The sequence below is a fragment of the Centruroides vittatus genome, unplaced genomic scaffold (genome assembly GCF_030686945.1).
Source record: "Centruroides vittatus isolate TY-2023 unplaced genomic scaffold, ASM3068694v2 contig_549, whole genome shotgun sequence".
NCBI classification, from domain to species: Eukaryota; Metazoa; Arthropoda; class Arachnida; order Scorpiones; family Buthidae; genus Centruroides; species Centruroides vittatus.
In genome coordinates this window covers 704,209-776,297 of record NW_027122325.1, presented here as the reverse complement: position 1 = coordinate 776,297, position 72,089 = coordinate 704,209, and the positions used below count along the sequence as shown (strand labels likewise).

The window sequence follows — 72,089 nt, the reverse complement described above, 5'->3', positions numbered from 1 at the left end:
GAGTAACTGGTACAAATGTAGTAGACACCAAGTAAACAAAACTGATTCTTTGTCGGATTCTCCCTTTATTGTTGTGTGGAGTTTGTGTAAATTGTTCGGTGGAGTGTTAGCACTTCTATCGTAGTCCAGTAATCAATAAATGCTATATTATTTGGAAGATTCGAAACGTGCTGTACAGTGCGTAATATTTTCCACGTTGGATGTTTTTGTACATTCCTGTGATCAGACAGAAAAATCTTTACATGCTGAAATGACTAAAGTTTTATTATAAAAAAATTAAATTTCATATTTAAAGAAGCAGGACTTATTCTGAAAAAGATGAAATAATCTTTTTTCTATTTGTATTTATCATAGAGTTGAAACTGCATAAAGAGAATTCATCAGATATTTTTAGTTAGCTATTCATTTTTGGAAATGCAGTTTTTCCATAGATATGAAAAATGTTATATGCACTTTATTCATTTTTCCTATTCTATAGATCGCATGTCGTTTCTAAAATGTTGTATATACAGTCAATAATATATTGAATGTATTTTTATCTAAAACTTATTGGATGTTACACAAATTTTTTCAGAAATTTTTTATTTCTATATTTATTCTATACAAATTTTAAAATATGTTATCTTTAAATAATATAAAATTCTATTAGCTAGAAAATGTTTCAACAAAGTTAAATAACATTTAAACAAAAATATATGTCAATTTTACCACAATTTACATTTATATCACCCAATTATTTTCGATTACTCATTTAATATTCCATGTATTATGTATTAGACTAAATAAAATTTAATTTATACTTTTATAAAGTACTTTAGAATTTAAAAATAAACAATACTTTAAGAAGTTAGATTGCCTCTTCATATAAAAACAAAAATGCATAGACATATATATTCTATTAAAATAATGAATTTTACAAAGAAGAAAAACAACATTTTGATGTAAATTTTCCACTTCGAAAGTAAACGAAATTACTCTACACAAAATAAATACAGACCTATACAAACAAAATTGTTCCTTTCATGTGCGGTAAGCACATATTAGCGATTACATGTATAGAATTTTCAAATAGAAGGCATCTACCGTAGAATGAATATTATTTCGGTGATTAATGATTCTCTCTCTAGCAGACCATTTATAACTACAAATTGACATTAAGATCAAGCAATACATCTATCCAATGAATTTATGAAAGATTATCCTAATCAAATATGCGAATATTTATTCTATTGCTTTTAATGTCTCTTTTATACCAGCTGATAATTTTATAGGAGAAACATAACTTTCTTCTTACTTAGCTTCTTGTTGTGAGATAAACCAACAAAACGTTTTTTATCTAATAGAAAGGTTTTTTTTCTCACGAAACTCGATGCAGTACATCAAGCAATGGAAGTATTCCCTTAGTAGATCAATCACCCATCTCTTGTCTTTTCTTTCAAACTGACGATCATTTTACTCTTGCTCTTAACAGTACTGATGATAAAATAAAAAATAAAGTATATTGCATATTTTTTTCCCATTCTCATCACGCAAAGACATAATGGCTTCTCCTACTGACTTATAATTTAGTAAAAAAGATTCTCTGCCGATGTCAATAAATGCCTAAATTCAATTTAACATAACTTATAATATTATACCCGTGTTATTCTTATATTTAAAATTTCGTAACAAAGATTTATGATTATGGAAAGTAAACCCTTATATTTTTCTATTGAAGTATATAATAGTATTATTATTGCTTTGAGTCAATATAAATTATATTCGAATGTAAATTTTTAAATACAACGTTATGATGTTTTTATTTACATTTATCGATATTCAAATATTGAAAGTGAAATTATTTTATTTAAAATCTAATATTTATTCTGTAGAGAAAACACAAAAAATCAATTATATTTCGAATGTACATATTTATATAAAAATCTACGGTATTCTGTTACTAATGTTTAACTGTTGATTTTTGGAATAATGGAATCAGAATATTCAAAAATATTAAGTATATTTGAGTTATATTTAATGACTAGAAAAGTAAAAAAAACTTTAAAAAAGGATATTATTTACTGCAGGAGAGACTTTCTAACTTTTTAAAAGGAATAAACTTTTAAAACTTGCTTAACGATTGCATCGAATTCATTTTAATCAATAGTTAGTCTCCGAAATGTCGGATTCAATGCACCAAGAGAAGTGATGCATGTGATTTGCTCTTGTTATGGCTCCTGACTTCATCGTTATACACACAACCGAAATAAATCAATTTTGTTTCATTATTATACCTTACATAACATTTCATTGTAGATCTATTTGAAAGTTTTTTTAGCTGTTAAAAAGCTATATTTGAATAGTTATCTTAAATTAACTACTTACAATTAATTAAACTAATGACCAAATAATATTATTAAGACATTATATCTATGATAAACTTTATTTATTAATGTTTGTATAATCATACAATTGTTTAAAACAGCATGCATTAAAACTAGATACGTAAATATGAAGTTTTAATTTTATTACAAAACCATTTTCAGCCTTATGAAACTTGAAAAATTGGTAACCCTCTAGAAATATTTCAAACGTCTTTAGCTAAATATTTTATTATTTTTTTATAGGTAGCACATAGCACATAGTAAACGTATTGTATAGAAAATATGTGTATAATGTAAATAAATATATAAAAAAATTTATAAACCATAAATTATTAAGATGCAAAGTTGATATATCTGTCATTTTCTTCTATAAGAACTCAAAATTGTATCTGAGAGAAATATGAAAAGTTTATATAATTACATTAAATATAATAGGTGAATTTAATAAATGAATAAATAGTTTATACATAAAAATATTGTTGTTATTCATTATTAAAATGAATAATTAACAACTAATTTCTCAACCATTTAATGATAATTGTTTTCTACCTAATTGCTTTATGAATGAAAAATAAAAGTGTGAGAAAGTTTAAAAAGTTGTCTTGTGAAATAAATCATGTAACAAATTGAATATTTTTGTTAAACATACAGTAAATGACATACATTTGAGCTTTTATAACTCAACGACATTAATAATAAGATTGAAAATATTAATAATTGCATTTGATCTTATTACTAATCTGTCGCTTATTTTTCTCCATTATTTTTCAATTTCTGGGGTATACATATTTGTTTGATATTAAAAAAAATAAATGAAATATGTATGTTACAGCCAAAACTGCCTTACAGTATTGAATTCCTCCTCTATCTTTCTTCATTTAAAAGTAAAAAATACCAACTTTATTAACTGAAAACAAAGCTTTGCTCATAAATCTTTTATATTAAAAAAATCATCAAAAGTCACATTACTTTAAACTGAATAATAGAAAATAATTCTAGCATTTATTATAACTAAAATATCTCGGTGAATTTCTGTATTATGAATCACATAAAATGAAAATATATAAAATACAAAAACGTATATTATTATAAATATTATTAATAAACTTTATTAAATAGTGTAACACGGCTATTTTTTTTCTTCTATTAAATAATAATGTAGTGTTATAACGTAATGTTGTTATTTATTTAAGGAAAGATAAAAGGTCACAGACAATAATTCATAAATCCAGTAATGATAACCTTAGAGGATAACAACTAATCTTTTCATCTATCTTCCGAGTGAGCTTATTTGGAAGCACTGTTAGGGCCAAAACTTGCTAAAATTAAGAATTGCAGCATCATAACTTTCTTTCACAACATTTCTAATATTTTATTCTGTTTAAGTTTAATTCTACTTTTTAATAACCTTAATCCAAAATACCAGGCAAAATTCTAAAATATTACATTATTTAAAAGCAAATAATACAAAAAATATTTATTCTGACTACTTTTATTAATAAAATTATATGATTTCAAAACACGTAAGTCGATTTATAATGTTTTTTACAATTTACTATTTATTTAATATAGGCCTAAAAGCTTATTCGTATTAAATTCAAACTTACTTAAAATTCCGTTCTGGAATAGCTTTATATTTAGATACTTAATCATTTGTTTGTATTTTTATGAATAGAATGATTAATTTTAATATATAACTTAATATCTTAAACGCTCGATATATTATTAATTATAATAAAATATAGTCATTCTTTCTTACTTCTAGGTCATTAAGACATGTCTTATTTTATTGTCGTTAATAAAAATCAATCAATAAAATATCCCGGATCTCATTTATACTTAACTCTATTATTTATCACTACTACTATAATGTCAAATTGTTCAATACTTTGATATTATTTTTCTATTAATTTTCCCTTCACACATCACTTTCTCGAACTTTTGTGTTGAAAATTACTAAGTATAAAATGAATTCTATTTAATATTATTAAATACGGGTTATTAATTTAAATTATCAATTAATTTTTATTTTGCATACAGAAATCCCAAACAAGTAATTAACAAGAATTTATAATAGAAAAGAATACATGTTTATAATTATAAATTTTACAAGGGTGAAACTTTATAATATAATACACTCTTATAAAAATGTTTAAACATTAATAAAATAGGAGATTAGTTATTTCGAGTAAGTAATTAATTTAAAGCTAAAACGGACTAGAATTTACAATTTAAAAATAATTACGACGGAGTATATTTTCTGCATAATTATGGGTGGCTTAGTGTGAGTAAATGTAGATTTTATCTTTCCATTAAGCCGCTGTATATCGGAATTTCACTTTTATACACGCCGCTTTAAAGTTGGATAGATTAAAATATTTAAGTCAAAAATCCGATTATCGATAGGCTATGTTTATAATGTCTTAAATTAAATATATGCAAGCGATCTTATTAAGAAAATTTTAAGTATTAATAATGCGAATCTATTGAATAAATGAGTGAATCGATTTGAAACGTAAAAACATTAACAAATCCTTTATGGTGTTGAGTAAGAAATTGCTACAGATGTTTATTTTTATGTTCCGTCATTTCCCGACTTAGTTAGATGCTTATCGACGAATCCAAACATGATAAATGAACAACTGGGTAGTCAATATGTCTACAACAGGAAGTTAAAAGACGCCGGCTTTTCTTGACAATTAAATACATAATTTTTCTTACACAAGTTCCTTTATCGATATTACAGGAAAAAACTTTAATACGTTAATTACTTAATAAATTCCGGAAAAGAAATTAAGTTAGCGAATGTGTCACCATTCGTTAAGTAAATGTGTTCGACATCAATCAAAAATTATTCTATATTACTAAGCTTATCACTTAAAATTTACTTTTAGAATCCAAGTTTAACTTATCAAATTAAATTTTATATGCATGAAAAAATTCTTTACTGATAAATTAATTTTTAATAATGTCAAAGTGAGTTTTCGTACTCGTGTTATGTGACTTATAATCTACTATTAGAATTCATAAGCTTGAATAGGCTTTCATTAAGTGGCCACGGACGATTAGAATATCGAATTAAATATCTCTCGAAAGTTAATTCGCATACTGCAAGTTAAATAAACTACTTGTATTAACATCAAGAGATGATTCTGGTTGCCTGTTTTATTTAATATTTCTGTATTGTCAGAAGTTGAAGAGAAAAGAATCGACCTCTCCTTTAAAATGCCCTATATCGCCTTCAGAGCTTATTATTTTGTCAATGAGATTGCTTTTCCAATAGCAACTTTCCTGTTCAAAGAACAAAATATCAACTTGATAGTTCATTGGCAACTATCGAAAACAAAAACAATATTTCATTCTTATATGTTATATTGATCTGGACCAATTCGATATAATGTGTTATACAATATGAAGAATTAACTATAGAATTCTTTTATAAAGTCGCAATTTTTCAAGGAATGTTTAAAATTCTCCCAGATATAAAAATAGGTTAAAATATCCAAGAACGGTTAAATTTTCATACAAATTAAATTTGAGACTTGAAATTTCAAGACCAGTAAAGTTATATAAACAAACTAGTACTTCAAAATATTTTTTTGCTACATAATAAAACGCTGCGCTGCATTCTCTTCTTTAAATATTTGTGTACGATTGTGAATCTATCAACCATTTACTGAATGTCAAGAATTCCCGCTTCAAATCTTATATATTCACTGATAAATCATCTATAACGTCTCCTTTCTAAACTTCATCTTATGTAAATATTTTTTCACAGCATTTGAAGTTCGATTTCTTATCCAACAAGCTTAACTTCAAAGCTGCTATTTTTTTTATTGATTTTTCTTTATAACACGAGTTCTACTATATTAAATACATAAATTAAATTTACACTTTTTCCCCTAAACGAGAAATTCCTTTATAATCTTCAAAAGAATAAAACCGAAAAGCTACAAAAGAAATGAATAATGTAATTAATTAAAGAATGCTAAATAATTTTAAATTGCAAAAGTTTAAATAGGTACAATTGAAGCGTGAATAATAAAAGACCGCAAGAAAAATCCACCTATCTAGTGATAACAGGTGATTTCCAGCTCTGTAGTTGTTATTCAGATGTAAATTAGATAGTTCGCCATTTCTATTTTGCTTACTGGAACAATTGATACTTCCATCAAGCTTGTTTCGATTAAGTTCAGGAGAGGATTTGAAACAGGAACTGAAAGACAATCTTTTAAACGAAATTCCGTTGTTTTCACTCGTTTAAGTCGTGTGGAAGAGGTGATAATGAAGAATATACACACTTCCATTCCTTTATCTGATTAAACCTTTTGAATCGAAATAGATTTCAATTGGATTTTTGAAATAATTGTTCCTTTTTTTACAGAAATATTTGTATCTGATGGAAAAATCCGCTGTAAGAAAATTGTATAGATAAAATATTCTGTTAATTAGAGATTAATGGAATAATAATTGTATTAGTAATCTTATTATTCTGTAAAATGGCCTTGAGTCAAAAAATTAGTAGAAGAAGCTATACAGTTTTATCTATATTGGTTACATATTGCCAATCACCCCTTTTAGATAATCGATTTTCCATCTTTATAAGTTAATATCCCTTGAGGGGGCATTGTATGACTAGCAACTTTCACTTAGTAAGCACTTCTAATATCTGTTGTATGCTGAAGGCACTTTTTTCGAGACACAAAACACTAGACTCTAACGTCATTTACTTCTCTTATATATATTTTTGCTATGCTTAACTGGATCCTAATGTCTCTCTTTTATCGTCGCACGTTTCCTTATTGCATTCGCTTACGTCATTAATCTAGCCACTATCTCCCATACCTTCTAGCTAATATCATACATTTCTCCCTTTTCTATTTTTGCTAACAATTCTTTCATTATCCTTCGTATCATCAAGTTAGCAGGGAATGCTTGATTGAATCAATTGTTATACCTCCTTAGCCATCTAAATTTTATCTAAAATTTTCATCGTAACTTTTATTGTCCTCAACTTTTAAATTTAAGTTGTAAAAAGATCTTGATCTTTATTACTCAGATTAAGTATTATAACTGTTAAAGCTATTTTAAGATTTGTGCATTTGTATCTTAAAAAAGATGTTCAAGGCGAACTCTAAGCCTTTTGTAATAAGAAAGCATCACTGTTTAAAATTATTATTACATAAAATATTTTAAGGGTAATTTACTACATCATTACTAAGATAGAATTTTTTAAAAAATATAATTAACTCTCAAACAAAATTCTTTAATCTATGCATTTCTGCACGGTGAAGAGAATTAATTTATTAAGCAAACCCGCACCACCTGATAACAGGTAATCGACATGTAATTTAAATTAATAACCATTAGATTTTTTAAAGAAAAAAAACGTAGAAGAACAGAGAATCATTAAGAATTTTAAAATAAATCAAATTAATTCAACAAATTAGCTTATCATTTATAAAATATTTTTAATCTACAAAAATATCGATTTAGCGAAGGTGAATAGATAAAATGGCGAGATTCTTACGACATATTAAGCATGTATAGTTTTCTATCATTCAAGCATATTGGAATCAAACATCCATGAATATCTTTTAATGTAAGATGGTAGAAATGTGTTTGCAAATTATCATGCTACTAAATTTAACTAATTAACTTAATTAGACATAATACTTCCAACGCGACTTGACTATCAGCAGTTTGGCTGTAATTAGCAGACTGATACGGAAAGCGATGAATGTTGTCTATGTTGAGTGTTGACCATTCCTGACATGTGACTCATTAGGGAATATAAATTGTCGTCCTGAGCACAAGGAAGTGTGGCTTATGTGGTATGGTATTTAAGGATTCGGTTTTATTAACTCGCTTGTCAAAGGTGACTATGTTTAGAGAGATAACCATGTTGCACCAACTAGTGGGATTTCCTAAACCAACTGGGATGCAATCTGATGTATATTAAACAACAAAATGAAAAGTGTTGATATTACCCCATTGTTGCCACTAAGAAATGCTTATTAATGAATACAAGTAATTTACTTGAAACGAATCGTAAATACGACTATATAAAATTGTCTGTAACTTGTGAATTTTCTGTAATAAAACTATAACATTAATTTTAAATTAAGAAAGTCAAAGTACATTAATCCGTTCTAATTTGATTTATTTTTTATTTGGTATATTATCTTAATAATAATTCATGATTTAATAATCTCATTATACTTTAAAAAATGTTAATTTGATAAGATAGCAATTGATAAGGATAAGAAAATTTTCTTATTTAATAAAAAAAATTAATTAAATTAACTTAAAAAATAATAAAATTCAATCGGGAATTTAGATTCATGTAGACAAAAATTTTCTATAAAATGCTTTACATATATACGTTTTAATAATTCATAAATTTATACACCACTAAGGTGTCATAACCAAAATTATTAATGCTTATTTTCTCAAGTGAAATAAAAACTTTAACGACTTAGAAGAAAAATATAATCAACTTTTTACTGTTTGGAACGGGAAAATTTCATATCTAGAACTGAATATTTTATTCGTTTTGTGATATTTATAACTCCGTTTTTATATTTTTTTATAAATTATTAAATTATTTCATTATTCATCTGTCATTTTTAAAAAAAATATTTATTATTATAATTTAAAGCGATTCGCTTGCAAAAATTCAAAAAAATTTCCTCAAAAACTAATAGATCTATACTTATTATTTTCATTTATTACTTTTCGGTATTATTATTGTAGAATTATCGAGTTTGTATGAAGGCAGTCTTCGTGTTCTAAATTCTTTAAACTTTTATTATAGACTGTCTTATTGGGTGCGATTTATTGCGCGATAATGTGAATTGCACAAAAACCCCAAATTCTCCTCCTAACTATCATCCTAACGCAGGATGAGTATTAAATCAATATGTCTCAGTAGCACTCGCTAGTGTCCTTCTCTAGATATATAAACTTTATTAACCTATAGCAGAGCAATGACCTGTACAAAAGACGTAATAAAGAAGTTATGATGTATAAATAATGAAAGTTTTATCATTAATTTTTAAATAATTTCCATAATTTTAAACTTAAATATAAATCAATCTTACGCTTAAAACACTGTATTAAATTTGTATAATGCATTTAATTTTTTAAAATTAAAGACATCAAAAAGAATTATTAGCTTTATATGTACATTTAATACAGATTATGTCCTCCATTTCCTGGATTCTATGGTAACTCGATGTCATTGGAATATGTATTGATATCTTAAGAAAGTCAAGTACAGGATCGATTTTCTTCTTTAAGTAATTACCTAAATCTGTGAATTCCACCTACATTTAAAGATCGTCACGCAAGAATGGAGACAAATCAATATATCCTTATTTATGCCAAATAATATGTGATTAATTGATGTTTTTGACCCTTATAAATTATTATCAGTAGTAAAGTAGTTACAAATACTTGTATTCCTTACGGAGATCTCAAATCAATTTTGGAGAAATGAGAAAGTATTCAATCATCATTCATTGTTTCTGCCTATAAAGCTTGCCACTTAACATATAAATCATATAGATGATCTTTAGAAACATTTCCCGATATGATGTAAATACATTTATTATAGTATTAGCTAAGAGAAATAAAAGAAAACAGAAAGATGTGAAAAATTACAGTCAATCAATCCCAGAATGAAAACACAGTTTCAATTGATTATTGGCTCGATGCCGAGAAAGTTTGAAATATTTTCCATTCTTTATTTTACTTTTTACTTTTTTTATTTTTATCTTCTTTCCATAAGAATATCGAAAATGTCTGATCATCTGAATTAGGGAAGAGATATCTAGCTTATCCATAATTGATGAAACATATTGGGAAATATTTCTAAACTTTCTTGTTGTTAGATGTCAAATAATATGATAAATAGAAGAAATATCATTGAAATATCGGAGGTCGTTATTTATTTCAATAAAATGACCACAAATGAAGCGTAATATCAGTTGTGTGTGGTTATAATATCAGCAATCTCTCCAAATTATAAATGTCTTTTAAATGTCTTTTTTTTTTTTTTTTGATAAATAAATTACTGGGAGATTACATTTGAAACATGTGCATTTATCTCATTAAAGCCCAATATACTATGGTTTACGGCAGACAAGAGTAAATATCAGATAAAATTATTAAATCTTCTTTCAGAATGGGGACCATCCGCTTTAAACGCCTCGTAAAGAATATATAGATAAACATTCTGTCGATATCGTGCAAACTGAGAGGAGGCCGCATTTTAATTTCCGTTTTATGCTTTGAAAGAAAATGTAGAAAAAAACACGAAAGATAAATATAAGCCCACTTCAGGAGAAACAGTTATTAGTAAAGTAGCTGGAAGTAAGCTAGTTGCCTCGGGCGAACTATAAATCTGTAATGTAAGGGCGAAGTACGTGCGAATTTTATTCGTATCGTTTCAAACATTAAATGCCTTGGGGTAGTCTTGACTAAATCACCTTAGTGGCGCCTCGTGATAAAAAGCAATAATCTATGTTCATTCAGAAACAAGACGAATAAAGGGTTTTATATTGTAATCGACGAGATACAACCTTAGATCTAACGAAATACCCTTGGCTTATTTTTAACAAGTAATATTTTAATTGCCACAATAATAGGCTATTTTCTCTTAATGAAACAAATATAAGATCGTCAAGAATTCATTTTAATTGCTTTTCTTTTCGGATTACATTAGAAGAAGAAATCGTAATAAACATTTTTATGTTCAGTTAGCCGGGTTCTTTTAATTTTAATTTCGTTGCTTATAGCATTTAATTTCTATTCTGTGATATTTTAATCTACTCTTATTTCTTTCTTTGTTTTTATTATTATTTATTTTTTCTTCTCCCACATCTTAATTGTTTTTATAACATTTTTGAGAAATTTTAACACGCGGGTATTGACTATTCTATCGAAAATTTTTGAATAGTGTTCTTAAATCAAACATATTTAAACATTGAATAATGTTAATCCTTACAATCTTGCAAGTTTACAATCTCATGTATCTCTACTGAAGGATGTGTTAATTAATTACAGTAAATTATGAAATAGCAAATGAAAAAATTTTGTAAGTATTGATTTTAGAACGGATGAAAATCGATAAAAACTTTAAAAAATGAATTTTTAGAATCGTCAAAATATATAAATCTTTCACGATTATTGAACTGAATCATGGTTATTCTTTAAAATGCTTATTTATAAGATATAATCTACATAAAAGAATGGAAACTGTAAAACTTAGTCGTTATAATTAGAATAATTTTGTTGTAAATCTGATTTAAATTTTACGGATATTACTTTTAAGATAAACCACATAACAAAAATAATTCTTTTGTCGATTGATATAGATTTTGCAAAGATTTACAATTTAGGAAATGAGATTAATCCGGATTGGAAGCTTATGTCAATTAACCTAGATCAGAGAAGACTTACTGCAGTTAGTAAGAAGACTTTTTTTTGATGAATTGTATATCTACTTTGATTCTATACTATCTGCCAAACCCAACTAGAGAATGCTATGAAAGTACAAGTTCCGAAAGTCTAACTGTGATGTCGTTATCTGGATTTGAAAGAGAAGTGAAGATACCGTAGGATGGTGAAGAATTTGAAGTGGAAGACTTCTTCTATTCACATCGACGTCTTTTACGGACAGTTCATCGAAAGCTCTGTCTCCGTCTACCAAAATAAAGATAGAAAAGATAGGCGTGTCACCTGCAGTCAGTGGTAACTGAAAGATTTCAAGCCATTGCCTTCTATTGTTGTGTTTGAATAAAACGACTCTTTCTCCCAAGCCATCGTTTATTCAGCCAGCGGTGTTGCTGACGTCTTCCAAGCTAAATATCCTCGCTCTAACCTAACTTGATGAAAATAAGAACCACTTAAGTATCGAGACACTGACCACAGGAAGATTACTGCATAGTCAGCTGTTTCCAGAATACTTAACTTGTATAAAGACAAACTGCCGTCGAGTCATGAATGTTGCATTCTTGCTTGCTTTAAAGGAAAAATTTTGAATTTATAACAATTGTTACTTCTCTGTGGAAATATTTTTGATAAGTTGATTCCACAAGACTCATATTTCTCGAAGAAAGCATTGTTGTAAACAATTCTCTCTCTCGTAACTTTAGAAATTCTCTAAATTATTAAATCCACTGATTTAAATGATTAAAAAATTTTCAGAATTATAATTTAAAATTTTTTAAATACAATATTATCGATTATTATACATTTTTCGAACAAAAAATAATAAATTAAACGGCTGAGTTAGATCTAATTACAATGTATATATACATTTTTTATCGAAACCGTGAAAGTGTAATCCAAGATCATTTGTACTCAGATAATTTCATTTGTCCTGTTGAGAAGCTTTGTTATTCTCCACCTACTCTCATTATATAAAGCATTTTCTCCTTTTGAATTATGTCTTATGCTGATCACGTCCTTACAAATACTGCAATCCTATTTATTGTTTTGTTATAAAATATGACGAGACGACAAAGATTCTGAAATCACTTGCATTCTAATGATGGTCTGAATATTTTAAAGTGGTTTCTCTGCCTAAAAACTATCATTAAATAAAAATGATGTAAAATTTATTGTTTCAAATTCTGCGTATCAGAATTACTTTCAAAATTAAAACTATGCAAAAAACATTATTAAAATGCATGGTTAGCATATAAATTAAACAACAAAAACCGTGATTAATTGTATATTTTTTCCTCCTTTTTTCAACTTTTAACAAATCTCCCTTTTAGTTTGTATTTCAATATGCGAAATTGAAGCAGAAGTGAAAATCTCATACTTCATTGTGCTAACTTCATTCAGAGAATGTAAGCCGTTTTTCAGATTGTAGCCTTACTACATTAACATATTTAAAATTTACTACAAATCTTTTCACGCTCGAAAGTGAATAATAATAACAACAAGAAATTTAGCTTTGCAAATCAGCACGAAACTAGACGATTATCAGTTGCTCAATGTAAGCAATGTTTAGAAAAGATATACAAAACAGAAATTCTGTAAATAAATCTCAAAGAAGGGAAGAAGTAAAACATTTTAAAAATAAATAAATAAAATAAATATTTAATACATTGAAACACACATAAATTCAACTTCTTTTAGACATAAAAGAAAAAAAAAATATATATATATATATATATTAATTAAAGCTAAGATAAATAATCGTTATAGAAATATTTATAGAACTTTAGATAAAATAGGTATAGACGAAAGATGAAGGAAAGAACGAAATTAATTGATTGAAAGAGTGAAGATGAATAATATATAAAAAAGAAAAAAGTAGATTTCATTCCTAAAATAACAAAGAGAATTGATATCTAAATAAAGAAGAAACTACGATATGAAAAAACAGCGTAGAAAAATAATAATTGAAGTATCTAATAAAAATTTAATAAAAAAAACCCATAAAAATTAGGTGCTCAAAATACAATATAAATCGATAAAACTAGAGGAATTTACGATATATTAATAGAAAAATTTTTATAAGTTATAAAATAAAAAAAGTTGTAAATAAATTTTACTTATTTAATTTAAAATTAATCATTTTATTTTATAAATTAAATTTCATAATTCTTTTATAAATGATCTAAATAAATAAAACTAATTGAGTATTGTCAAAAATAAAATTTTCCAAGACTGATAAAACCGTTCTTAAAATTAATATATAAACTTCTTTATGTTTAAAAGATGTGGAGCAGAGCTTTTGTTGAGCCAGAAGCGACATTTTAATTACAAACATGATGATACATTGACGAACAGAATGCTGGCTAAACTCAAGCTGGTGTATCGACCTTGCCCAATGCGCAAGAGGTCGACCATTTAGAGCAGTAAGGTCAGTCCGTCCTGTCGCAATTAATGCATTCATTGTTCCTACTCACTACAGCCTATCGCTTTGATTGTTATTTCACTTGGGAATATTATTACTATATTTAACCAGATTACTACATTCCTTGGGATTCTATGTTACGTGTCCCTGATTACTACCTTGAGTGCTGCTAATATATCTCTGTTAAACCTGTATGCAGCTCCTAACCATTATCGTAACGTTATTTTTATTGTTATTAGTGTAACAATCGTCTAAATATTCTTATCTTTTTTTTTATCTATGTCTAAATGCTTACTATATTTCAAAGAGTAAAATCTTTTAAAGATCTACATAAATAAAATTTTTATGTAGTCATAAGCATCGTTTTCAAATAACAAACATTTTTCAATCAATTTCGTTACATAAAATAGTCAAGAGGAAATGAATAAAGAATAAAAAATTATATTATTTGTCAAAGAAATTAATAATTTCTTTAAAATATTTTTAATAAATATTTTAATATGTAAAATATATGATTATATAAACCTAATAAATAACGCTTCATAAATATTTTCATAATTAGGTTAGGCATCGTTTACAAAGAGCACTATTGTTTTCTGTATTTTAAAAACGTTATTGTCATTTATTTTAAAATATATTTGTAACAATATTATAAACGATCCAGCATCTAGACAATCAACACTGTATTTGGATGCTGAACACAATTGTTTTCAAATTCAGCTGTGGACAGTCTAACAAGAAAATCAGCGGGATGCGGTATAACATTTCGCAATTTGTCATCCTTTTCTCGCTTTGTAGCTGCATAAAGAGCATTAAGAATTGTCAAAAGACCCACGCTGTGCTCACCTCCACCACATTCTACTTCAATTTTCGTATTTTTATTCATTGTTATCCATAAAGCTCGTCTACAAAGCTTCGCTCAATCTATTCATTTTTCTAGGTTTTGATAACTGTAAATAGTGTTGAAAATTACATAGAATAATTTTAAAAAATGAGTTAAGGCTGGAATTTAATTTACATTTAAATAACAAGATATTCAATTTATCTTTTAATATATTCTCGGCGAAACGATTTAAGTGGTATTTGTTTCATAAAGGCTGCGGTTCTCCTCAAACAATCAAACGTTCTTGACGATGACATTCTGACAGTTCCAGCAATATCTGCTTTCCTTATTACTTAATCTCGATAAGAAGCGGCACTTCTGTTGATAGTTATTAAGAAATTTAATCATTTTATCAATAATCTAATTTTATAACTTTCTAAATTAATTTCTGATCAAGTTAAAACTTTTATTAATTTTTCCTTATTAAATACATTATACAAAATAAAGCATTTACTTTAAAGAATAATATTTAGACTTAATAAAAAAGTAATTATTCACTAAAAATAGGCACGTACAGTACAGATTATAAAACAATAAGTTAATTAAGGAACGTATTAAGTCTATAGTCTGTAATCAAAGCATAATTTCTGCGTGTTATTTAGGAAGCGTTTTATGTTATGTAGTCTTTACAGTGTATGTCTGAAATGTAGTAGTGAACGGTTACGGGCTACACCGTCGACCAGCGCCACTATGCGGCCAAGTTGTTTTCCACATAAAATGCTTCTGCTGATAGTAGAGGAAGCACACTTATCCAGTACACCGGTGTATTGACGATTACGATCGTTGTGTGTGTTCCAAATCGGTTATCTACAAAACCAAATGAGTAACTGGAAAGTCATTGAAAGAAGTAGTGAAACCAAAGAATGGTGATTCGTTTATTTAGTGACGATTTTCGGTTATGAATTTTCTTTCCAGGATATTATACAGTGAGTATTGTGTTCTAACCAGATACTTAATAACCCCTCTCAAATAAAACTTCTTTAAATACGATTTTCTTTTAAATCGTTAAATATTTATGCTTTATGTCTATAGAATATTAATCAACATAAAAGTAACATTACTGTATTTAAAGTTAGTTTTTTACATTTATTAATTTGATATGTTAACAATTACCTTAAGTTTCAGATTAAATATATTTATACACATAAATGATAATTTCTTTTATAAATTGAAAAAATATATCTTTTTATGTGTGGATATTATGAATTTATCATCTTTCAAGATATTATATTCCGAAAAAATATTTTAATGGTTTATTTATAAGGTTGGATACTGAATAACGGAACAGATTTTAATTTATGGTGTGTGAATGCAAATTATACTGAACATAATGTTGATTCAGAAATAGTTCTGTGAAATTGGCTGAATGAGACATATTGATCGCTTGTTTAGTGCCTATCTACAGTCGGAGAAATCTACCGGGCAGATAAACCTCAAAGTCTCACCAATTTTTCATTAGTTAGAAATCTTATTCGTCTTGTTAATGATCGAAAGAATTTGAATCCTTGCAAGAAATTATCTGAAGAAACGTTATATTCTTCTAACAACATCAATTCCATTGGCGTGTTTACTGCTCGAAACAGTGCCAACTTATGTAGAAGTTAGACAGCCGAAAAAAGTATTTTACATTTTGCAGTTAATGCAAGAAAATTGCTTATATCTTAAGTTGGTGCACTTAGGCAAAGATCCAGACAACAACCAAAAATTAGTGTCATTGCACTGTTGGAAGTCCATTGTCTTTTTTGATTTCGTTATGGCAAACGTAAATTATCAATTTTCTATTAACTGTACAAATTTATCAACTGCTACGTTTTCAAAACATTCATTGTAAGAAGATATTTTCACCCTATTGATTGCTTTCCTTTAGTAGTAGCAAATTGTTCTCCTGTAGAATCAATTGATATGTGAGAATCCTCTGCGGTAAATTCTTTGATGTTTTAGTGTACTTTTGAAAGAAAATGGTGAATATTCTTATCAAGTTTAACTAAACAACTCGTAAAGTAATCGCAATTTTACAAGAACATAATCCCAGATAAATCGTGGAAAGGTTCTCTTTTTTATAAGTCATGTTATGCATATCTAAACCTAGTCAACTTTGAAACTCTTTTACCATTAATTAAGATTATCCTTTTATCTTTTCTAAGAAATTCTTCTAACCAAATTAGTTTTTCATATAATTTTATCGCATTATGATATTTATTCACTTTTTTAAAATACTAATGACTTTTTATTTTCTATCCTTTGATTTAAAATTGTATTAAGTCATTTTACTATGATTACATTTAATTGAATTTATACATTGAATAAATTTTAAATTTCGAGGAAACTACATTTATTTTATTTTGAAATTAGTTCATTTATTCTAGGAGCACGATATTTTAATATAAAAATATATAATGTCGAATTTAAATCAGAATTCTCTAGACATAAAAAGGAAATATCTTAACGATGTTTATAATAGTAATAATTTTATTGAATTAAACATTTTCTCTATTTGCTTTAATTCATTATCATTTTTAATATATTTGTTTTTATATTTTACTTTAAATTTTATTCATGATAGAGCAATTGAAACGCAATCTACATTAAAAGCTTATTTTGTTGTAAAGGAAGGCTCGTAAATAATATCTTCTTTCGCGCAAGAATTTATATTGTAAACTGATACTACAGTAACTATCTCTTTACGGTAATTATCCTCTGCTACATTCCATTAGACCAGTGATTGGTTGTGTGGCTGTAACAGAAACACGGGGCCTATCTTCCCGTTAAATTGATGCCTAACAGCATCACGTTGGATACAATCTTCTTTTTTTCTATCCCCGAAATAACTTATTGACACAATATTTCATCTGATAGAAGAAAGATCATGTCTCCACGATTATTTGCTTTCATGACGTTAGTGGATGATGCTAAAGGCAAATTTAACAATGAGAATATACAACAATTAACATTTAAAATCATCTACGATTATCCCTTATTTTATCATTGAAAACAGAGGAAAATTTAATTTCTGGCGATAATTTAAAATATTTTATTAGCGAAATTAGTAAATTTCGCTCTATTTAATTAGAGTAAGGATATTTTTTAGTCTTTTATTTTATTGAGTTCAATTTGCAAACAATGAATTATAAATATTCGTTGAAGGTATTAATTTTTTAATAGGAAGATTATGTGCAAAGTTGGAAGAAACAAATTTTCGGCTCTAAAAGTTTAAATCTTCATTTATTAGATATTTGATTATGTATAGTTAAAAGGATTAAGTAATAAGAATGAAAATGACCATTAAATTTTATTTGTTGGCCATATAAAGCGATAATCTGGACCGCAGTCCAAAATGACCGATTTTAATCACCGAGAGCCGTAAAGAACTTATCGTTGTAAGGAATATATTATAGAATTTTTAAAATAAATATTATATTTGACCTTAATATAAAGTTAACGTTTGAAGCTTATGAAACTATAAATTATGTATGGACCGTGTGGCATACTGTATCAGACCGTGTCGCGGGTCGTGATAACCTACTATAACCTGCAACGTTTTGCATAAAACAGCAGCAATATGTACTATCTGAATATACATAAAGCGACAATATCATGTTTTGCGATGGATTAGATTGCTTCGTAATAAAAATAAAAGAAAATTTTGTTAACCGTAAGTATGGAAAAATGTGATATAAGGTTCCCTGGCGAATCAGTATTTTCAATTTTTTACTACATTTCTTAAAGTTTAGAAAAGTGATAAAGCTTTGCTGTCTTATCTAATAAACTAATCTAAATGTAAATAAATTCCTATCAGATTACATCAATCCTAAAATTTAAAAATTTCCGATATTTCTTCCGCATATTTTTGATTTTTTTTTTATTAAATATACGAATCTATTTTGTGAATTTTCTTTTAAATATTCGAAATTTTTTAACTTTCTCTCTTTATAATTAAAAATGTAAAATTTGATTTCACAAAAATAATGAGTATTTATACTTTTTATGTATTTTTAAATATATAAAAAAATCTTATATATTTCATTTACGGTTATTAAATTGTTACATATAATAAATTTAATAATGTTATTTTCGATTTATTACCCTTAGCTGTCATTGATAAGTAGATGTGAGAATTCCTAAAGGCTCATAAAAATTGGGTTAGATATGGTATTGTTCGTTTCCTATATAAATTTACAAGAATTGTTACAAGTTGTATGACAAAGCATATAACAAAAAATATATGAATCGTATCTTTAATATAAAGCTGAAAAGTTTTACATAAACAAATAAATATTTTATATTAAAATGTTTCATACAAAGAAAAATCCCTTTAAATATTGTGTAAACATAATTATTTTCATATAAGAAACACAAAATATATTAGAAGTGTTTTTAAATTCATAAAATTTAAAACTATATACGTTTTAAAAGTTAAAATATCAGTTTATCATAATATTTTTAAATATTTGACAGTTTAAAACCATGTTTTTTTAAAGTAAAATTAACATTTTAAAAAGAAAAATACATTTTCTTGTTTTACATTTTGAAAGTTTTTAATTTTTTTAAACATCAATCATTAAATTCAGTTTTAAAATGTTAACTTTGTGTAAGTGAATAAAAATTTATAATTACTTAAAAATGATATTTTAATTTTTATATCAATTGTATAAAATTCTAAATTTCGCTAAATATTTTCGTAAAATAACTCGGATATCTTACATTAAATAGTTATGTTTTTTATATAATTAAAAGCCGTAATTTAATAGTATTTTCATTATTATAATTTAAAATAGTTTTAAAATCGAAACATTTTAAAATAAATTTGTAAGCCTTAATTGCAGAAAACCATTACTAGTAAAAGATTTTGGCATGAATGCGAATTACAAATTAATTTTTAATTCGAGAAAAGAATTTCGTTTAGCATTTCGTTTTCGAGTGGAAATGCTAAACGAAAATCCAATCTGTTTCCATTTTACAAAAATATTAATTCTAATATTAATGAAAAATGAGAGTTTAATGTAAGAAATATTGACAAAAATTGAAGAAAAATGGTCAAATATTAAAATTAAAATAGAAATAATTTGTTGACAGATCGTGTTATCTTTATGTTCTATAAAAAGACAGTAGAGAAACTTGGAAGTAAGAGAAAATTTATTTTAAGAACATTTATTCAGTTCGAATTTAGGCGATTAGGTCTTGAGATTGAGAACATATTTTCGGATATAAAAATCATTAAGGATAAATGAAGTTCTTTTATTTACCACAGAGAATCTAAACAATTTTCTTTGGTGAAATGAAACAGCCATTAATAGGTATATATAAATCACAATTATTAATAGATCCTGCTGTATTTATTGTATGAGAAAGCTATCAACACCCATATTTTCCAGAAACCCGAGTTAAAATACGTTTAGATCACATATATATTACTTGCTTTATATCATTATTTTCAGCAGAAAAGGTTTAGTAGTAGGACATAAGCTGAAACAGCCATTAAACGGTAAATATAAATCACAATCATTACTAGATCTAACTCTATTAGTTGTGTAAGAAAGCTATCTAAGCTTATTTCTAGATTCTTCTTCCCATAGCTTAGATAAATAGATTGCATTTTGATCAAATTTAGTCTTTATTGCCTGTTTTATAGTATCATCGACTGCATGGGAATTTTATTTATTTCGCGGCGCCTATTTGGATAAAATTGTTTAATTTACTATCCTTTTGCCATAAAATATTGAAATGTAGGATTATTTAAGTATTCTCTACTTTCTACTTTTGTCTTATTGGAGTTTTGTTGTCGATCGACCAACTCGTACATCTCTCATAAATAGAAGTGTGAAACTATTGATTGAAACAGCAGCAGTGAGACTTTAGTAATCTGTTCATAACTTTCTCATACGAAAAGGCCAGAAGAAAAATTATACATTAGTAAAATCTTCAGTAAAATGCATTAAAAAACATTAGATAAATCCAGTATTTATATAAAATTATTTGAAATTTTAAAATAAATATATTCAAAAATATCTTCATAAATTCGTAGTAAAATTAGATTAATAATTAGATAGAAAATATTAATAATTTTAAAGTAATAATGCTAAATTTGTGAGAGGAATAATCTTTTCGTGTAGTTATTTTGGCATGTTTTGTTTGTAACAGGATATGGGCCTATAACTTCAAATTTATGTCGCGTCATAATAATTTTTAAATTTAATTATAACCCACTTGGAGTGAGATACGTATCATTAAACAGCTTTCTCCTATTAAAAGATAATCAGAGATATGAAGAAAGTGCGTTTCAATTAAAATTTATAAATCTATTCTAGAATTGGATTTAAATTATTATCATTATTTAAAGTTAAACCAATTTAATAAAATTGAAACTTTTTATTGATATAGATTACGTTGTGTAAAGTTTCCTAGGAAGTTTTTAATCTCCTTAAAAAGCAGATAGCTCGAAATGGAAGTTTCTTTAATCCTTTTCTTTTGTGAAGAGAATTATAAAGAAGTTGTCTATACTTAGTGTTATTGACGTATTCTTCAGAAACATCACATTGGTTTAGTTAATTAAAATAAAAGAATCTGGACCAATTTTCTTCGAAAAGAAGAGAAAATGCTTCTGTTAAATGTAAATTTTGTATAACTAGAATAAGTCGACTCCAAATTTACTGTTTAGTCTTGTTTTTTGTCTTTTCTTTAAGACGATATCATTCAAACCATTATAATTACACAGGAATTTAAATCAGTTATGGAAATTAATGCATATGTATCTTAATGCGTATTATATTTAGACAAGGATCTGCATTTGTTACTTACTAGTTATGGATCCTTGTTTAAATATAGCAATGCAGAATATTACAGTTAACATTCCTTAATTATTAAAAATCAGTCTTAATTTCATAAATTTATAGCTGAATTTTGAAACCGATAATGATGATTATTTACAAAAAAAAATTTCCTCCTTAATCGCAATTTTAAACACTGAGTAATTAAACAGCTTATTATTGCTATTATTAATTAAATTGTTTATTGTATAAAGCAGAAAGTAGATTTATATCATTTTTATTCAATGTAAATGAATTATCAATTCGTGTATCTTAAAATTAAACTAATTATTATTCATAATAACCACATATTCTTACACAAATATATAATTATAAGATCAAATATTTGAATTCTTAATACGTGTGAATTAAGGTTATGTATTTACCGTATTATAATGCTTTATGCCAAAGATTTATCTAGCACATTCAACAACATACACAAATCATTTAGATAAAATTAGAATCTTGATGCAGCCTTGTAAGCTCCTATGAAAGTGAACATATTGATATAAATGCAGCAAGTCAAATATTTGCTTTCTTCGAATCTATAAAATTGAGCAAATAAAAATATTCTATATAAAAATAATAATAATAATGACATTTTTATTATATAACTATACATTAATAATTATATTATGCAATTACTAGCTAGAAATCATAGTTTCTAAGTTAAAAATCATATTTGTTGTAAAGAGTAGATTTCTAAAATATTAATTTTCTAATTAGACAATAGTTTTTTATTGGTTCTAAATAAATTGAGATTCTTTTTTAACGTGTTAACAAAATTGTTTATGAACGGTACGTTTAAAAGAATCAATACAACAAAATTCTTGATGAAATCGAAATCCATTCCATAGAAATTCTTAGCGGGATGAAAATTATTTAATTCTTGTTAAATTAAAAATTTTCATGGTTATTGTTACATAAGAATTTTTTCAATTACGCCAACTTTTTTTCTAAATATTTATTCGTCTCTGATATAAATATTTTCTTCAGAATCTTTTCTGCCAAGGGCATTTATGTAGCAATCGAAAGACTTAAAAAATGGGCTTTTCAGATCTAACTGGACACATGATCAATGCAATCGATGAAACATGAAATTCTGAGCCTTTAGCTATGTTCTACAGCTTTGAATTATTTCAAAGAATTCGATAAATTTTCATATATTCAATTTTTATAAATTCTTCTTCTACAATAAATCTTTAAAAGAATTGTTTCATTTTGACCAGAAATTGAGCATTAATAATACATTTACCGCATAAGATTTATTAATAAAGTAGTGCACTTATTAAAAAATTCTTTTCTGATTCCTTACGTGAGTCTTTTAAATGATAACGAAACAACTTCCTACATTTAAAGTTTTATTAATGAAAATATCTTTCTAAATAACTCCGGGCTAAATTCGTAAAATGTAGAAAGTTAATGAATACAAAATAAAAAAATAAATAAATACGTTAAATTTATTTCTTCTCCATTCGCTTAATACATACAACAGTATTGTTTATGCACATTAATATTAATATGGATTATAGTTTAGATTTGAAAAACTATTTTATTATTTAATTAAAGATTAAATTACATAAATAAACAGGTAGATATTTTCCTGTAAAGTTATTGAAGTCTGTAGTTATAACTTTAGAAAAAAAAATATATTACTGTAAGAGTAGATACGAAATAGCCATAATAAAATCCTATGATGGAAACGATAGCAGACCAAAAGAAGCAATAATAAAGAAATCCGCAACTTGAAAACGAATCGTAATGTTCTAGAATTTTTAATGTCGGATATATGCTAATACTTTGAGGTAAAATATTCAAAATATAGAGAATTTTATCACTTTTACCAGCGTTATCCGGCGATACAATATCGAAGGATATAGAAATATTCTATTACTTTACATTCTTACTTCTTTTTATAGATTTCGGATATATTTTGATTTAAATATCGTAGATAACGAAGCAATTTCAAAGAATGTGTTCAATAATTATAAGTTTTGTGAGGGGAATTGCACAAATCGTTATAGGAAGTTAATAAGTAAGGCAACAATGACTTCAGGTAGGGAAGATACCTTTGCTTAATGCGAAGTCTCATCTATCGCGACAACTCTAATGACTATAAATGAGACGTCTAATGGAGAGACTAGTAATATTTAATAGCAGGTAGAATCAAAATTTTTATAGAACGAACTGAATACTTTCTAGATTAAAATATATAGAACCGAGCAAAGCTTAATAAGGAGTAACGATGAAAAATATATTTAAAACAAATAATTTGTATACTGCTGACAACTTTTTAAAATAGCTTAGTTATTAAATTGATATAGCAATAGATAATTATTAAATTTATATATATATATATATTTGAATCTTTAATTATGAGTTTTATTGTTGTTAAAATATTCAAGAAAATATTTTATTTAATGAATTTTAAAAGATCATTTTTAAAATTTTTGAATGAAACCACTCGCAAATTTGAAAATACCTAAAGAAAGGAGTGATATTTTAGTTTTTCTTATTCTTGCTATCCAGCAGATATTGAAATTTGGTGAAATTTGTGGATGAAATAAATAGGCGTAAAAAGTTTTGCTTTTATAATTATAAATAATTATATTAGTAAAATGTTTATTTTATTTAACTTTTTCGGTTAATAGTAGTTAGTTTCTTTTGGTTTTTGAGTATTTTTTGTAATAGATCTATTGGAACAATCCGATTTTTAGAGTAAAAATAAATATTCTTGGAATTCTTGGACGTATTCCCATCTCTGAAAGAAAACAAGGAGAAAGTTTTAGACACGAATAGAACCAAAACATTAGATACTATTGGTAAAAGAATCAAATTTCATCAGCTTAAAATATCACGGAATGATTTTCAAAGCCTTATTGGGATAAAGGTGAGATCCACATCACGACTTATTACTAAAAGGAAATATATGGTATAGACTATTTAACCATGGAAAGACCATTAAAAGTATGAGAAAAAGCTTTGGGAAAAGGACGATATTGATGATTTATGACGAAAAAAACCTCTATTTATATAATATTGCAAGTTATATTATTAGCAAGTAAGTCCTCTAATTTTTTATAGAAAGAATTATTTATCTAATTAAATCAAAATGTGTAAATATTGTTTAAAACTTAATTTATTCTTAGCAATAAAAATGTTTATTAAATATTATTAACCTCTATTCGTGTTAAATTAACAACACGCAAAACCGATAAATATGTATAATTTGAATTATTTAAATATTGAATAAATATTTTAATACGGATCATTTATTTAGAAACAAAGATTGACTTTGAGAAGGATTTATGTAAATCGTATGCTATTCTTCAATTGTAGAAAGATAAGAGCGCCAAACTTATTTATCAATGTTAGAATCTAAAGGAATAAATCATTTTAATATCTATAATGCGAATATTCTAAATATACTTCTGAATTTTCGAGTCAGTGGTAATACCTAGAGAGTTTCTTCAGTCACAGGGGAAGAGTTTGAGACAATGAACACTGAAGTGCGATAGACACTTGACGTTATGTCAACAATACCGGATTTTCCCACGTTGATGTTTGTCCTAAGTGTTCTCCAGTCACGGTGGAGTTAACTGTCACTTTGTGAAATCATGTGAAGATTGCAATATCTTTAAGAAGTATTTTTTGTATTTTTGGCATTTCTCACCGTCATTTCGACAATATTGAAAATTCTGTTAAGTCTAACTGAAAATGTCAACAAAATTTTGGAAGTTTGAAATTTCCTTATCTTGCTATTCCGTTTCAAGAGTACTTTTTACATCACTCCGACCGAATGAATTTTTTATATTCTACCATAACAAAAGAATACACAGTTACTTCAAATAGGTCAAAAGATATGAATATTTTAATACGAATCGTAAATATATATTCATAAATGTTAGAATATTCTTTTTCATTTTTATATTAATGGAAATATATTTTATCGGAGTCCGATACCGCAATATACTGCTCAACTTTTTCTATTAAGAATAGTAAATTTTAGCAACGAAAAAAAAGGGACAATTCTGGACAACTCAGATGCACTGTTTAACTTGACAGATTAAGGCAACTCTTCACTATCAATCTTCTAGTCAGGCCTTTTTAACGATTGATGAGGAGGATCAGGATTGGGAGCTACTGATTGAAACTTAGATATGATAACAATTTATATTATATTCGCAACTTATAAATATTTGATAACCCAAACAGCATAATTTGTATAAATTTCTTTTCTCAAAATATATTTTATCCTCAATTTAATTTATTTATTTTACAAATATTCAAATTATTCGTTATCGAGTTATTTAAATAAAAAAAACTTTCTGTTTTGTATTTGAAAAATAAGTCTAAAATTTTAGATTACTTTTCGTAATTTTGTTATGAAAATATTAAATGAGAAAATTTAAATTATAATTTGCTAAAATGGAAATTCTTCTTAAATTCTATTGCTGTATTATAAAATAGTAGGACACAGTTTCGAAACTCGGAAATTGAAGGTTTGTTGAACCAATTTAATCTTCTATTTATTAACTCTTTCATTCTTCAATTATCTCAGGTAGCAATTTTTGTTAGGAACAAAATTGTCGGACGTCTAGAGTTGATGATAATGAAACTCCGATAAAAAGAAAACTCCACAAATCATAATTATTCCTTTGTCGAAAATTTTACGTGTGGATAGTTTATATTTCACATTACTTTTACATTTTATCTTTTGCAGTCTTTATTTAATCTTCTACAAATGAATACATATTAATTAATTAAAACAAGAAAATGTTAAGTTTAAGGAGTTTAAATCCACACTTTGATGCGTTATTGTATACATTAACATATTTGTTTTTTTTTTTTAATTTCGAAAACATTTCGAGAAAATTCCATTGTCGTTAAATTTTCAAATGTTATTTTAGTTAAGCATTAACTCCTCTATTTCGCTTATCATATCTGCGAAGGTGAGAATTGCCGAGAATTTTGAAAATTTGAATATTAACTCAGTCATCTCTAATAAATCATTTCATAATTGTTGATGACACATCACCACGTCCTTGCATTTCGTGTCTACTTGCAAATTCTCAACAAATTTCATTATCTTAATGTCTTGCAACAATAGCGAATCATTTATATAAAAATTTATCATATTGCATACATTGTAATTGCATTCAATTTGATTCGATGGTATAGTCAATTTATTTATGAAAGAATAAAGGAAATAACGGTAGATAAAATCCAGATTTTCATTTTATTTTATAAAATTTATATTGCTATTTTTTGGGATTGGAGGAAGTCTTATTTATGTAAGCAATTTGTTTCTTAGCTTTGCAGTTTAGCTTGTTAGTGCATTAACTACGTTCAGTATTTTTATATTCTTTTATTAGGCAATATATTATAATCAAAAGTAACTTGATATTATCTATATTTTAAAATTCTCATAATAGAAGTATTTTCGACCTGTTTAAGTAGGTTTTACTTATCGAATGACAAACGCAATTACTTAGACAAGTAAAGAGGTCATCAAGCTAATTCTTTCTAATTAATTTAGACCCTTACACTAACAACCATCTAATTAACTTTGTTTGTAAAATGGAGTACGTACTTTTATGATTCTTTCATAAGTAAAAGCAATGGATAATTTAATGCATATTCATGACTATTAAATACTTTTACTGGTATTTTCTGTTACAGTATGTTTTCTTCTACTACCTGTTCAACTTTAGTTTAAAACCTTCTTCTTATTAAGCAACAAGGGGGAATTGCTAATGAGTTAAGAAGTGATTTTGCCAAAATTTTAATAGGATTTTCTTGGAGAAGAGATATAAAGATACAGCCATAAAAGCCGTGCTCATTTGCAAATCTGATCAGAATTGTAACTGTTCGTTGTTTGTCTAGCTTTATTAACTTCCACATCTTTGAAGAAATGTTTTTCTTCTTAAAAAATACTTAAAATTTAAAATTTACTTGTTATATATTAATTAATATTCGAAAATTAACATTTTTATTTTATTTTACGTGAATAGTTTGTAATTTTTAAATTAATAAAAGTACTTCGCTGAATGAAAAATGAATTTCAATAATTATCAAAATTTTACGGATTATTCTGAGATAAACTTAAAAAATGTCATTTTTATTGATTTCTCTGAAAAGATTTGTGATATCTTTAACAATTATCTGAGTGTTTCTTTGGACAATAAATATTTCTCTTGTGTTTCTTTCGATCGATAGCACTGACATGTTTAGCAAAAAAAAAAGAAAAAAAAATGAAAAAAATATATTTTTGGTAGAGAATCTTCGGTAACTGTTTTGACATTTCGCACAAAATTTTTGATCGATTATTCTTTCCTGTAATGCATTTTAAAAATTCAAAAGAGATCTTTTTCTAATCCGTTGAAAGAATATAGTTTCACTTTTTTTTTGTTTGATATTTCTTCTGTATCGGCTCTGTTAATGAATACCGTTTAATCCAAAAAAACGATGATGTTATGTATTAAAAGAGGGGCAAAGAATCTACATTTTATAATTGCACTCTTTGATATTTGTAGTCATCTGGTATCTGTGAAACTTTCTACTATAGAGATTGCGCTTTCCATTAGTCTTAATGACTTAGTTTTGTTAATCTGATTTGTAGCTATCTTAAGTTGGAATCTTGTTGAATTACATAAAAATTATGCTAACAATGATCTATGAAAGAATCAGAATTGTTCTTAATGAATCTTTATCCAATTTTATCTGATTTTAAATAAAAGAAAATGAAAATTTTAGAAGGAAAATGCAAACAATCATCTTGAAACGTTTGCATTTTTCTTTTATTTAAATATTTTTTACTTGATCACAATAAATCATTGCTTCAATGGGATCAAATTACTACTTACATCAGAAACAAATTTAGACTTATAAAATTCTCTTTTGTTACTATTCTATTCAAAATATACACAGTCGTTTAGCTCCTGTTCAATTGGATACAGTTATTGTGTAACGATCCTCACATATGTACAGTCGTATTGATTAAGAGCTAAAAAATGTCGTGATTACCATTCGTATGTTAAAAAAAACTAAATGATGACTTTCTGTGTATTTTTATGACCGCAAATATCTATTTTTAACTTTCAAATTTCCAGGTGTATGAAGTTTATTGATTTAAAGTATATCAATTACATGTTCGTCTTCAAACGACCACAAATAATCGAACATAAACGACAGCTACGTCATTTTTCTGCTTTTCTCATTTGTATTTATCTTCTATACTTCCTTCCATTAAATTTATACTCATTTATCATTTGACTTTCATCGCTGTTCTTTAAATTGAATGCCACTAAAACTTGCTGTAAGCCATTCTCTGTTTTCTATTAAATGAGAAAAAGGCTTTGATACTGTTTCTGATCCTGTCTAGATATGAGTGATGATTCTGTCTATTAATTCCTTTGATACACCTTTATTCTGCTAATCTCCCATACTAGGGACATCAAGTGTCAAATTTAAAACTTTTTTCTTTATAAAAATTAAACTATAAATAAAATCTCGTTAAAAATCTGAGTGATATTTCACATAATTGAAACGTTTCTCATTATACTACTTTTGTTACAAATTAATATAATAAAATGTTAAACAATGTTTTAACTAAGATTACTGTATTCTTTAATATTGAAAACTTTGACTGGAGTAGATTACAAGAATTGTGTGATGTTTAAATTCAGATACATATAAATCGAAAACGATACAGTATTAAATTATATCAATTTAACTAATTATGAGGATTTGCAATGGTTAGAGTTCAATTAAAACCAGGTCTAACCTTATCATAATTTTAAAATTAAATTTTCGTTTAAACTTGTTTATATATTTCATAAAATCTATTGAAATCAATACATTGAATCGTGATGAAATTTTATGGAAAAATCGATATTAGAAATTTGATTTTGTTAAAAAAATAATAGATTAATAAATTTTTAATAAGGTAGTATTAAATTTCTTTTTTTAATTATATAAAATTAAAAAATTCTTTTAAAAATTTTTTAAATTTGGACTATAGTTAAGTTTGATTTTTAATTTTTAAGATAGATTATTTCGAAGATTATTTGGATTCTAAATACAAATTCCGATCGATTTTTGAAAATTCCTTACGCACGAATCCTTTAATAATAGAGAAGCACGCCAATATTTTATTTAAATTGGATTTTGGTAAAAGTATAAATTATCGTTCAATTCTAGAAGCTCTTAAATCAGTGCTGCTACTGCTGCTGCCGTATACTATGTCGCAAGGTAACTCTAGAGAGGAATAGAACATAGAAGAAATCTGTCATTCTAAACAAATTATAAGCGTATATATTCTGATTAGTTAGTTCGAAATTTGGAGTTTGAAACCTATCACGACAACTAATTACTTTTTACTACTATATAATTATAATAAAACGTTTAATTTTGAAACGATTATTTACATAAACTCTTTAAAGAATATAACACTAACTATAATTATAGTACGAGTTACTTTTTGTAATTAGAAGTTAATGTATTGAGAAAACTTGTTACATATTTATAATTCAATATCATCTAGAAATCTTCTAGAATCTTATCTTTATGGAAATTCTATAAAAGTATAGACTATAGTATTTGACTCTCCCTCGTAACATAACAAAGTCGATAAAACGAAATAAAAAAAATAAAAAAAACTAATTCTTTTCTGTCAAAATAGAATATCGAAATTTTTCATTCATCGACTGGGCGATAACAGAACATTTTAAATTTATTGGTAAAAATGGCGATAATAAATTATCCGATCACTGTTGTTGGCAAGTATCGCATCGACATATGATGTGCACGCCACATAAAAAGCGAAAATGCCTGCTAGTAAGCACCTGATTCTTAACATCTTGTAACTTTTCCCATTTTACTTTTATTTTATCAGTTAAAAGTTAGCTTATTTTTATTTTATAAAGTTAAAAAAGTAGATAATGACTTACACTGAATGATTCTCATTATGACGTGGTAAGTTATCATCAATACAATAATATTTATAGAATAAGTTGACTGATGGACTCATGTTCTTTTTATTATATTTTTTGTTACCAATGCAAAACTTTTTGTTAATAATTATTTATTTTCATTATGTCATTTACTATCCGAATATCTTATATTGTACTCGCAACAGTATCGATCTTTAAATTTGCAGAATAGTAGCTTATGATATTTTTTATGTATTTAGTAATAGTACCATTGGTTAGAATTGAACGAAACGATCTCTCACATTTCTACCGTCTCCTGTATTGCTGTAATCAGTTGTCTGCATTCTATTTCAGTGATAATAATATTCCACTAGTTTCGTCTATTTAGAGTTTCCTCGGGCATTTATGAATGTCTATGAGGTTTTTGCACTCTGTTATGAGCCAACCTTCCACGCGGAAAGCCATTTTTCCTTCCATCTGTTTGTACTACAAGCAATCGTAAAAGACTACAACAATAAAATTTCGAATTTCAATCATATCAATATGTAGTTTCAAAATTTCAAGTGTTATGTATATAATTAATTTTTTAAATAAAACTTTTATTGATTTTTTCGATTATTTTATTTATAGATACTTTTAAATGGGTTTAGTGTGTTTTTTTTTAAATAAAAATATTCTATTACAGTTTTGTTGTATATCATTTCTGTCTTAATTTATTTAAGACAGAATTTTGAATACAGAAGACAGAATTCTTCAAAATTCTGTATTCTGAAGTCTTATGAAATTCAAAAATTCAAAATAAAGTTAATCAGAAATCCGATTTAATTTAATTAAATAAGTAATTTCTAACTACTTAGTGACGACTTTTTATTTGGCTTATATTGAACGATTGTATATGCCATTCGGGAAAAAAAAGTACAAATGCATCGGCACACTAACCAGTACATTATCTTATAAATAATATAACCAGTATCTTATAAATAATAAAAATGTTATCAACTGATAGGCCCTATATGTTAAAAATTAGAACAGAGTTGACGAAATCACAACCTGTTTTTTGAGAAACGTTTTCTAATATCCATACTTCAATGTGCATATCTATTATATTCTTTATAAATAATTCAAAAATAAGAAATATTTTTTACAAGTAAAAATTTTTGTATTAAGTTAAAAAATAAATTTAATGTAAAATATTTTAAAATTGAATTCACATACGGCACAAATAACGAATAAATTACGTTTTTAAGTTTTATTTTTAAAAAAATCTTATAAATATTACATTTAGCTTTGTCAAGATAATTTTCATTTGCTGGAATGATAAATTTTTCTTTATCTACTCTTCTGCATCAGCTTTCAAAGTAAGTATGACTATTCTACTTATGGAGGTGAGGAATCTTTCATTAATCTCCTCCAAATGCTATAGAATGATATCAGATGATGTTTCTCAGGTTCATTGTTAGAAAAATAGCTAAAGTTGATGCTCTCGGCAAACATTCGAAGCTTAGTTTCATCTTCTCTCGATATCCAAGGAAATTAGTGATAGCAAATAGAATTGAGTAAATCTTAGTAATGTCCTATAACATGAAGTGGTTTGTGGAATCTCCTTACACTAAGTATACATAATAAATCACAACAGTTTCACATTTAAATATCTAAATTATCTAGCATTATCAGTGTGGATTTTATTACTTCTGGATACTAACATTCATAAATTCGATTTATAATCGAATATAAAGCTACTATATATGCCTAATAACGTAAAAGCGATATTAAATCGATTTCTCAGTATATTTTAAGATCGTTTTAATATGAAATTTTCCATTTACATTGTATAAAAATAAACGAATTTTCCTATATTTTTATTTGAGCAGAATTCCAGCTTCTCAAGGCAATGTTGCTGTTTCTAACTTTCACAACAGATATTCCGGCTCCAATATGATTATCCCAATTCTTCCGTCTGAAAAGATGGCCTTTTGCACCTGCTCCACATTTTGATTTACTCTGCCAAGTTTACCTTTCAAATTTTTCTATACATGTCTACATATATATTATTTTTTTCTAAGAATAATAAATTTGCATTAGCTATTGATCAATTTCTGTGTAGATATTTTTGAATTACTATATTAATGCATATTATTATCGATTTTTTTCATATTTGGCGACAATTCTTGTTTCGATTGCTACAGAAAAGTATCTGGTTTAAAGTAGAAGTATTCTTTCTTCTTAGGTTATAATTAAAATCTAAGTGAAATCTATTATCAATCTTAAATTTCTTATTAAAACTGGCGACAGCACATATTTCAAGTGGAATAATACATTATTGGAGTAGTTATTCTGTGAAGTCTTATCCTCTGCCTAGAGCAATCTCTCTGTTATATTGCTTGCAGACAAATATAATGTCAACCAACATATTATGATCCTATGTAGGCAACATTTGAAAAGATCAACCATACACAAGATTGCTTCCAATTCTTCGCACAATAATGGTTCTCATAAATTCACTTGTATTGAAGCAACGTTCATCGCAACTCCTATACAATGATATGCCCTTTATTTAAATAAGATTATCCTTTACTTATAATAAAAAACCTTTAAATAATATTATTAAAGATTCTTTAAATTATTCAATAGATAAATAAAATGATTTTTAAAATTCAATAGCAGGCATTTCCATATCTAGAAAAATTTACGAGAAACTAAGACAAATTTATGCCTAAAAAATATTAAATTTAAAATATTAAAAATTTTTAGATATAATAAACGTCAATATAAAAATTGTTTCGAAAACAATATATTTTATAATTTGTTACATTAAATAAACAGTATATTTTTGAAATTTTTATTTCTGTGATAATTAATATAGATTAGATTGAATAAATTGCAAATATATTAATCAAATAAATCGAAATTATCAAATGGGATTTTATTAAAACAAATTGTGTATTGTATTCTAAGCATGACAAATTGATAAGTGCCTCATTAATAGAGTTAAAGTTTGAAAGTTTCGCTGCGAATTTATTTTATCATTACCCCAAAGTAAAATGTAGATAAAATTACATTATTGAATTAATGTATGTTTTGAACTTTTCGGTTGATTTCCTTTGCTAGATTTAGATAAGTGGCAGAAATTTGGAAAGTTTTATGCATACAACGAAAGTGCTAAGCACAAAAGGTGAATCTGTGAAGCGTTTTCTTTCTTTTCTTTTTTAATTCATCTACTCCTACCAGTGTACTGGCTACTTCTTAACTGTCTCGTTTGGCTCAGTGCCATAATCTTATCTACTGTTTTAAAAATCTTTGAACATTAAGAGTCATATTCAAACCATGTAAAATATTAATTTCCACCACACACAGTTAACGATCGTGTGAAAGATAATGAGTTTTAGTGTGTATCATCTTTCCTATTTTGTATAATTCTGTTCGGTAGAGTGAGCATTTTGTTTTAAATTCCTTTCATTAATTTTACGGCTCAAAGAAAATTATTTTTAAAGTATTCAATAGAATTAATTATACAGTTAAAATAACTTTTCATATATATACGTATAAATATATACGAACGTATAATTCAAAATTTAATTTTGTATAATAGATTGTCATCCTAACTAAGCAAATAAAATTAACAATTATAATGTTATAAATATTCCTTAATTATTGTTGCAAATTTCATTATTTTAATTATGAAAGTAAAGCAATTCATTTTCAATTATAAATTTGTTTTCAAAGAAGTGTTAGACAAGATGGTTTCTCTTTACTTATTAGAATTAAAATTATGTTAGCTTTTCTATGAAGGATTTATGAGTTTAATTAGATTGTTTAATGACGCTGAACTATCTTGAAAAAATCCAACTAGAAAAGAAAATATAGATATTCTAGATTTTTTTCCTGGAAGCTTCTTGAGATACTGCTTTCATTGCCACGTTCTGCTTCACTTAGACGTATTTTTGTCAAATTATAAAAATAAAACTTACCCGAATCGATCGCATATAAAGTAATTAATACAGAGAAATTAAATATTTAAAAGAAAAGTTATTAAAAGATTTCTTGCTATTTTACACTTTAATATATGTGCAATTTAACTGGTTTTCAATTATTAATACTAAATTTTGAAGCAATCCATTACTTTAATCCCATTCTTTGAACGGTAGCGAAATTACTTTGAATATTCAAATGAAAATCGTTCATTTGGAGAATCAATTCCAAGAGTTTTACATTTACGATAAGACCCGTAGAAGTAAAAGATATGTAGACAATTTTATATAATAAATTCACTATTTTAGATAATAAAGTTAATATTCCCTCTTAATGAATCTAATAGAAATTTATGCGGTAATAGAATTTGTTTTAATCTGATGGTTTATTTCCCATTATTAGTAACTATCGCAAGTTTAGAATTTCACTTCAAAACTTATTTAACACGAATTAGTTTAAATTCACTCAAAATTACACGAAGTTCTGGCGAATAAATTTTCGATCTTCAACAGTTGTAAACTTAGTAAATAAAGTTATATCAAAATGAATTTAGAATTCAAATTACAATTGAATATAAAAACACGAAGTGAATTATCGTTAACGAAAATTATTATTAATTTAATTACCAAAATGTTTTAGACGTCATCTGCTGTTTTAGTTTCATTTAACATATAATAAATATACAGATAATTTTTACAGTTTAATATTTTTAATATTAATATCTTTTCAATGAAAAGTTTAAATTATTTTTAGATTTATTATTAACTTTTTATATTAAATTTCATCTGCAAAACTTCTCAGATCAACCATCTGAAACCTCTATATTGTTAATGGTTCTGTGGCAGATTGCCAGAACATCGCAGGTGCAGGCAAGATAAGGAAAAAAGAGCCAACACTACAATCATCCGACGCCTGCATCACTCTGGAATGCAGGTCTATTCTGTCATGTACCTTCTTCTCGAGAATAAGTAGTTTTGGAAAGTTTTTGTTCTTTCTGTTAGCAATTCCGTTAAAATAACCGTATAAATTATTTTATAAAATTATATGTAGGCCTATATACATAACTTGTATACTTTTAACAGTATAAAAATTATTATATTTTTATACTAATGATCGTGTATCGAGATGATATTTTTAGATTTAAGTGAAATTACGCATTGGATATTTTTTCGATATTTCTAAAAAAAATAATAATCGAACTTGTATCATATCTTGAGAGTTATAAAGAGAAAAAACGACCAAACGTATTTCTTTATGTATTTCTTTTCCATTTCCTTATCTATGATTTTTTGAATAGCCTTAGGATGATATCCTAAAAGATCTTTGCAAAGAGACAAACAGAAAATGAGATCATTAGATAGAAACGAAGAGGGAATGAACTACATCTTAACAAGATACATCATGAAAAGATTGTACCGATCTTTAACAAAAATTCGAAATTTATTAATAAATATTTCTCTCTCTCTATATATATTAGATATATTAGACATAATTTATTTTAAAGACATTTATTTATTTTATTGCATATTTTCGAAGATTCAATAAGTTTAATGTTAATATTCTTATTATACATTATTATAATTTTGATATACCTGCAAATAAAAGAAAAAAAAACAAAGTAATAAAAAAAGGAACTATTATTTTGATTTATAATAGCTTATTCTTTAATATTTGAATATGTTATTCTCTAATAGTTTATGATGAAGACAAAAAAATATTAAAGAAAAAATGAAGGTAATAATGTTTACAACTTTCTTCGTGAATTATTTCCTTCATTATTTATCATATGTTTTCCATTATGAAAAGTAACATATTGTATTCTTATATGCATAATATTTACATTAATTCCACAGAATAATATTAATAAACATTCATCAGCTGTCTTTTTAATAATAATACAGCTGATGTATAAGTATTTATACAGTACATACTACAAAATTGAGAAAAACTAACAAGGAAGAATTTCCAGTACTTAGAATTTCATGAGATGTTAAAAATATATATATATATAATTTTTTCCAATTTTTGATGTTTTATGTAATAAAAATTCAGTCGAATCACTTTATATATTTTATTTTAAAATTGAGAAATTACGAATAATTTTTTTTATTTTATTTCCCGTAATTAAGTACGCTTTAGTATATATTGTTTATCGTTATAATTTCGTTAAAATAATTCTTTAAATAAATTATTTTTAGTATTTGAATATTTCATTTATTTTGTGATTACTAGTTGAATATTTAAACTTTATTCCAATATAATTTTTAGAATTTAATGAGATTAGGATTGAAACAAATTTTGTTTTCAAAATTCCTAGTTTTAAAGAACTTAAAACAGTATTATATCATCGCATTGATAGACGATAATTCCTAAAACCTTTGAAAGTTTAGAATTTAAAGGGAAAAAAGGAAAAAACTTTATGTTTAAGTTAGATTTAAAAATGATTTTATATTGATATTTGTCTCAATGGAATTTGGACTTACTAGAGATTTTCTAAATTTTTTCTTAAATAAATTTCTTTATCGAATATCAGTAAATACCTAGCAAATATTTTTAATTTCAAATACTATTTAAATTAGCATTAAATGTTTTAAGATAAAATTAATTTAAAAAAATAAATACATAATTCAGTAAAGTAATATTGATTTTATTATATAAAACAACTAATTTGCATCTTATTTTGTTAGTTAGATCGGATTTAAAAATAAAAATAACGCTATTTAGACGACAATGTATTGCCAAAAAGAAATTTAATTATAATTAAGTTGAAATTAATTGCAAAAAAGGTAAAAGAATTATAAAAAAACAATAGTGATAACAACATTATATCCACGTAGATAGTTTTCATTAGAATGTCTTCAGCATGTAATGATCTTAGTAAAAATATTCTTTCAAGTTGTTTAAGCTAAATTTATTTGAATATTGCATTATCGATTTAATTTTTGGCAACAGATTCGAAAAGTCTTTAAACTCCGCAAATAAGGTGCCATCATGCAAATGCTGTGCTAACGTAGATAATCGTGCTACTTCAAAGAGATTTAGAAAAGAAAAACGAATTTGGAGATATTTAATATAATGAGAAGGAATTTTAAGTTTTACTAACTTCATGTCATAAATATAAGCTAAACCAAAATGAACAAATAATTTTCGAGTAGGATTGAAAGTTGATATCAGGATTCTGAAGTTGATTCACTAGAATAAGGAAGTATCAATTGATGCTTTTAGAAAAGTTAATTGCATTGAATGAAACGAAAGACACTTAATGCTTGGATTTCCTCTATACGTGACATTACTTTAACAAGCAGATTCCTTCTTTACAATTTGTCACCTATTTCTACTTTCAAAAATGCATCAACAGATTAAAGATTCGAATTATAGTTTTCATTTATCTAAACTTTTTTAATTTAATCAATATCTAAAGTATTTTTATTCCATTTATAAAACAAAATATAAAATTCCACACAATCATATAAGTCGCAGTTTTAAACTCCCCGGGCAATGAATGTATTGTTTAATACGTATAAAACAATATAAGCTTTGTTATGTTCTTTGAAATTTTTTCTTTGCAACTTCGTATATTTCCGCTTTTTCCGTTCGTGTATTTTCTCTGCCTGCAGCAAACTATATGCCTTTACTTCTATTTTTTATGTTTTAACTAGTTATAATATTAAAGCTTCGAATAAAATTTATAACTTCGAAAAGAATTGGCTTGGTTTCAAAACTAAAATTATAAATTTATTATTAATAATAGTTTATCAAATGAATGCCTAGTTTTGCTTATGGGGCTATAAATCACTAATACTGGATTCTTATAGCCGATTACCCATGTTTATTATACATTAAATACGGAACGAGAGCGTTATTCTTGACGAGTGCATACTATATTTCCTCGGGAAATATTTAAACTAGTATTTTATTATTCATTCATTAAAATCTAAATATATGACTGAAAGCAATCCATATTCTTATAAAATGTTGTAACCAGAAATTTTATCTCGGTTTATCTCAGAGTAAGACATCAAATACTTTTAACTTTCGTACTTGTGTTGTGCAATGTTTTTTCTGAAACAACTTAAGGTTATTTCTTAATGCAAACTCTGGTTTACATTCGATTCAAATATTTTAAAAATCAAACAAGAGTTACAACGTTGTTTCTGTGGTATTGCATTTTTAACTACACGATTCGTACAATACATTTTATATTTTTAATGTTTAGAAAAATAAAATGCATTTATTCATTTTTATTTTTCTTTTCCAATAAAGGAATTTAATTAAAATTATACGTATACGTTAAAAAGAAAAAGAACAAAAATAAAAAATAAAATGAAATTTTACGTCGAGGAAACAACTAATCTGCAATTCAAAAACGAAGAGTTAGTCAAAATAACACTCCATCAAAAATATTTTAGCTACGGTGACAGCATTACAAGATAAATAAAGTGTAAGAAATTCTTTTGCTACTACTTTCTATTTATCCTGGAAAAGAAATGGTACATTACATTCCGGTTTTTATTTTGTATATCGCGATTCATATTTAATTCTCAGATAGTATTGAATCACTTTTTGTCTGTTGTCAGCGATCATATTATATTTTTTGTACGACATAAAGTTGCTTCAAGCTAGTGCATGAAGTGTATCTACATCAATCATATGATTCAGAGCAAGTGCAACAATGACGTGCAATACACCGTATCTTTGACAACTATACAATTATGATTACTTCATCCAATTATGACATGCTTCTTGCATTTACACTTTAAATTTTCTTTCTGAAAATAACGAAATAATCTTTTTATAAAGATATTATTTTTCTCTATTTTTTCTGTAATGGCTTAGGAAATAAAAAATGGTCATTATCATTATTTACTTTGTTTACATTGTTCAATAATAATTTCAGTTTTATTCAACCATTGGTAATAAATAATGCATCGTTTATTTTCGCTCATTACATTTCCTAACCTTTATTTTCTCTCGTTAAAATTTTCCTAATAGTCGTTAAGGAATTTATTATACTTATTGCCTGACAAAACCGAACCAAAAAGAAAATGTTAATTGCATTAAATAAACATGCTGTTTACTATTCGAACAATAATTTTTTCTAAGCGAATATACAAATGCAGAAATGTTCATTTTTTAATTAATAATAAACGATTAATGGTTTGGGTAGATGGAAGTTTCTGAAATTAATCCTCTGAAATAAAAAAATTATTAAAAATAATAATAATAAACGAAAACGTAATGCATTAAAAGTAAACAGCGAAAGAAATCAATGCGGTTCGAGTGCTTAATCACAGCCTTTTCCTATGTAAATTGGCCGCTAATTACTGTACATGCTCTATTGAATTTATACCACTCTTGAATAAAACTTGTAGGAAAGGAGATGAATTTAACCGTTGATAACCATAACCTTGTCGAGTATTAAATGCGTTCCGATATCGGCTTAAGTATCGTTATAGCGTCTCGAAAGTGGCACATTCTATTGTTTTATTCAAATACTTTGTTTGATGATGTTGCGCCATTATAAATATAAATACGATCGTAATAATAAATCTGATCATAACGCCAACCTAACCGGATGGTGAGATAAAAGTGATGAGTTATCGTCATCGACTTCCACTAATATTGTATCAAAAACGCTTACAAAGTAAGCTGATGAAGCTACTTTTCATCTATAAATTTGACCAAATTAGCATGATAACCGCAATGTTATAAATGGTATACTGAAAATTAATCCTACACTTACACAACTTACAAACTAGCCCTATACACGATTATTCATTTTCCGTGTATCTATGCATAAATGAATAATTATTATTACCATGATTCATTTACTTTTATTAACTTTCTATCATTAAACAGCATAATATATTATTAATATATTTAATTAAAATTTATAAAGTATAACCTTTTATTTATTTTGAAATTTCATGTATAAAGTTTTATTCATATTATTTCGAGCGAAATTAATAATTACATTGTTCTTTATAGTTCTAAAGGAGACTTTATTTCTCGAAGAATACTCCGATTAATGGAGGCTTTTGCTCAGTAAATTTAATGAGCTTGAGACATGGAATGTCGAGATTCTTATTTTATCAAGGTCATTTTACTACTTGTAGCGATTCTTCACTTTACACATCAAGGAACAAGTAAGTAATAAGCTTTAATTTCTATCTTTAATGAGAGTAATATCGTTGTAAACAATTTTTGAATCTTTAAAATAAATTAAAATCAAAATTTTAAGTTAGAATTCTTTTGTATTTCATTTGAATTGTGTATTTTGATAATCAGTTTAGTCGGTTGTTTCTAATGGAATTGTAAACATTAAATAACCAAATTAGCAAGAACTGAATTGTTTAAAAGCAACAAATTAATTCAGTATTTTCTCTTTCAACAGCAATTAAATTATTTCTTTAGGAATTTTTTTTTTAAATATCTTAAAATAGAATGTTTACAACGATTTAGAATTCACTCCATGCAACGTTTTAATTTTTCTAATTAAAATTATTTTAAAAAATTAGATATTCTGCGTTAATACGATTACGAGAATTTGGTAATTTAATCTATTCGAAATTCTATCGTTTTGACACATGACAAGTGCTGATCAGATTGATGAGGAATACCACGCTCTAAAATTTGCATGGTCATCTCTACTAACAATATTAATCATTGCAAATTCTGATATATACTAAATACATCTTTACCAATTAACTCATTTTAAAGCTTAATCGTATTATTATATATTGTGAAGATTTCGTTGAATATTTCTCAAGCGAATTAAGTATTCAACGAATTACAATTATTCTGATGTTGAATGCTCACCTTAAACCTTCAATGCATAGGTTTATTTACATTTTAAAACTATTTCTTTTTCTATTAAAAATCCGCTATTTTTATATGTCTTCGATAGATAAATTATATATAAAATAATTTTTTACCTAAAAGTAGTACATTATTTCTGTGAGTAATACTTTCCACGGGGTAAAAACAAAGAATTTAGGGTTTTTAGGTTAAAAAATGTGTTAAGGTATTTTCAAAAGTAGTTTTTTTTAATATTTTGTAACTATTATTCAATCGATGTGGGATTTTAGAAAAGAAGTTTAAATTGGATAAAAACCACAGATTTAACGTAAATCCTCTTTCAAAGAACATATATACAATACAAGCGATATATTTTCAAAAAAGTAAAGAAAAAAAGGTTTCAACAACACTAAAATGCTTTCCTTGCACATATTTTCAAAAGAAATATAGACAGTGAATTTTTTAATAATGGCCCCGGAGATATTTCCTCAAACCTATACTTTAAATAATATATTTTCAACGTAAGCTGAAACAGCTTTTTATCATATATTGAAGATGTTTTATGCACCGTCCGCAGTTTTACATTCGTTCTTACTTTTAATTTCTGAGAATAATTAGCGATGAACCGTTGATTAATCAAAGTGTTTAATGTACTTTTATCAAAGAGAGAAAATATATCAAAACAAGGATCTGGGATTGTCAGATGTCACCCGATTCAGATTTATTTCTAATTGTCTACTACAGCAATTGTCGTGTAAGTTCTTCCATTTCCTTTTTCCACACTTCTTATGACGTTAATGTTACGATGTAATGAGCTTCTCCACATTGTAGTTGCAACTAATGATCGACATCAGGTTATTATCTTCATGTCTTCTGTATGTCAGAACTAAATTCTCTTCACTATCAAATATACTGAATGTAGGACGTGAACAGATTTAATTTTAATGAATCAGATATGTTAATTACCGAAATGATTGACAAGAATCTTTTAAACTAACATTCAATTAAATAATTTAGTGGTAAACTGTTTCTTAATTCCGTCGTTTCAATCAGGATTAGTTTGTCACGTAAGTTAAATCCAAATAATCTCTCGGATTGAATCAAAAATCGCATTTTCGTGTACAAATTGCAATAATATTGTTATTAAGTGTGCAAGATTTAAGAAGGCTCAAGTGTAATCAATCAAATAACGAAATATGGCAAACTAACGATTAATAGGTTAGACGGTAGGAATATTTAAAGGAAGCCGCAACTCTTTTCTTTATTTCTTCTCACCTGACAAAGATTGATGTATACACTCTTCTATAAGTTGTTACCAAAATATGATGGAAAAAGTGCTGGATGGTACTTATATTACGGTTTGATTCACTGGCAACTTTCGAAGATAAATGGGATTGGATTTTCACTGTCGTAAGAATAATGACTTGATTTATGAGTAACCATAATACGAAATAGTTCTTATGTTTTATAAATCACCCATCTGCATATAAACTCTTACACTTATATTTTAACTCTAAAGAAATCTCGATGGATCTCCTTGCTTTGATGTCGATATATTCCGACGATCCCCATACTACATCAAAATAAGACAAATATTCTTACTAAATGTTTGTATTACCACGGATTTAACGTTACTCGATTACACTATATCTGAATTAAGGATAGAATTTATAATGCCACAAGGCAATGTGGGAAACGTGGCCCACGGGTACTCTAAAACCTTTATATGCAGCCCTCGACCCGAAAAATTGCACATGCCTGTGTTATATAAAGAAACCAGAATAGTGTTACCGGAAACGTGTACCGAATATACCTCCTACCTTGGTGATTTTTCTTTTTTATCTCATGAATTTCTGAATAATTTACTTGATAAATTGGTTTAGAAAAAATAATTTTTATGAAATTCTTTAAAAACTAATTTCGATTTTAATAAACATAAACAAAAATTTTAATCGATACGAATGAAACAAGTGCGTACTGAATATAAAATTTTCTAAATTTATTGTTCTATCTCTGACGGTGGCAAATTTCACGACAGGAAAGGCCGGATCATATAATAGTAATAATGTTTGCGTGCTGGTTTAAGATATTTTCGTATTCTAAAATAACTGACACCACCAATTTGCATTTTAACAATCCAAAATTGAAGCACATTCTAAAAATGATTATTCTTGTTTATCCGGTTTGCTCACGAAGCAAATCTAGTATGATATTTTATAGCCGTGTACATTGTTTATTTATGAGCATGTACTGTACACGAAAAATAAAATTTATAAAGTATAATTTTTTACGGATAGCTGTTTATTTGATATTGATTTAATTCTATTATTATTATTATTATTATTATTATTATTATTATTAATTAATATATTGTGGAGGGAAAACTAATGAAATTTTAATTATTTTAAATAATTTATTTAGTTATGAGGGTTACATTTATTTTATAAATATTATTTTTATTATTTTAATACATAAATTACGTTTAATATTATTTTTATTATTATTTTTATTATTATTTTTATACTTTATATATGATTTTAAGTTAATGCTGAAGTTATTTTGAGAGTATATAAAGATAACAATAAAAACTTTACATTCGGAAAAAGAATATCTCAAAGAATGCTATTCTATTTTCAAAGCACCTCCAGAGTACCATGCTGTAGTAGGAGGGAAGGGTGAATTACCTTGCAACATCAGTGTGCCTTCACCGAATGACAAAGTGTCTCTTGTACTTTGGTACAAAGGAGACTCAAGAGTACCAATGTACAGTATCGACACCAGAAATAGCCCCTTGGACCAAGCAAAACATTTTCCTTCAGATTCACTCTTGTCGAGAGCGGTATTCGATATGATTGCAGAACCGTCTGTTTTAAGGATAGAACCAGTTCGTGAAGACGACGAAGGCATTTATAGATGTCGAGTTGATTTCAGATGGGGAAGAACTTACAGTTCCACTGTTATTTTAAATGTTACAGGTAAATTCAATTTCTCTTTCTTAACCGTAACTTTTTAATTTTTTGGATAAATTAATCAGGTTGTCTTGCTTAATATTAGCGAGATTGCAATAAGTTTTTTAAATGTACTGTACAGCATCTCATTATTCAAATGACCATTAATAACTAAAACAGTTAAATATAATCCGATCTTATATTTAAATTTTATATTTTCATTTATATGCTATTTAGAACCTAAATGAAGTATTTTGTAACAGAACCATTATCATTTTAGATTTAGTTCTTATGAACAGGCAACTTTCCTTTCATGTGTCTACTTAATTGAAGAACTTGATCTTTATAACCTCTTGGGTATAAACTCAATTAACTCTAAGGTTTTGTTCTCGTTTTATTATCTTGATTGCAAATAATTATTCTAGTTAATAAAGCTTTTTATATAAGAATCATTTTAATGTTCAATAATATTGTAAACTCCTTTTTATAAAACACCATTTTCATCTCATAAAATTTCTTCAAATAAAATAGAAATGAGTAATTTGTTCTCTGTGATAAATTATTACTTTTAGATTTATTGCCTTAGTATATTCTACTTTAATTTAATGTATATATTATTTGTGAACATCCTATATAAATCAATCACATTTTACTTACAGTAATGACTCTGTTTTGATGCGAAAAAAAAAAAATGTTATATAAAGAATTTATAGAATTTATCTCGAATTTATACAAGCACTCTTTAATCAAGGAAACAAGTAAAAACATTTTGGATCATATCCAACTACATATTGTTTATGATATACAGTAAGGCCTTGTAAACAGTTCTCTAACTAGTGCAAGATACCAGAGATTATTAACTTTTCGTCAATTTGCTGACTTTTTCATTCGAAGCGTGACATCTGAGTGTGAACAGAAATCTAATCTACTTTCGGCTAAAATTGCTAGACAGAACTTTTGGTCTAGGTTACTCTTGGTCTTTAAATTTACATTTTTAAACTGTTCTAAATATCTTATATGCTAATATACAACAAATTGAGAATAGTTTATAATTGGATAAATATAACGTAATTTATTTATTTTTATTTTAAAACTTTGAATATCACTAAATAAAATTGAGAGATTTATCATGTCGCGTAATAAATTTTATCTTATATTTTATTTCTTACTGAAATTGCTTATTCCTGTCTTCTATAATCATCTATCAATTTTATGCTTAAGAAATTTTGGTATATATAATAATATTCTTATTTATTTTATCGGAAATTTTATAGACTATATAAAATCTGAAAATTCTATTAAGTCTTTTCGTATCTATAAATACGATATTTTATATTATATTTATTTATGTTTTTATTTAGTTTTTTTAGAAAGCCATTAACGTTGATTAAAAACATATATATTTTGTCAGTGCCTCCGGAAAAAACTATCATCACTGATGACAAAGATCAGATGATGTCTGGTATCATAGGGCCGTATGATGAAGGTGCAGATGTACAACTCAAATGCGATGGTATTGGAGGTAAATATTTACATAACTCGAAGTAATTTGTTTTATTAAATAATTCTATAACATTTGGAAAAATTAAGTTTATTTTTAAATATAAAATAAAATTCTTTCTCCTGTTTATATTAAACACGCTTCTTAGTTGGATATAGAGAGATATTTTAACAATAACTTTAACCTTTTAGATAAATCTAGTTGGAAAACCGAATATAATATGTAATTGATTTATTATTACAATTGAATTAAATTAATTATGGATTTAAATCGTGTTAAATTTCTTTAGTTATATTTTACTAATTAAATGCAAGGACTCCATATTTAAATTACACTGTAAACTTTCAGAATGGAAGTTGTAAGCGCCTTCAAACATTAAACCAGATCAAAAATGCTAACGATGTCTGGAATTTATCTTTCAGTATTGAAAACTAAGAGAAAAAATGCTGACATAGCAAAAAGATTTTTTGTTCAATTGAAGAATGGAAAGATCAAAAATCATTTTCACTTTGCATATCATACGTACGAATGGCAATGCAAATTGTTGCCACAGTACAGGTTACTATTATAGGATAATAACAGGAAAGGATTCATTATCTTGTAAATGTGAATGTTGGTATTATGCAGATGATAAGAGGCTGCGATGATTTAAAAGACGAAACAATCATTAAATTCGATCAAATGTCTTTAAATTGAATATATTTTTCAGAATATTTTTTATCTTCTTATCTTCTTAAGCACAGATCACGTATTTTAAAACAGTTAACAATTTTTCATCCTGATAACTAAATTTCACCTTTTTTTTTGTATTCTTCAAAATTTTATTTACAAATTTTAATATTTATCGACAAAAACTTTTAAACAGCGTATTAAAATTATGAAACTGATTATCAATTTAAATGATTACGGATTATTTTATAATATATATTAATAATACTGTACAATCGAGCATTAATCTTCGGGAAGCAGTTTAGATGTGTCAAATTTTTTATATTATTATTTTTTTCTAATATTAAAGTTAAAGAATGACTGGTAAGAAGAAAACCGATTATCTAAAAAAATCATAATAAACCAATTTAGATAATTATGTATTTAAGTAGCTCTAAAGAGCATGTAAAAAAACTAAAATGAATTATAGTCGATATTAATATTTTTTTTATTTATAATCAAAATAACGTGAAGGGCCAAAAAAGTTGATTTTCATTTAAAAAAAAAACTCTGCAGTTTATTTAGCTTTGTTCAATGAAGCGAAGTTGAAAAATGAGCGTGTAAGTAGTCCCTCTGGGTATTTTATTTCTTTTAAATCGAGATTGGTTCAGATGAAATAACTTGCAGGAATCGGGCAACAAATGAGCTATCTCTTTACACAATAATGTCTTCAAATAGGCTCTTATTTAAATCTTTTTATACCGGCTATCAAAAGCAACATTACTGATTACAACATTTTCATAATTTCAGAAAAATTCTCCTCTTTCAGTTAATTTTATTTTATTTTTTCATTATATAACATGCAATAATTAGCCAATTATGTGATTGAATTTCATTCATTATAATCTGAAATTCTGTCAAATGAACTAAATTTAATCTTTTGTAGGAAAGGAGGAAATAAAAAAGATTTAATCATCAAAAATAACTTAATTGATTATAAGCTATTTGAAAGAACAGTACATGGGGGATATCTGTTGTCTCTCGGGACTCATCTACACTAGACAGATCATGATTTTAGTAAATGAACAACTAAAATATCTCACACTTTTTTCTTCTTTCAGTTTTTGTATTGCATTAATTTTTGCAAACTTTAATTTTCAATTGATTAATTTAATGCTGATTTAAAAAAGGCCATTTTTGTTATTTTTTTAAATTAATTTATGCTTAAATTGCATATAATTTTTAATTAAAAGATATTACAATAATTGCTGTTACTATCCATTTACTCATCTAAAATATTTTTTCATGAATTCAGGGGAAATTAGAAAAAAAAAAAAATTGTCCATAAAAATGAGATGTTAGATATATACAAAGCTTCATTACAGTAAAACTTTTTAGTGCTTTAAGAATCTCCAGCGAAGAATATTTGTAATACGCAGCCAGTTTCCCTTTCGATAAGAGAATTAATTAAAGATTAAAACAGCTCTTTAATTTACATTTCAATTATCATTAAAAGAGAAATAAACAACTTTTAATATTTATAATATTGAATTTAAAAAAAAAAAAAAATTGTTTTCTTTATTGCTTTTTACATAAGGCTTAATGTTGAGTTTTTCTATTTAAAAGTTTGAGGATGAAGGAAATCAAAATAAAAAAGAAGAGGTTTATGTTCGAGAGATTTCCTGAGATTATTAGGCCTATATCAAACAGCGAAAATTGAAATAAAATTCTTATAATATTTTCACGTCTATGAAGAGTTTTCCTTTGTTTATGTGTAGTTTGTTAACACTTATTTGGCTTCTCTAACATCTATATAATTTAAAAATAAAACTATTTATAAATTTTTTAAATATTTTTTTTTAATTAAAAAATGTTTTCGTTTATTTTCAAAATTGTTCTAGAAGTTTAATTAATTAAGTTTTATTTTTATTTCATTTAAGATATTTTCTTTTTTGTTCTTATTTTTATTATAAGTACTAAATCTAAGATCTGGAAATGAATAAAACTTGATTTAATGCAGTAATTAAAGTAGTTAAAATGAAAAATATAGTAAAAGTAAAACATGGACCTAAAATGTTTTGCTTCTCGTTAATTAAAAACAAATTACTCGTTTAGTTGAAATAATATCTAATGTTTTTTTTTCGATTTACGTTTTTTCTTCTTTTATTATTTAACAGAATTTTGGCATCAGAATTTGGCACTATCTCCCATTATCTTACATTTTCCTGGTATCCATTCGTTATGCTTGATTTCTCTCAGTCGTCAGAATAACCGTTACATTTTCGACTTATGTCCTAAATCTGAAAACTCTTTTCGCAGCGAGGTTATGCCACCCACGAGGATCAAATTAATTAAAGTTTAGATGAAATATAACAAGTACTTTCACCCGTATACGAAATTTACTTTTAGCTAGAACCGAATATATTTCTACAGATTATTAAAATAATATAAAATCATATTGATTTTTTTAAAAGTAATAAAGATGAATTTATACGTTATTCGAATATATAGCAAGAATAAAATAAACGGTTAATTTGTTTCATTAAATATTCACAAAATGCTTTTATTTGTTATCGATACAACAATTCAGTAGTTGCATGCAGTCTATTTAAGCAATAAACTTGAGTTATGTCAAAGTTATATTACGAATTCATTCTTTGCATCTTTTTAAAAAATAAGAAGAAAAAATAATGAATAAAAATCATATTTCGCATCCGTTAAAAATTTAATAACGTCGATATTTTATTTTAATAAATATCAATCACATTATCTGAAGGGTAAAATAAAAAAAAAGTAATATTTATCTCATGAATGAGATACACGTCGAGTATAATAAATATTTTTAAGGATAGTTTTTATTTTTCATTGGAAGCAAAAATCTAGAAGTCATCCATCTTTGGTTCATTTAGTTACGTGTCTATTTCTTTGCCAAAAATTTGTTACAGAACTAAAAAACAATGAAGGATGCTCGATGAATAATTATAGATTTTTCCGTAATAGAAAAGTTCATTAATCTCATAGATGTGCTCGAAGGAACTAAAAAAAAAAAAAAAAAAAACATATCTAGTTCATAAAAGTTTAAAGAAGACAATCAGTTCTAATTAATTATCTGTAGATTTATATCCTACAAACATCTCCACTATTCTTTATAGTAGTTTAACTGGTTTCACTAATATAACATGGCATTAATCGAAATTATTCAAGCGTTGTCTAGATATTTATATAACTTATACTAGGATTAAACTTTTATTAAAAGTCTTTTTAATTATTACTTCAATGTTTTATTATTTATGAATTAAACGATCACAATTAAATTTAAAAATATCGAATAATTTTTATATCATAAAAAATATATTTAAGAAAGAATGGAAAGTAAACATTGAAAATAATTTAATTAATCGTTTAATATAAAAAACATTTTTCTGGGATTTTTTCCTAGAATCATCGCTTAAACTTTTCGCATTTTATTATATGAAAGAACATAAATTATTTATGATTATCGCAAGAATGAAAATAGAATTTTGAATATTTAAGCAGATGGAGAACGGAGATTTTTAATGTGTTGATTAAAAGAAATTTTATTTTATTTTAAATGTAACAAAGTTTCTGTATAAATATTTATTAATAATTTTCATCTTCTTAGAATAGGAATATATAAGAAATTCATAGCTTATCTGTTCTATTTATTTATGAATCTGTAAGGAAATTTAGAAAATGAAAGGATAAATCTGAAGATATTAAATAAATGTAGTATTGTGTAGGTTGCATGATTATAAACATCGGAAATTCTGTTTATAAGCAGCTCTGACGATGGGAATACTAATACAGTAGGAGCATCTGTTACTAATATATTTAGTTACATCTGCTGAAATACTACATTAGTATTTAATTCATTAAAACACTGTTAGAACGATAATTGTATCAAACATTATCGACATTTTGACAATGATATTATTGTACGAATGTTAGAACATTCACGAAATTGTCGAGAACTGGCATTTGTCGTCCATTTCGATTATGGCTGAATGTGCACATATAACGCGCACACTTTTGATTTATCGGGTCTAATGGTTCATTCGTGAATTTTCTCGACACTTCTTTAAGCTTTAAAAATTGTTGGTTTGGGAAATTGTTTTTGGGCGCTCCTCTGAATTCTAATCTTTTGTTTTTCAGAGATTAAAGTATTTTTTATGTAATATTTTCTTTAACATTACAATAAATTAAATCGTTTTGAAAGGTACTAATGAATTTATTTTCGAATGATGTTGCAACTAAAGTCACAAGTAAAATTTATCGTTCTGGAATAATGAGTTGATTAATACGTTCGATAAGTAGGATTGATGAATTGTTAAGGGAAAATGGAAGTAAAGATAGGCAGACAAATGGCTAATCAGTCAAAGAAATTGAAAGGAAAATGACGTTGCAGAATGAGTTTATTACGTTGGAAATAAAACTGTAAAATATTTTAAAACTTTTAAACCATAATATATATCCTACTCTAATATAATTTAGGATTGTTTTATAAAAGTAGGTTTAATTTTTTATTAAATAATAATGAATTATAAATATTCTGCAATTACTTTACTTCAGAAGATCAAGAACCAAATTTTCGTTTTTATTTAGTTCTATTTTATTAAGCTTGAATTTATTCTTTTGATAAGCATTTTAGTAATATATAGGTTATAATTTTCCAGTTTCAATTATAACGATAGTGCTATAATTTTATCAAATGTAATATGGAAAAAATATTACATACAGATTTCAAATTTATGGTTTTAGTCTATTTCTAATATAATATTATTTTTGTTCTTTAAATATAAAATAATAAATTCCTGAGAACCGTAGCTAAATTCTATATTTTTTTTGTTTTCAGTTAATATTGTTTTATTTTTTTTTCAAATTTCAGATTATGATGTTTATTTATTATTATTATTATTATCAAAGTCTTCGTGATAAGAGTGCAAGAGATTTTTCCCCGGGCCGGATGAAAATTTAGATTCCCGTAGTAGTTTCTATTCTTACAAATTAATGTTATTTTTACTAAGAAAAAATAGAAATAAAACTTCTAAGACTACTATTTATTAATAAAGAAACATTCTATATATTTTATTTGTTCAAAAAAGGAAAAGAGAGCCCCGCTAAAGGGAACCTCATCTACTTGGGTCCCTTATCAACCTTTCGAAGGCCCACATTATTATTATTGTTATTATTATTATATGGATAACTATTAAAGTGTTATTATTATTTTGTTCGTGATTTATTAATAATAATAATTGATATGAAAAGATATAGTATATTATTAAAGGCAATTTTCACAAAATAAGTTAAAATTGATGGTTTGAAATCGTAGAAAATATATTTTAGCATGTTTAGTCCTATATCCCTAATATAGATGTAGATCCTAAGTGAATACATTTTGCTTTTTGAAGAAATGCGAATAATAGTCATTTATACTATTTCCATTTTCGTTTTTTGAATACAAATTCGTGACATTATAACATCAGAAGATTCATTCGAAATTTTACATAAAAATCGCAACTCGTTCAACTACTGTTAAACTCCGTAATATTCGGAAAACATGAATGTCTCTTCAAAAATAAAGTAAACAGATTTTGAAAAACCAAGAAATGTTCTCGCAGCCAATACGAAGAGTCATTCATTCACAATCTATTGACCAACTCCCATTGATTCCATACAATCGTTATAAAGTAAGTTATTGACAGAGAAACTGGACTTATTTTGTCACAATGGATTTTGAAGGCATTAAAAAGAATATTCTTTTTGTAAAGTAAAAGTCAAATTCTTTAACCAGTTTGAATTTTCATAAAATGCAGGTCACGGAAAACGTAAAATCATTATAAATATATCTTAATAGACTAAATCTTTACATCTCTTACATAATGAAATCAAAAACGTTGTACTGTACAATATATTTTGCCATCTACAGATGTGTAGATATTTTTTCTCAATTAAATCTATAAATTTATACTTGATATGAAGAGTTTGATCATTTAATTATGAAATTATTCTAAAATTTATGCCAAACATAAGCTATAAAAATTATTTTTATAAGTAGCTTGTTACTATTTTTTTCACATAAGAGTAATATGAATTTTAACAATATATAAGATTGTATTTTTAAATGATTTAAAATTTATTAATTTCACATTTAATGCCTCGTTAAGGTTACCTTAACAGAGCAGCGTCGTGAGATTAGAGATTGTTAATAAAAATTGTTCAACAATATAAACAGAGATATCAGATTTGTGTATAAGAATAGTTATCATAAACCGACAAATTTCAAGTCTTTGTTTAACCTGTGGCTTCTTTAATTTGTGTTCTTTTCATTAAGAGGGTACTTAGAACTAAAATTGTGAACTGGTTTCGATCTCTTTAGTGAAGCGTCTAAGACAATGTACTTGGCCACTGGCCAGCTAATGACTCTTCCAAGTGTTTTTGCGAGAAAAGGCATCACTCGATGACTTTCGTGTGGATTAACGCTGATTCGATTCGTGGTTTGACTACCTATCTAATGGCTTCGGATATTAACGTCATAAGCTCAATTTTAGATTATAATCAGTATAATATGCTTATTAAATTGAGATATTTGTGAAATATGCATAACTATCAACGCATATATCATTCGTAGTATTCATATAATATTAAATCTAAAAAGAATTTAATGTTAGACTTATACTTAGGTTGAGTGAGCTTTGACGACCAGATTTTAATGATTTTTGTTAGTTAATTCCATTAAATTCTAGTAAAGATTTATGAAAACAAATTATTATTACATAATTATTACAGGATTAGCTTTTATATAATTAGTTTTTTACATGCTAAAAATTAAATTATTTTAAGATACAAAAGCATAATTATTTATTTGCTAAATTAATAGATTCGAGGTAATTTTTTTCTTTAAAAATAAGAACATTTTTTAAAAAACATCCAATAATGTCAGTTAAATTCAAATTAAATAATACAGGTAAGAAAATTATTATATTTTTCGTTTCATTACAATAAAAATTATAAGTTTGGGCACAATCCCATATTTTGTTGTATTCATACAAAACTTGTAGATGATGTATTAATATATAATTAACATATACCTGTATGCATATGTACTGCTGTAGTTACAAAGCTGTATATTGATTCTAAGATTAGTTAACAATAGCGCATCATTATCTACGTTTTAGCCTATATATGGAGTAATTATATACACTATATTTAAAATTATTCGATATCTCAATTACAGAAATTTCATAATGTTTTATATACATGCAATTTATAAATGACATTTATGTACAAATGCACGAGATATAACGTGATGTAAGAATTGTCAAATGGAATGACATTAAGCATACAGTATTACTATGATACTATGCATACGTTCCGAGATAATAATAAGTTATTTTACTAGAATAACGAGAATTATATACAGATTAAAATCAAATTTATTACTTCTGTCTGTAAGTGATATGTAATAATGATAACAGAAATATATAAAAATGCAAATATTAATACTAAATTTGCATTCAAAACTCAATAGGCCTATGTATTATGCGTAACGACTAGAAACTTAGAATAGATTCCAGATAAAACGTCCATTACTGTATTTAAAAGAAGATTTTCATTTTACAAAATAAGATTATATTAAGGATTATCCTCGTTCATTCTTTTTTAACGTTTTTTTTATTCTTGTTATCATGTACTGTATTGTAAAATCATTTAAGTTGTCTTTTATGGCACATTAAGTGAACAAAAACTAAAATAATTAAAGAAGCTTTAATAAAAGCTCTATAGTTATTTTTAATTTATGTTAGATATATGCATGTGTGTAGTAGAATGTTTGTAAAGCAGCTTTATGTTCCCTATTCATTTCTAAACCCTTTGACCTTTTCGGACCAAATTTTTCAGAATTATTCTCTAGGATTTAGCAGAAAATATAGGTTTACGTGAAGCCTGGACATCCCCTGATTTCATTCGCTCAACAGTTTGTCATAATTTAAGTTTAATGTATTATTATATAAATAAGCATGCGTATAATTAATGAAGGCGCTACACGGTTCATGAATAATTTGTAGCGATGTCTTCAACAAATATAACGTCTTCTCCTGGATTTGGAAGTTTCTGTAAAATAAAACTGTTGATTTAAATTGGTCGAAAATAATCAAATTTTTAATACGGATTTAATTTTAATGTTTGCCTTTTATTACTTTTTAGTGTTTGTTAATAATATTTAAAATTCGAAAGACTAAAATATATTTTAAATGCATTAGATTGTCAACAGAAATAATACCGAAAACAATATATATAAACATGTCGAATAAATAACATGTTTTTGCTGCATTGAATAATTTAGTAATTTTCTATTACATTGTCTTACTTTAATGATTTTCTGAATTATTTGAAAATCGTTGAAAAGAAACTTTTCAGTAATTTCTGAATCATTCAGAAAATCGTTATCACGAAATCATTATCATAATCAAATCATCAAAATTCTGAAATCCTGCTGTGAGAATAATTATGACAATGAGAACAGTTTCATGAGGTATTACTGAAGTTCTTCTCACAATATTTTCTTTAACAATTTGAAATTTATAAACAAACTTTACTTTTATATCTTTAACAGTAGTAATCGTTATTATGTCTCGTTTTCATCAAAAATTTAGATCTCTGTCTTATCTGTATGTATATTGATAAGCCAAATTGTTTCGAATAAGATCTCGAGAAGAAGATTTAAAGTGAAGTTCTTTCGTTGAATAACTAAGCGAAAATTGCTAACAGAAGAATGCCCTTCTCGATAAACTGAATGCAACTTGTCTTTCTTTCGATCTCGGTTTCAACGCGTTATATATCCTTCGAATTTACTTTGAATTCTTCCTTTCTTTTTATCTATTCTTTCAACTTAGGTGAGTCATTTTCTTTCATTGTGTCATCTATCTTTTATTCCAACTTCTTCGGCTATCTATCTTCTAGTCTATCTATGCTTTCAGTTTCTTAACTGGCTGGTATCTTCGGCTCACATTTTTGTCAACAGGTTAACCGTCTAACGCTATCTTTATCCATTTTTGTTTAAATACTCAATAATTTTTCTTTCTGCTCATCAATGGCATCAATCATTCGATGCGAGAATAAAAAATTTTCTTATCAATCAATTTTCTTAAAATATTATTAAATAATAACAACATAAAAATTTTATATTGTCTGGTGAATATTTAACCAATAATATTTTAATATTTATCACTTATTTCTATTACTCTATATTCAAAAGAATAAAAAAAAATAATGAAAAAATAAACTTATACAAAATAATAAGGGAATTATTTTAATTATTTCTGGGCATCGAAATAATTTAATTCATTTTATTTAAAAACTAGAATATCAACATTTTTATACACGACAATAAATTAATAATAATTAGTATCGAAATTTATCAAAATTGGGCTCTGTATAAGCCTAAATAAAATCTATTAAAATTATATAGGCTATATATTTAGTCTAGTTCGAACAAATTTTCTTATATATTTGTTAATTTTATGTTAAATTTTCTGTTATATTTCTAATTTTCTTGTGTTTTTGTTAATTAATAATTTAGTTTGGTTTGAAGAAATTTTCTGATATATTTGGTCGTTAAATAATTCAGTTTTAAATGTTGTATACGAACTCCTCAATACTAAATTTAACATTTAAATAACCGAATTTTGCCAAAATTTAAAATTATTAAAAATTAATTATTTAGTTTTGTTATTCATGCCTGTTTTATAAAAGTTATTACTACAATAATTGTGTTGAATGGTAGAAATATATATATATATATAAACAAAAAATGTTTTTAATTAAAGTGCTTTAATATTTTAATATGACCTTTCGTATTTTTTAGAACGAATATATTAAATTATTTTTATTATCTGCTTATGATAATACATAGGAATAAAATAGCTTTTATTCTTCTTCTTCAAACTCAATTTCTGTCATTCGATCCACTATTAATAAAATTTCCTTTATCTCATTTGATCATTGCATTTTTTCAGCTTATATCTTTTGACTAATAAGATCTACTTTATCTCATTTGATAATACTATTTTTTCCAGGTCTTTCTTTAGCATAATTTTAAATATAATTTCTAAATGAAATCGCATTACCAAATATGTCTTAAAAATAAAAAATAAAAATTCCATTCTTTACTTCTAATTATAGATTTATGTAAAATTTTTCAATATTCCAGAGAATTTATTACTTGTACTGTACATTCTTTATAATTTTAGAAATATAGTATTAATTGCTAAACAAATTTTTGAACATTTCTTTAAATAAATTGATAAGTAAAATTATACTAACTACAATGATAATTTTTTCTTATTATTACAGTTAGATATAATGTTATAAATTATATTTATAATTCTATTAAAAAATGCGGCACAAATTAAATAGAATTATGAAGATTGCTCTCAATTCATAGCTACTTTTCCTTTCTTTCATTTTTTTTAACTTTTTCGGCTCTGAGGGTGCTAAGAGGACTTTCTCTATACCCATCGTGGGTTCGGCCAAGCCCTCAATGGGGTGGGCTTGACATATTTGGAAAAAAATTCGTTTGAAAATTATCCCGGATTTGATCCCGGGTTAACCAAGAGTGGTAAGCTGACCCTAAGACCTGCGACCGCTAGGCACAAGATTGGGGACCCTCTACCTAATTTACGACATCAAAAACTGATGGCATCTAGTTGTAGCTGTAAAATTATTTATAAATTTTGATATATAATTACAACGGTAAAATTACTTTATTTTCTAAACGTTTTCAACAGAAAAAATGTAACAATTGAGAAATAATGCAAGTTGCGTTGAAGACATTTTCAATAACAAAATAGCATATTTTTATGAAATTATGGTAATATAAGGATTTTAACGAAAGAAAAATAGTGTTAAATATTTTTAATTCATTTATAATTGAAAAAATGAATATTTCTGTCTATATATTGTTAAAATAACTGACAAATTCTTCAATTTTTTATATTAAATGTTGTTGAGATTTGTTTCGTTTTCCTGCAAAAGAATTATAATTTAATTTATTGAAATGAAAAATCGTTCTTGTAATCCTATTTACAAAACAGTAACAATTAGTTAAGCCCAACATTCAAAAACAGATTTTTTTGGTTTATAAACAGTTACTTTGTATATTTTACCTGTCTGAAAGAAATTAGCAACTTAATAGTAATGTTCAAAATAACCCACTCAGTCGGTTTGACGAAAAACACAAATTTTATATTTACAGTAAATGTACAAAATAATCCAAATTAGAGTTACAATTAATTATGCACAAACAATAATCCAACGACAACCGACTATTCCCGTACAAATTCGTCGAAAGAACTCCTTACGCACAAACAGACTTGTAATTAACAAAACCTCAGAGTCAGGGACAAGTTCGTACACAACCACGTAACGTCCAACGAGAGAGTTAGTTAGCACCTCGATAACGACGATCTCCCTTGATCCGATCCGATCCGATCACACCCGATACTATGCCAGCCGATCCGATACGAACTTCGATCCGAGCTTAAATAGTCGACGGCGTTCGAACCCTGCTCCAATCAAATTTGAATGTTCCCGCAACGGCCGCCAACGGTCACTTCCCGCCGGCCAATCGTCCGTCGTTCGACGATTTGAAACTTAACGGTTCTTCCCACGGAAGTTCCTAACGGTCGTTTCTACCGGCCGATCCTAACGACTTTTCCGTTATGAAAGTTCGTTATAACAAACAGGTGGGAATCGCGCGTCTTGGCGATTCCATACCTTACATTAATTTTCTCTTATTTTCTAAAAGTGCACAGTATTTTTAAGAAAATTGATCAGTCTTTTGGACAGTATAAAGAAGCAGGTCTTAATAGGAATTTAATCCCACGACCTTAGTCCTTTGTCTTTTACTACACAATTATGCTATTGTAATTACCAAGTGACGACAGTACAAGCTTAAATTTAGAATAGCCTACAGCTTAAACATAACTATACTTAATAAAGAGAAAATAAAAAATAAATTTAGCTAATCAGATATGAAAGATTCGCTGATGATTTCCAGTATCAAATTAGAAACAACCTGATTTTCATATAATTCGTCTCATGGAAATTCTTCAAAACAAGTAAAAACAAAAATAAGAGAAAAAATTGCTATAAACGAGATCAAATTAAAAATATTGATTGCGTAGGATTACTTTAAAGAATGCTTCCAAGTTTTGTGTAGAATATAAAAAAGATGATTTAGTAGAATAATCACTAGTTTATCATGAGTTAATGGACGATGACCATACAAATGTGAAGTTTTAACAGGGATTTAATATTCTTGTCACTAAAGAGTAATTTTCTTAATTAAATTCAATTAAAACTTTATCGTTATATAAAATAAAACAAGAATTAAATTATCTTAATGCCAGAATAATTTGCAAAATTTAAGAATTTTTGGTCACAATTTCTATTTAATTTCAAATTTATTCAGTAATTTCTCTTCCCAGTTATAATTTGCATTTGGTAATTTTCTTTCTTCCGATACCAGGAATTATTGAAGAAGCCAACTTAATTCGATTTGTACTCTTATTTTTAGTAACATTTTTATCTAGTGAATGGGAAGAGAGATTCAATTTTATATGATTTTTATAGGAAAACCATCCCCTGCTGTTCTGTGGTGGCGAGGTTCGACTATTCTAGATGACAGCTACTACGTCATGGAAGACGGAATTGTTAGAAATGAAGTGACGATTCCAAATTTCCAACGGAATGATTTGATGACAATTCTTACATGTCAAGCTACCAATAACAATGTTACTGCTCCCGTATCAACATCCGTTACCGTCGACCTTAACTGTGAGTTTATAGTCATTGAATTTCTTTGAATTGCTTTATGTACTAGTCTTTTAAAGCTGTTGGCACAAACCAATGTTATTCAAATATTTTTACATATAATTCTAAACTTCAATAGCCTCTTTTATGGTTTTACTCATTGAAATAAAGTTAAAAATTTTGATTCGTGTCCTACTTTTCACGTCTGTCTTGCTTGGAAAATAGAAAAAACAGGACTGAAAAACTTGAAATTAATTGCATTTAACCAGTAGTATAAAATGTTCTTTCTTTATGCCAGTGAAGCCGTTGGATGTTCATATCACAACAACACAGGCACCTCTCTCAGCGAATGTCAAAGTGGAGATAGAATGTGTATCAAGTGGTGGAAGGCCTCCCGCTCGCATCACTTGGCATAAAGACAACGAAGAATTGAAAAACGTGACAGAAAAGATTTCCGCCGATGGCAACATTACTACCAGCATTCTTAAATTTTGGCCATCTGGAGAAGATAATGGCAGATATTTATCCTGTCGATCTGATAATCCTTTATTACCAGACAGTGCCTTAGAAGACGGCTGGATTCTTAACATCTCTTGTAGGTAACTTAACATCTCTTATAGGTAAATTTATGAAATAAATTATAATTGCTTTATAGTATTAACAAAACTACTAGACTACTTTTATTTATCTATGAGAATGCTATTAATAATACAGATTAGCTTATTTTACATTTACGTATATAAAATTTATACAACTAGAATAGAAAAAAAAATAATTTAAGCAGCTTTTCCAAAACAATTTTAATAGTACATGGTCCTGTTATACCTTCGTAAATATGCAAGTATTGAGGCAATAAATGACATTGTTATTCTATTAGCTTTCATCTGTTGACTTTAATGACTTTCCAGATTTAGTGATTGATATTTTTTATTTCCTTTGTAACATTCTATCAATTTGTTTCGAGTAATTTTCGTTTTTTTCCTCGATAAACCGAGATAAAAGTATCTGCATAATATATTAGCAAGACATTAAACTATTGCTCAAACATCTTTTTTCCAGATGTACCGCGAGTCACTTTAGATCGAAGTGGAAGCGACATCCAGCATTCTGTTCGAGAAGGAAGCGACGTATATTTTCATTGCAATATCAATTCAAATCCACCATTTACTAAAATTGGATGGCAATTTGAAGGTCGACCACTGTTTCATAATCCACCAGCCGGGGTCATCATTAACAATCAATCACTGGTGATGCAGAAAGTCAGAAGAGCAAATAAAGGCAGGTTCCGTTGTTATGCCGTCAATTCTGAAGGAATGGGGGAAAGTTCGGATGTTAGCCTTCTTATTGATCGTAAGTAATTTGTTTAATTTACTTAATTCTTTTTCTCTCGATGCTCCAATAATGATACCATAATTTTTCTTAAAGAGTCATTATTGGAAAATTTTACTTGAAGTTATAATGAAGTAAACTTAAAGATTTTTCGAGTGTTTATTTAGTTTCTTATTTCTTTATTTTGAATTATTATTTTTTTATTTCTTATATATTCAACAATATGGTTTCCGTTATAAAATACATTACGTATTTTTTATATAAATAGTAAACAAAATTTTTGATAAATAATCAAAATTTTTTCTATAATAAAGGCGTGTCTGAAACATCAAAAAATTTCAACAAAAGAGCGATCAATTCTTATGATGTTTTTCTCTCTTTTTTCTTTTTTTTTTTATAAAATCTTTGGCGTTCACTTTAGTTTATTTACTATTTCAGATACTCCGGTTTGTGCACCGGGTCAGAAAATTGTATATGGTGTAGCCAAAGACGAAACAGCTCGTGTAGAATGCGAAGTTCAAGCAGAGCCTCCAGAAGTATCATTCCATTGGGTTTTCAACAATTCTTTTGATAAACATAACATTCGAACGTTCAGTAACGACGGATTAAAAAGCTTAGCAACTCATACACCGAGAAGCATGAATGACTACGGGACATTATATTGTTACGCTAAAAATAGCATTGGAAAACAAACAGAACCTTGCATTTTTACGATAATACCTGTAGGTATGTAGATATATACATTTTCTGATTATTATAGAGGCCAATTGATTTTAGATTAAAAATTAATTAAAAAATCATTAAATTGCGAAGTGTATGTAACAGTGATGTGTTTAGCAGTGGAATCCAAAAGAAAAGAAAAGGAAATACGAATTTATAGAATTAAAAAATAATCAAATAAAACGTGGTTTTTAAATTTATTTTGATCAAACAATTACAGTAAGTAGAAAGTTTGGTTAATTCGAAAATTTACTTTATAATAAAGTATTGTGTGACAAGTTAAATTTCATGACAAGATAAAGAGGGTATGGCTAAGACAAAGAATAGTCTCATACTGATATATCACACATTAGTTAATTAAGCACGTCAGTACATACCTTTTCTTTTAAGCTTGATCATATAAGATTAAAAAAGTCCGTTTAAACGAATACTGAACGTGCTCATACAATTGATAACTTTTATAATTCGATAAGATAAATATCTTTACTACTTTACAGAGTAAAGCGCAATTATTATGAAACTTCGTATTATCTCTGAGATATATCTATTTTTCTATATAAAATGATATAAATGTATACATTATTAATGTGATTTCAGTAAGTTTATTAGTTTATTAATAAAAATTTATATTATTTATTTGTTTATATTTTATATTATTATTTATTTATATATCTGTTATTTTAAAATAAGCTTTTATTGTTTCTAGACGTTTTAAAATTTTCATATAATAAAAATGAAAGTTACATTATAAAATTTAATTAATATATTTATTAATAAACTCAATATCTTGAAGCTATTATGTTTTGAATTGTCTTCAGATATTTATTAAAAATAGCTTTTCATGTTAATTAAGAATGAATTTACTTTAAGAACAATAGCATTTCTTTTCATTTTATCGAAAAATTGCTTATAGCTCGGAAAATATATAAGCTACTATCGAGAAAAACTATAATTTATGATGTCGTTCCATATAATCTACCGAGAAACACTCTTCTATAGTTGTCATTAAGATTAATTACCGCACGAACTGATGCTTTATTCATTTTCAATGTCACCTTTATGAAGTGCTGACATTGAAATGATTATTTCTACCTCTTTCAGTTCCGTCGTATAAATTTCACGGTTGAATTATATTCTGCAAAGAATGTCAGATAATAAATGTTCAAACATTGTTTTGAAAAAATCTTAAATTATATTTTAATTTTTAAATCATCATTATTTATTAAAGTCGATTCAGACAGAAAATTGTTAATTCGAAATTGTTAGAAATTTCGAATGTTTAGTTTCGTTATTTTATTACTTTTAGTACAGAAATATCAAAGTTTTAGAGAGAAAATACCCGTATCTTCCATTAAATCCTGCCATAAAAAAATCTATTCAATGATCATTCGGTGGTAAAATAACAGTGTAACTTTTTCTTTATTTATTGTTTATAAACACTGGTAATGATCCTGTCAAACTCAACAGTTTTTAGAACGAATGATTCTAGATTTATGAAGATAATTAATTTTTAATATATTGATAAATGTATTTTTTCTAATAGTTTATTATGAATATTTTCTTCGTTTTTTTTGTAATGTTAATTTTATTTAATTGTCCCTTCATATATTAAAAATAATAAATTAGTTTTATTTCGGCATAAACACTAATTAAATCTCGAATCCTGTCCTTAGTCATTTTAAGCAAAGAAAATGAAATCTCTTAATATTTTTAATTTACACGGCAAGAAAGATATAACATTGTCTATACTGTCATAAAAAGAAAAATGTTTGTTTGCATTGTTCTATAGGTCCTCCAGAACCTGTCCGAAACTGCTCTGTTGCTAATGTCACTAGTGAATCTCTACTGGTGGAATGTGACGCAGGTCACAGCGGAGGACTGAGACAATACTTTTATATTGAAGTGCACAATTCTGCAGCCGGGAGACTAGAGGGCAATGTCACTAATCTAGAAGTACCAATGTTTCATATCTCCAACCTTCCATCTGCCACGGCTTTCATTTTAGTGATTTATGCCGCCAATGCTAAAGGGAAAAGTGACTCGGTTACGTTAAGAACCAAAACTCTGGTTGCTTCTCAGAATAATTCAGGTTAGTTTCAAGCATTTTCATGCATAATTATTCCTTATTAGTAAAATTTTGTAATTGTTTTAGTTACATTGTTCTAGTTAAATTTTGTTTAATTAAAATCGGATTGATATTATAAAGAATTTTTCAAATTTTTGTTGATGTTACAAGCATATAATAAATGAATTAAGAAAATTTTCGTCTGCCTCGATCTTCCATTCAGGAAACCTGAATACGACGGTAGTAAATCCTTTATTGGGAGTTTTAATCTGTGTGGTGGCAGCTTTAGTAATGGTTCCCGGTATTGCCATGGTTATAATTAGAATGCGTGGCACCGATGAAGATAAAGGTTTTTGTTTGAAATTTTACGATATTTTAAATGTAATGTGCATCAGAATTGTAAACTTAATTAATTATTTAGGGCATCCCGATGAAACTTCGATGGAAAAGTAAGTTAGCCTTTTTTAATGTTACCAAATAATACAAAAATATGAACACTTATAGTTAAATAATAATAAATTAATGAATTATAATTAATCGTTTAATGCAATCAAAGATCCCATATGCATACAGACAAACGTTACACAGCTTGTATCGTCAATATTAAGGGGCTTAGAAGTGACTTTCTTTTGGAGCTAGGGCAGAAACTCTGTTGAAAAAGAATCCGGAAGACTATCCAGACAATGATGCGAAAGATCCTGATCTAATTCCTCCAAAATCAAACTATTTCGGTGAGTATTTTATTTAATATTTTACAAATATATTTATTTAATTAATAAATTATCACTTAAATTCCTTTGCGATAATTTCAGACTATCCGTCCGAAGAAAGAGAATGGTACTCATTTAGAAGAAGTAAAGCCACAGACAAAATCTATGACAACCACATACCAGGCTCGCATCTTTTATATGACAGCGGAGGACCAAGTACAGCTCCTTGTCAAACTTCGATCAAGGTTAGTCTCATAAACGTGTCAAGCAATAAAAATTACTTTAGTAATTAAATAATAAAAATATGTTTGTCATCGAACAAACTTGTTATGTAACAACAAACTTGTAAATGGTTATGTGACACGATTCTAAAACTTCCAATAAAGATTTACCAGAGATTGTGCGAGTCATGTGCACCCGATTCTCAGGAGAGAGCTGCTCTGTCGCATGCAACTGTTATAATGTTTCTAAATCAGCAGGAAAGTTTCTTGACACGCTAAATAATCATGCAAATCACTTAAAGAGGTACAGTTGTTTGTTATGTACAAATAAGTTGAATACAAATTGCGTGTAAAGTGATCTTTAACGTGCTTATTTGACAAATGTTTGAGGGATAAAATGAAACAATACAAAATAAACATTACGTGTTATCAAATGTAAAGCTAATGAAAGTTAATCTTTAAAATTAATTTGGAAATTTGATGGTTTTTTGCTTTAACGAATAACGTTGTTCTTTTGTTTAAGGAAAATATAAAATATTCAGATCTCGGACCACCTCAGGAGATTTCGGCGTCAGCTTTACGGCATCGAGAAGCTCCTGTATATTATACAGAATGGGAAAGTCAGAGGCGACCATCACCTAGGGGAAGAGACAGAATGGAAGCTTATGACGAACATTTGGGGACTCCCTTGATGACACGCGTATTTCGGAGTTCCGAAGTAAGACCTGAAAATCTCACTTTGACATTTGCAGTTATAAATGTCCTCTTTCTTTAGCTTAACTTCATATGGCTTCTTTTCAGATAAATTATCTGCCTTCCAACGAGAGGCGAACTTTGTCAACACCGGTTTGAGAAGCAAACAACGACGACAATGAACAGACTTATCCAAAGACTAGTGTAATCGTGTGTTAATCATCATTTGCGAGTGGATCGTAAACTATAATCATCCACTGACTCCATAACAGAATGTGTGCGATTACAGGTTCTTGCTTGGATATATTAACATTGTACATAGGATTGAACGTCTGAGATTTAAATATTGTAATTTAGTATATTTTAAATTAGTCGATCATTCGTCTGATGGGATGTTTTAATTTTTCAAACTCGATTCGTATAACGTGCCAAACCAAATATTTCAGTTATTTTCACTAAACACGTAAAAAATATTTTAAAATTCTCAATTCCACTGGAGCAATATAGAGGGAAAAAAGTAAATTTATTCCTGTTAGAACATCTTGTAGATAGTTTTCAACAAAACATACATAAATTAAATTCAACCAAAATTATTTCCATATAAATTTGCTTCTTGCACAAAAATAATTATTTCAACTCTTTGTGATTTAGTAGCTTTTTCAATCGATACTTAAATGGTCAAATATGACTAATATATAGGAATGTTATAGAATTTGTTGATGTGGATAAAATCCAGTTTGATTTTCATCACTGAACTCGTAGGGATTCGTTTATTAAAAGAAAAAAATACCAAAAAATACAGGTAAGGATCCGAAGGTTACTTTCATTTAAGGCCGTTTAAATCTCGCACATTTTGAGAAAACATTGTTTAGATGAAAAAAAAACATGTATAATATTGAAAATTAATATTGATAGAACTAACACGATACTTTTACACTTTTACATATAACAACACACAACTGGGTAGAATCGATTGTGCACACGAAAATTCATTGTTATGACTTCTATACATAAAAATACAATATATATACTGTATATATACATACATATATATATTTAATCATGTTTTCACACATGTGTAAAAAGTGAAAATACAAACTTAATTTCTTTTTAAGCTAATAAAAATTACAGCTTTTATTCTTAGCAAATTTACTACTTAATGATGGTTAATGAAAGATGTATTGTGACTTGAAAGAATATTGTGTACGTATATAGAAATGGAATTATTAAATACGCAGGATTTGTTGAGTTTTTATGATTATAAAATTTGCTATTGATTCGTCTTCTTCTCTTCAGTTTCTTTCCGTGTGCCGTTTACCTATCGATTTATAAATACAGAAAAAAAATTCAAGTAAATTTCTTTACAGATAATCTTGAATATTTTTTTTCTAACACGAAGATAAAATTTCTTTATTAATGAATTTTTCTTGTTAATTGCCTTTTTTAACGTTGAATTTTCTCAACGATTTTATAAAAAAGGATATAAAAAATTTGCATGCTTGGAAGTGAAATACATATCACACTGTTGAAATATTGCGACATAATGCGGGTAAGGCGAACATTATCAATATACGTCAATATGACACCAGGTACGTCGTGCGGAGAAAAGTTGAGTTGGCGTCATATCGACACAACTATAAAGAGTGTTCTAGTCATAAAAAGGTTTTTTCTAAACCCAGAAAGATTTCTCAAACAAATCAACAGAAATCTCGTCTCGTAGAGAGCTGTTTATCTCGGGTGTGTGAATGCATACACAAGTGATGATGGGTGTGTGAAAAATGGCTTTCCTATTCCTCACCTACAACCGGAATACATTAAAACATTTATATTTTAAAACTATACGAAAAAATTAAATTCATGTAAAAATAAAAATTGTTCTTCATATTTTTCTGACTTATTTAAACAATTTCTACATCAAAAGTTTTATCGTGTTTTTTGGTAAAAACTTTTCCAATAAAATTGTCAGAAAAGTCGCTTGGATACAAAAGAATTATGAATAGTATCCTTATCTGAACCACTGATAATAATACTTCTAAATTCTGAAAGAAGATAACGGATTTTAAAGTCGATAAACAGAAGTAGAATCTGAAGTCGCTCGATAAATATTTTAACCCACTAACAAGATGATGAAAACAATCAATAATTAGTGTTACTTATTAAAGAAAACATTATTAATTAAATATAATGATCATGTTTAATTATTGGAGTGAACGTGTCTTTCCCAGATAGGAAACTTCGATAGCAAACTCACTTATTTTTTCTCGATAATATCGTTTATTAAAATGATTTATTGCCAAAATATTAAATAAAAATTTTCCTGATAACCTTTGCTAGCTAATTTTACTTTCGCGTAAAATTTCTTTCTAGATAAATTTTAAAATATATTTTTAAAACTTTCTAATATATTATATATATATATATTTATTTATTTATTTATTTATCGTATATCTGACTTGATTATACGATATATTATTCAAAATTTACTTATGATAAAAGTATATCCGCCATTTCTATTTTTATTAACTGAAGAAATCTACACGAAGTAGGAAAGGGATCCATTCGGAAAGGAGTCGAGTCACGAAAACAATTAACGGGTTATACTTAATGAATGTCTTAAATTTAAATATTAAGTAGCTAGGATTTCTCACTCGTATAATTTTCTTCTCATTTGTATTTAATGAAATTATAATACCTTTCTTTGTTAAATAACCAAATGCTATTAATTACTAAAAACTTAATATTAAAACTTCACGCTAGGAAGGCAGATAAATTAATGTTTATTCTTCAAATGTTGAAAGAAGCTTTTAAAAATAAATAGAAAAAAGATTCTTCTGATCAATAGGTCTACAGAGGAAGCTTGACTGATGCTTAATTCGGTATACTATCGTATGACAAACATGGGTCCTTACCGACAAAAAAGAAAAGAATTTAACTTTCGACATGATCATAATTTACGAGCGTTCACGTCGAACAATATAAATTAATATCGTTCCTAGTTAATCCCGATCGAATAAAAGTTTAAAATATTATCTTAAAGTAGAATATTAATAATTCATGGCTTTAATTAGAGAATTTATAAATGTTATTTTTTTCTTTATTTTCTGAAAATTAACGATATAGATTATATCTTAATTCAACAAATTTGATGGCATTTTTTTATTCGATTCTTATTAAAGTGAAGGTATTTTTAAAAAATGTAGTATGCTTTACATCTCGTTTATTAAGCGGGACAATGCTTTTCACTTTCTTCTTCTTAAACCAATTAACTTCCCAGCACCAGGAATTGATTTACAATAAATTTTCTTAATCTCAGTTGCACGTCTCTATTTAAAAAAAAAAACGAGGTAGATTTTACTGTAAATTAAAATATGCACAATAGACGAGTAAACACAGTCGAACGACTTTCAGATCAGATGAGAATTTTCTAAGCGAACAATAAATAATTAAGGTATAGAACTAAATGCGTTTTTATCTGTCTCGTGCTTAATAATTAAAGGCGATCTATAAATATTTATTATGTTTGCTGAAATTGTGTACTAGACAATATTTTTTCCATTTAAATTTGATTATTCTATAAAATTTTAATAATTTATTATAATTATCTGTCAATTAGCGCGATCATAAAATTCATTAGTTGATCGACCTAGCATTTATTTGCTTACAAAACAATCTTTAATGCATCAAGGACTTTATTTAGTATCATGCATAAAATGATTAATTTTCCTGTCATCGAAGATGGTCTAAAGTACGTATTATCGCTAGTTCAATCCGGCAATGGCATATTAATGAGTCGAGTCGTCCTGTGCCACACAAGAAGGCACATGCACTCTGTCGAGTGTGTCGTAAAAGTTATCAATTGTTGTGCTACTATAATCAAGCATCTGTATGATTAGTTAGCTGAAATAATTTACTAAGTTTAGTTTGGCAAACTTTGAAAATATTTTCTTCTCTCCAACTTAAAATTTATAACTCGCTTTAAATGCATAACGCTCGATTTTTTCATCCTTGCCTACGTAACCGTATGATATAGATGAACTAGAAACTGTTAATAATTTTCTAACTTTTAATTAATATATCATCGCCTTAATATTAAAAATGTTTTAATATCCACTCGACCCTGATGTACGCTAATCCTTTAAGAAAAAAGAAAAATTTTTCAAACTGATTTCACTTTCATAAATTTTGATTGACATTCTACATCAGAAACGATCAAATAAATGTTCTAAATTTTATTTTCAATAAGTACATTTAGATGTTATTGCATAATTTCTTATAAATTTGCTTATCTAGCCGTGCTTGTTTTTAAAGAAGACCCATAAAATTCTTCTTTCTTATTCAAATATGTGTATAGTATCAACATATACTTCATTTACATACTCTCTTATCAAGAGAAGTTCCGTAATATAAACATGTTTATAAATGTAGAGACAAATGCATCCATAATATAACGATGTGTTGAATGTGAAATCTTCCCTCAGGCCGTGTTTTTCTATTCTTTTCTACGACTGCAACAGACATGCTGTGTAATGTATTGATGGATGGCGTCGACGCCTAAAATTTATTCAATTATTCGTAAATAAGAGTTTTTACGAAAGTTTTCTTATTACAGGTAATAAGTTGGGATATAAAGATTTTATACAGATTTATACAATGGATTTTTGTTCGAGTGCGAAGTTCTTGGAAGTGTGACTAAATGGATTTTTATCGAACTTCCTTTTTCACGTAAGATTCGTTGCATAATTAAAATTTCTTTTAAATAAACAAAGAAACCTTAACGCTTTTCATTTTCCGTATCAAAACAAAACTATTAAATGCAGTTAATGAGTTCTCCGATAACTTTATTATCGTTCGAAGGAACAAAATGACAAAACTTTAGTCTATTGTCTTTAAACTTGTTGTTCCTCATAAACAGTAACTAATAAGAAGATTGTCGATTTAAAAATTTTTAGCTTCTAATTAATCATTTTAAAAATTCCAACTTCTAATCTAGATATAAATTATGCCATTAATGGTAATCGATAATTACTTTTAGAAAAACACATTTTTATTGATAGAAGGTTTGTTTATTAATTTTTTTTTTCAATTTTTAAACTATTTTTCTTTCTGGAAATTATTTTAATTAAGTGGACAACAAATTACAACAAAGCAATTATTCATACTTACTTATTTTACTTAATTATAACTTTATTAATGCATATTAAATGAATTTTTTTCTTCTTCTTTAAGCTGTTTTGATGAAACTTATTTGCATTAAATCTGTAGATTTTAGTACAATCGTTCCAATCTTTTGATTAAACGGAACAGGTGTAGGAGGCATAGCAATAACTCGGTTTATCCTTCGCAATGAAGCCAAGCACTTCACTTAATTGTAGTTGACGCATTACAATGTTGAGTAAATGAATTCAAAGTCATGATCTTAAACATTATCCTCCAGTCCAACAGTAATTCGTTAAACAGCAAATATTATTGCTCGTTCATTAATACACACTTTAGTTACATTTTCATTGGCTTTTTTTCCTGTAATTTATTTCATTTAAAATAAAATAATGCTAATTTATTATTTAAATATATTCAATAAGTTTTGCAAATAATTATTACATAAAATTGTAAAATAACACTCCAATTAAAAATCTTTATTAAAGTTACCTTCATATTTGATTATTAATTCTTGCCATTCTGTTTAAAATGTATATATAAAAACAGTTTAAATAAATGAAATTAGTATTGTACAGAACGTAACTTTACAATCTTTTCATTATTTTTTATCGATTTTTTTTATAGAATTAAGTAGACGCTTTTTTCAAACTATCGATTTTATTGATTTATTTACGATTCTTTGTTAAAATAGTGCGTTTTGACGTTTCTAATCTGGGTGACTATTCAACTTTAATAATGAATTATTCCTTCTCCTTTTTAGTGTTTTTGAACAGACTTATACATTACGTAAATATTTATAAAATGTGAAGCTATTGTGACTGTGATATTCGAATTGTGAAAATTGCAGTTAGGGCTGTCGAGAGGAAGAGCTGGGAAGTTTTTCTCAGGTAATGGTTCCTACTCCAATAAATTAATATTACTTTTACTAAAAAAATACAATACATAAGACTACATTTTATTAATAAGGAAACATTCGACGTATTTTATTTGATAAAAATAAAAAAAAAACTGGAAAAAGGGGCTCGTCTATTCAGGCCTCATGCGGGCACTCGACGTCTCTAATTGCACTGTTGTCGGTCTCAAGAAAGTGTAGAAAACTTATGATTGATTATCGATTTTTGCTTATTTTACGGCTAACAAAGATCTTTACCCTGTTGTTATGTCGCCTTGAGCAATGGCGCTAAGACCGAATGCTAATCTTGTTTCTATTTCGTATATGCTTCACAGACAAACACCTCTAATACGAAATTTTTTCCTGCGAAACTCATACCTATGAAACTCTCTTGTTGAAATTGCAGCACTATAAACGCTATATTAATTAAATTCTGCATAATATAAATTTGTTTCCTAACCAAATTTATCAATTGTATATATATTATTATTTTTATCTACACTTTGATTTGTTTTTATACATATGTTAAGAGCGTACTTATAGATTTTTTTCTTTCAGTTTATAAATCCTTATTAGACAATTTTAATTGTTTAATCTATAAATATATATAAAATATTATAATTAATGAATATGGTAATATTTTATTAGTATACTATTAATAAATTCAGCTATATATATATATATATATTATGTTAAAATATAATTATATTGATTAATGAATAAATTAAAGTTGAGAACTATTTTCTT

The 72,089-nt window shown here is 26.5% G+C and overlaps 1 protein-coding gene across 5 annotated transcripts; it reads left to right on the top strand.

The window, feature by feature from the left end:
• Nucleotides 1-15,889: 15,889 nt before the first annotated feature.
• Nucleotides 15,890-66,562, top strand: LOC136978679 (kin of IRRE-like protein 3). Of its 5 annotated transcripts, XM_067274428.1 has the most exons (15): nt 15,890-16,050; nt 40,818-40,975; nt 44,267-44,602; nt 45,987-46,097; nt 59,376-59,579; nt 59,854-60,150; nt 60,615-60,905; nt 61,323-61,610; nt 63,394-63,693; nt 63,893-64,018; nt 64,091-64,118; nt 64,309-64,400; nt 64,482-64,624; nt 65,124-65,318; nt 65,402-66,562. In XM_067274428.1, the coding sequence occupies exons 2-15, from the start codon at nt 40,897-40,899 to the stop codon at nt 65,450-65,452; spliced, it is 2,541 nt and encodes an 846-aa protein (XP_067130529.1). In that variant the 5' UTR covers nt 15,890-16,050; nt 40,818-40,896; the 3' UTR covers nt 65,453-66,562. The 5 variants fall into 5 exon arrangements, 3 of the variants coding, with proteins under 3 accessions (XP_067130529.1, XP_067130528.1, XP_067130530.1); XM_067274427.1 differs by having other exon boundaries at nt 63,893-64,118; XR_010881269.1 differs by lacking the exons at nt 65,124-65,318; nt 65,402-66,562 and having other exon boundaries at nt 64,226-64,400; nt 64,482-64,599.
• Nucleotides 66,563-72,089: the final 5,527 nt, after the last annotated feature.

What these genes read in the sequence shown, in the direction of transcription:
- LOC136978679 (XM_067274427.1), top strand. Translation starts at nt 40,897, where the DNA reads ATGGAATGTCGAGATTCTTATTTTATCAAGGTCATTTTACTACTTGTA. An exon ending in TGTTATTTTAAATGTTACAG is followed by an intron (nt 44,603 to 45,986) that starts GTAAATTCAATT and finishes ATATTTTGTCAG; the next exon opens with TGCCTCCGGAAAAAACTATC. An exon ending in CGTTACCGTCGACCTTAACT is followed by an intron (nt 59,580 to 59,853) that starts GTGAGTTTATAG and finishes TCTTTATGCCAG; the next exon opens with TGAAGCCGTTGGATGTTCAT.